The sequence below is a fragment of the Juglans microcarpa x Juglans regia genome, chromosome 2D (genome assembly GCF_004785595.1).
Source record: "Juglans microcarpa x Juglans regia isolate MS1-56 chromosome 2D, Jm3101_v1.0, whole genome shotgun sequence".
NCBI classification, from domain to species: domain Eukaryota; kingdom Viridiplantae; phylum Streptophyta; class Magnoliopsida; order Fagales; family Juglandaceae; genus Juglans; species Juglans microcarpa x Juglans regia.
Window position 1 is genome coordinate 5192292 of NC_054596.1, and position 66303 is coordinate 5258594.

At 34.4% G+C, this 66303-nt stretch overlaps 7 protein-coding genes and 1 pseudogene across 17 annotated transcripts; 5 read left to right on the top strand and 3 right to left on the bottom strand.

Moving 5' to 3' along the window:
• The first annotated feature begins 2987 nt into the window (after window positions 1–2987).
• On the top strand, window positions 2988–5525 carry LOC121248792 (receptor protein kinase-like protein ZAR1). 2 transcript variants are annotated; one of them, XM_041147362.1, is made up of 3 exons: window positions 2988–4455; window positions 4678–5296; window positions 5392–5525. In XM_041147362.1, exons 1-3 carry the CDS (start codon window positions 2988–2990, stop codon window positions 5417–5419), a joined length of 2115 nt encoding a protein of 704 aa, XP_041003296.1. In that variant the 3' UTR covers window positions 5420–5525. The 2 variants fall into 2 exon arrangements, with proteins under 2 accessions (XP_041003296.1, XP_041003295.1); XM_041147361.1 differs by having other exon boundaries at window positions 4678–5525.
• Window positions 5526–7293: 1768 nt separating this feature from the next.
• LOC121248793 (uncharacterized serine-rich protein C215.13) lies at window positions 7294–9649 on the bottom strand. Its single transcript, XM_041147363.1, has 2 exons — window positions 8806–9649; window positions 7294–8420 (listed from the first exon to the last, which is right to left on the bottom strand). Exons 1-2 carry the CDS (start codon window positions 9507–9509, stop codon window positions 7700–7702), a joined length of 1425 nt encoding a protein of 474 aa, XP_041003297.1. The 5' UTR covers window positions 9510–9649; the 3' UTR covers window positions 7294–7699.
• A 386-nt stretch (window positions 9650–10035) lies between these two features.
• On the top strand, window positions 10036–16692 carry LOC121248794 (putative lipid phosphate phosphatase 3, chloroplastic). Of its 9 annotated transcripts, none has more exons than XM_041147369.1 (10): window positions 10036–10157; window positions 11240–11303; window positions 12542–12634; window positions 13721–13939; window positions 14058–14145; window positions 14293–14402; window positions 14516–14606; window positions 14720–14908; window positions 15009–15068; window positions 16223–16692. In XM_041147369.1, exons 4-10 carry the CDS (start codon window positions 13724–13726, stop codon window positions 16429–16431), a joined length of 963 nt encoding a protein of 320 aa, XP_041003303.1. In that variant the 5' UTR covers window positions 10036–10157; window positions 11240–11303; window positions 12542–12634; window positions 13721–13723; the 3' UTR covers window positions 16432–16692. The 9 variants fall into 9 exon arrangements, with proteins under 9 accessions (XP_041003303.1, XP_041003304.1, XP_041003299.1 ...); XM_041147365.1 differs by lacking the exons at window positions 10036–10157; window positions 11240–11303 and adding exons at window positions 11330–11425; window positions 11550–11718; XM_041147370.1 differs by lacking the exon at window positions 11240–11303 and having other exon boundaries at window positions 10058–10157.
• A 1306-nt stretch (window positions 16693–17998) lies between these two features.
• On the top strand, window positions 17999–19515 carry LOC121248795 (agamous-like MADS-box protein AGL82). The gene has a single exon (XM_041147374.1). The coding sequence runs from the start codon at window positions 18432–18434 to the stop codon at window positions 19446–19448; it is 1017 nt and encodes a 338-aa protein (XP_041003308.1). The 5' UTR covers window positions 17999–18431; the 3' UTR covers window positions 19449–19515.
• Window positions 19516–20383: 868 nt separating this feature from the next.
• On the bottom strand, window positions 20384–21031 carry LOC121248796 (fibroin heavy chain). The gene has a single exon (XM_041147375.1). The coding sequence runs from the start codon at window positions 20874–20876 to the stop codon at window positions 20463–20465; it is 414 nt and encodes a 137-aa protein (XP_041003309.1). The 5' UTR covers window positions 20877–21031; the 3' UTR covers window positions 20384–20462.
• Window positions 21032–22738: 1707 nt separating this feature from the next.
• On the top strand, window positions 22739–23155 carry LOC121248076. The gene has a single exon (XM_041146433.1). It carries the CDS (start codon window positions 22739–22741, stop codon window positions 23153–23155), a length of 417 nt encoding a protein of 138 aa, XP_041002367.1.
• A 2626-nt stretch (window positions 23156–25781) lies between these two features.
• LOC121248798 (zinc finger CCCH domain-containing protein 14) lies at window positions 25782–28289 on the top strand. Of its 2 annotated transcripts, none has more exons than XM_041147377.1 (3): window positions 25782–25915; window positions 26597–27355; window positions 27515–28289. In XM_041147377.1, the coding sequence occupies exons 2-3, from the start codon at window positions 26612–26614 to the stop codon at window positions 27818–27820; spliced, it is 1050 nt and encodes a 349-aa protein (XP_041003311.1). In that variant the 5' UTR covers window positions 25782–25915; window positions 26597–26611; the 3' UTR covers window positions 27821–28289. The 2 variants fall into 2 exon arrangements, with proteins under 2 accessions (XP_041003311.1, XP_041003312.1); XM_041147378.1 differs by having other exon boundaries at window positions 25790–25915; window positions 26606–27355.
• A 20172-nt stretch (window positions 28290–48461) lies between these two features.
• LOC121248799 lies at window positions 48462–48849 on the bottom strand (annotated as a pseudogene).
• Between the last annotated feature and the right edge of the window lie 17454 nt (window positions 48850–66303).

Sequence of the window (66303 nt, forward strand, 5' to 3'; positions counted from 1 at the left end):
GAAGAACAACCTCAGAACAGCTGATTCATGGCAACTCTTAAGCCACACACAATCTTAGTATGAACAAATGCTTGAGATATATTACAAGTCGTTATCAAGTATTAAAGTCCAAGTTGAACAACGATCAGAACCTCAAGAAAACGAAAAGCCATTTGCTTTTGTATTCATTTACTCATTTACCTTGGATCCGTAAACTGCTCATTGTAAGTTATCGCAAATCCCAACTCCTATCCAAACGACACTGGTTCCAAAGGTGTATAAGTGGGTTTACAATACGTGACACGCCCGTAAATCTAAAACGAATACCATGTGAAATTAGTAAATTTGTATTTAATGTTAACAGATTCGGATAAAAATGGATAAGTCTGCTAAGGTATGATTTATAAACAGGTCATTAATGGATCAATCCGTTTAACATGAAACCAGTCCGTTATGACTTGTTTAGATTTTTATTCACAATCATAATTTTATTATTGTTAGATTATAATATTAGTATTTTTCCTTATGTTTTATTGTTAAAATTGTAATTCAGAATCTATACTTATATTTATTGATATCGAGATTGTAATATTGTTTTATTATAAGTTAAAATTTGAAAAATATCGTTATTTTTTATTAATGGGTAGTCTAATTTTTTTTTATAGATATTGTGACTATTAATAAATATATATTTTAACTTTTATATAAAATTATGTTAATCAGGTCAAATGGATTATACAGATTAGTTCAATCCATTTATATGAAATGAGTTGAAATAAGTCATATTATGTTGATCAATTTTTAATTAATTATTAAATAGATCAAAACGGATGACACGATATAACTAATTATTTACATGGATTATATTAGAGTTTAAAGATCTGACATGTTTAACTTGTCGGGTTTTGATTGAGCCGTCTAATCGAATGCCCGTAACTTTACACTACACGAACTTGAATTCCCACACCTATTAATATAAGCAGCTGAGATGCATCTCCTGCCATTCTAATTTACATGCTTTCCTCTATTTTGCTTTCGTGAATACAGAATTCCAGGAGCAATCTACGTTCCTTGCAGTTAAATAAGCCGAATCCCCCAAATAAAATAAAAGCCCAAAACCACGGAATGGCACGTAGTCGTAGCATCGCTTCTGCAAGGACGGACCCATTGTATCGAGAATCAGGACAGCAGTAAGTAATTGATCCCATGGAATGGGCCATCGAGATTAGTTACCGACAATTAATGTGATGATAATTTTGTAAATAGTTATGAAATAATTTATAATTTGAGTTAAGATTTATATTGTGTTTTGAAAAAATTTAAAAAAATTGAATAAAAATATTATAAAGTTGAAATATTGTTATAATATAATTTTCTGATATAATTTTTGTGTTAAAATTTAAAAAAATTATATATTTTTTTTTGTGTTTTTGAAATTTTGAAAAACATTGTAATGAGATTCACTTTCGAAACAAGCCCTTAATCTAGAGTTGGAGCCTATAATAAAAGAGATAGATATATAAAATGAGTCTCATAGCATAAATATTCAATAAATATTACGAGACCTACTTTTAAATGTCTATTTCTCTTCACTTTTAAGTCCTAAAATTCAATCAGTAGAGACCCAAATCCTAGACTAACTACGTAAAACTCAAGATCTCTTAAGTGAAGTTTTTAAATTTAAATTGAGAGAAAGATAGACATTAAAGTAATAATATTTATTGAACAAATGTTCTGTATCTCTTTTCTAATTTAGACCATCCCTGTAATTGTACAAGGGATCCCACTCTCATGAATGACGAGCACTTTAGAAAAAGAGTACTAGTTGATACTTCATCATGACGTACTTTGGGCCAAATAACATGCCGCGTTATTGGCGCCACCACTGACGGGGGATCGACAAAGTGAAGTCGTAAGTCTTTGAGGAAGTCCATTTCGTTTCGATCATTGTCATGGAAAGAGTGTATGAGGCAGAAGCAGCAGTCAAAGCAATCCTACCAAAGTTTTTATGAACATTATTCAGCTGCTGCATTTGTGCCGGTGTGAGCACCAAGCATCGCCTCCAATCACGCCAAAACAGACTGCAACTTTAAGAAAAACATGACCCTCAATATGCCAGCCCACCCCCATGACAACTCTGTCTGCAAGAGAAAGCGAAAAGGGACTCTTCATGAGTCTCGTTTGCTGGCTTGATCGAATACATTGACAGCCCATGAACTCGGGGAATAAGTACATAAAAAAGCAAATTTGTAAGTCATTAAAAGCTGGAAAATTATTACAAATTATGAAACATGATACTTGAATTTTGATATAATTATAAAGCATTTGCTACGTCAACTAATTAAAATGAATAGCTATGTCACGCTCGATTTTGCCTTTGTTGGAAGGGTGTGTGACGCCATTAATTAATCTTTATATACTTCTATGTCTTTTGGCATTTAATTTGGACTTGGAGTACTCCTAGCAAAACTAATGAGTGCTAATAGATACTAATCCTCGGACCAAAAAGAAAAAACAAACAACTTCCAAGAAAGCTATAAAATTATAATTATAGAAAATCATGATAAAATTTAGGTGTTTGAAACTCGGGAAAGAAAAATAATAAACACACATCATTTTTCATAAAATTTTACATAACAATGTTTTAAAAGGAATGTTATTTTTATAAACTAACTTATAAAAGTAACATCATTTTATCAAAATATTATTATTTTATAATATATATTATGAAATGTGTTGTGCGAGTATCATTGCTCCTCGGATCTGAGTTCTGGCCTTCTCCACGTTTTGTTCTCATGAATATGTCTCTCTCTTCGTTACTTATTTTTCTAGTCACTGCCGTCGCAAACAAACGGCTACTTGTTTGTATTACTCTGCACATTCTCTGTCAGTCTGTGCATTAAATCTGAGTCCTTTTAAGTCACATGTATCGATTCCTAGTACATTAGTTTTCCCAACAAACCCATATTTCTTCTCTGCATTCCCTCCGAGAGTCGCTTTTCCAGAAGATGGATTTACAAGCGATTTGCTTGTCTTTCCTCATGTGCAACTTTTTTGCTATTGTAGGTTCACTAAATGATGAAGGTTCTGCTCTTTTATCATTCAAACAATCGTTAGAAAACAACTCAAATAGCCATCTATATAACTGGAACTCTTACGACGAAAGTCCTTGTTCATGGAATGGAGTTACATGCAGAGAAGAAAAGGTTATCTCTCTCGCCATTCCAAATAGGAAACTCGTGGGGTTTATTCCCGCCTCCCTTGGAAAGCTAACTTCACTTCGCCGTGTTAATCTTCGGAACAACAAGATCTATGGAAGTTTGCCAGCCGAGTTATTTGATGCCGCAGAGCTAAAAAGCTTGGTCCTTTCAGGAAATTCATTATCCGGGCCTATTCCTCGAGAGATAGGGAAGCTTAGGAACCTAAAAACATTAGACCTTTCGCAGAACTCCTTCAATGGTTCCATACCTTCATCTCTAGTTCAGTGCGGGAGATTAAAGAAGCTTGTCCTGGGTCAAAACAGTTTAACTGGCTCTGTTCCAGATGAATTTGGAAATAGTTTGATAACTCTTCAGAGAGTCGATCTTTCCTTCAACAAACTCAGCGGGCCCATTCCTAGCACCATGGGCAATTTGTCAAGTTTAGAAGGAACACTCGATCTGTCACACAATTTTCTTAATGGTCCTATCCCAGCAAGCCTGGGGAGCCTACCTCCGAGAGTATATATTGATCTTAGTTACAACAATCTTAGTGGACCAATCCCACAAATCGGTGCTCTGTCGAATGTAGGACCAACAGCTTTCATTGGCAACTCTTTGCTCTGTGGAACACCATTAAAGATTCCATGTTCTTCAAGAATTCCAGATTTTCGATCTATATTACCCTACCCTTCTCAAAATCCAGGTGGTAGGTCTGGCAAGAATGACGAAGGCAAAGACAAATATTCAAATCGTGCTATTTTGATCTCAATTATTGCCAGTGTAGCGGGAATCTGCCTTGTTTGGTTGCTGGTCTCCTATCGGTGCAGAAGAACTTCTGCCGGTCAAGGTGGCGTACGTGTTGGTGGCTGCAGTTTTGAGAAAGCATTGATGGTTAGAAAAGAGTTTTTCTGCTTTGCAAAACAAGACCCAGAGACCTTATCAGAAAACATTGAGCAGTACAAGTTTGTGCATCTGGAACAGCAGCCTAGTTTTAATTTAGACCAACTTCTGAAAGCGTCCGCTTTCCTATTGGGTAGGAGTGGAACTGGGATTGTGTATAAAGTTGTTCTTGAAAATGGGCTTGCCTTAGCAGTGAGAAGATTGGGAGAAGATGGAGGCTCTCAGAGGTTTAGGGAGTTCCAATCTGAAGTGGAAGCAATTGGAAAAGTCAGACATCCCAATATCGTGGCTCTTCGAGCTTATTGCTGGTCTGTCGACGAGAAGCTGCTCATCTATGATTATATACCCAATGGTGATCTCGCCACTGTAATTCATGGTAAAACTTTAATTACATCAACCTTTCTTCTTTAAATGTTCTCTGTTTTCCTTTCCCCCTCTTTCAATGCTTCCAAACACATGCACGAACTAATTAATACAAAGCTGCATAAGTGTCATTTTTTCTTTTTTCACCTTTTGGTTTTCTCCGGTTTGAAATTCCTGTAAAGTATTCCGTATGTGTTTTGTTTTTCACATATTTGTTCTAATCTTCTGGCACCAGGGAAAGCTGGAATAGTGCCCTTCAAACCACTCTCATGGCCTTTTCGATTAAGAATCATGAAAGGAATAGCAAGAGGTTTGGCTTATCTTCATGAATTCAGTCCCAAAAGGTATGTTCATGGAAACTTGAGGCCTAGCAACATACTACTTGGGCAGATGATGGAACCCCATATCTCAGACTTCGGACTTCGCCTACTCACTAATATAGACGGAGAATCCCAAACATATGAATTGGAACAAATGAGTAATGGAACAGGAACACCACAAAGCAGTTCTCCGTACGAATTTCTGCCAACAAGTCCGACAGTAACAGCAAGGTCTAGCTATCAAGCTCCTGAAGCGTCTAGACTCACCAAGCCATCACAAAAGTGGGATATCTACTCATATGGAGTGATTTTACTAGAGATGATTTCTGGAAAGTTTCCAATGATGAAGATTGGTTGCCTGGATATGGATCTGGTTCAATGGATTCAGCTCAGCATTGAGGATAGGAAGCCACTCTCCCATGTCTTGGACCCCTTCATGGGTCATGATTTAGACAATGAGGAGGAGATAGTAGCCATAGTTAAAATTGCTCTAGCATGCGTTCAAAAGAGCCCTGAAAAGAGACCTTCTATGAGGTACGTTTGCGATAATTTGGAAAGATTGGCCTCATCCACTTTATTGAGAGACAATACCGGATAGCATGTTTGTTCATTGTCCTTATGAATTGCAGGCAGAAAACTTTGTGTCTCCACGAGTAGATCTTTTTCTGGACATGTATTCTGCAACTACTGCCTTCTTTATCGGACTTCTAACATCCGTTTGCCTTACTTCAGTAGAAGTAATTGACAGTTCTTTTCCTACTTACCTAGTTATCGTTGCCATTTAGATTACTCTCGTTGGATTAGTCAAAGTCAAAAGGTATTTTTTATAAATGTAAGTAAAATTTAACTTTTGACTATTCCATTCACATAAATAGCTATTTTTTCATTATATAACAATTAAATAATATAAGATAAATTTGATTTTAATTATTCACATCAAATCTTCACGTTAGATTATACATTTATTTATTATATAGTAATAAATAATTAATAATTTTAAAAATATTTAATTTCTTTAATTATTAATTTATTTTATTTTATCATATTTTACTATTATACCTATTATATATTAATTAATAATCATATTCTTATTAAATTAATATATCGCTAATTCAAATTAAGATACCAATTGTGATAAAATATGTGATAGAAAGAAAGAGAGAGAAATAATTAATAAAATATGTATTTGATGTATGTACAGTAATCTTCATATTTAAAAAAACTTTTGAAAGTCACTGTAACTAAATTCTAAATTTAGCTAATTTAGTGTGAGCATATTTTGCTCTCTAATAGCTAAATACTCAATGAATTTAACTTTTAGCTAATCCAATAAGAGTGCTTAAAAGCACTCTCATTAGATTAGTCAAAGTTAAATGATATTTTTGATGAATGTAAAATAAATTTGACTTTTGACTATTCCATTCACATAAATCTCTACATTGGAATAACTATTTTTTCATTATATAACAATAAAATAATATAAGATAAATTTGGTTTTGGTTATTTACATCAAATTTTCACATTAAATTATACATTTATTCATTATATAGTAATTAATAACTAATAATTTTAAAAATATTTAATTTTTTTAATTATTAACTTATTTTATTTTATCATATTTTACTATTATACTTATTATATATTAATTAATAATCATATTCTTATTAAATTAATATATTACTAACTCAAATTAATATACTAATTGTGATAAATATGTGATAGAAAGAAAATGAGAGAAATAATTAATAAAATATATATTTGATGTATGTACAGTAACCTTTAAATTTAGAAAAAATTTTAAAGTCACTGTAGCTAAATATTTTAACTAATCTATTGTGAACATATTTTACTTTCTAATAGCTAAATACTAAATGAATTTAATTTTTAACTAATCTAAAGAGATTGCTATAAGAAGGCTGACAAAACAGGTGGACAAAAATAGAAAGAGCAAACAATATCTGCAGCTAGACAAAACAGCTTCCAAATAAAAGTTAACCACCAATATAAAAATAGGCCTTTCTTTAAGAGAAGATTTACAAGGTTATATAAACGACACAAGCAATCACATCAAGTAGAACATCATAATACTCCAAGTCTCTAAATAAGTAAGATTTTAAAAAATGGGATTGTACATGGAGCACCTGGAAATCTCCCTTAACCGTTAAATGCATTCACTCTTTTACAAACAACTAATTTCACCGATAAAGTTGGACAACGGGAAAAAAAAAATCAAATCATAAGCCAAGGACACCTGATTGCCCAAATGAAAGCAATTCAATCAGTTTTCTTTTTAATTTTCCCGTGTGTACCTTTCTCCTTTTTCTTCTTAATCGAAAAGGGATGGTTTCAAGCACGACATAGCCGAGATGGCTCATTTCACAGGGCCTTAAAACATGGTAAGTAATTTGATTTCAAACAACTTTGCATATTGCATCATGTTAAGATCACATAGCCTAATTTCTTCCTAGTAGGCGGATGCCAGCAATGCCCGCCACACACGAGCAATTAAACTACAAGCAGTTCAAAAGGTGCAAATGAAAGCCCTTAAATGAATAGAATTATAACTTCACCTTCAAGGATAAAACCATTCTTTGTAGTTCTACAACCTGATATGAAAGATTTTATATCATATACAATACGAGCAACATAACATTGGTGTGGAAAGCAAAGAAAAAAGGGTAAACAAACAAAAACAAAAACAAAATTTTAATTCTCATCCCAGACAGTGAACACAAACCCATATCAAAATGAGAATTTTAGTAGGCAAGCTTTTCAAAATTTAAAGTGACCAAAGGATTGCTACCAAAAATTTTTCTTCCCAGCGAATAGAATCATAGCGGCTGCGTGGGTCTGATCTCTTGCTTGAGGTTGTCTTTACGCAAATAAGCAAAAGCCTCGGATCCTGTTGTGGCTTTAATCATGGTTTGTAATAAGAACTCAGGGTGGTGGAGGCTGAGATTTGTATATTTGGATGCGTGCAGGATCATCATCCAGTTCATTCCTGAAATTAGGAGGTTCCCTGGAAGGAATAGGAGTAGACTGATGTTGGTGATGCATCTCAGGAATGCCCATGAGCTGTTGCTGATCATAATGACTCTGCACAAGTGGCATGGCTACATTGGCATGGCCATTTCTGTAGACCTGTGAGGCTAAATCAGGCTTGGCAGGAGTTACTGCAGCGTCCTTGTAAGCAACTTGGGGACTGATTAATGAAACATTTGGATGAATAGGATGCTGATTGGAAGCAGTCGCAGTGTTAACCAAACCACATTGCATAGGCAAATCACCGGGCGTCATCTGTCCAACAGGCACGAAGTAAACAGGGAAAAGCTGATTGGGCTGATAATGGAACTGCTGCTGCGGCTGGGCTGGATAAATCTGGTAACAAGGCGAAATTGGCACTGCGCCAGTAGGGTTTTGGTGTATGTAGTTGGCACCCACTTGTACAAACTGCACTTTTTGCTGAAGTTGATTTGATAGTAAAGATAATGGACACCCAGCAACCGAATCGATACGGGAGAAAGAATCAGGTGGGACTCTAGCCTCTGGTTCAGGGGGCTTACAAGGTACACCCTTCTCCAAGAAAGAAACTTGAACAACTGGATCTAAGCAAGTTGCAGCCTGTGGGCGAGAAATGGCACTTGTAACACTATTATCACTGCGAAAAATTAGACAACCAATCACTCAAGTCAGAGCTCCACTTCGTATTTCTTCCAGCAAGAAAGCATTTTGCCTCTAAAAAATTCTTTTTTGTGGAAAATGAAAGTATAGGAAAACGAAGGAACCAACAATGTCGAATTTTTTACATGAATGTCAAAACCTCTTACAAGCGAGATCTTCCTAGTACTGACTAGTGAGATTTTCCTAAAATGAGAATTTCAAGAATATTATCTAAACACGCAACGGATTAGTCTGAAATTAAAGTCATTGCCTTTCCTCTTCCTCATATTTTCTAAGCAAACGAAAACTGGATGTGAGCGAGAAGAATCGGACGAGTCTAGTAAACAGAGCAAAACCCAATATGACAGAAACTGTCGCTGTACCTTGCAAACGAGTCCGAAGAAAGCAATGTAACCTTAATATCTTGCAGATTAGCCCCGCCATGAGCATCCTCAGCCTGAGCCTTAAGCGAAGACAAATTGCTCGAAGAAGCCGAAGACGAAGCGGACCCGAAAGACGAAGAAGACTCCAAGACCATCGACTCCGCATTCGAAGCAGCACCATTACTCAACTCCCCACCACTGAAACTCTCACTCTGTCCATCACCATCACCCTCCCTACCCATTACCACGACTTTCTGCATAATCTTGGCGCTCTTAAGCGCATCAGAGAACCAAACCTCGGTCTTGGGATGATGAATGACCGGGGGCGGGAAGAGAAACAATCTGATGCGGGAGGACGTAGTAGAAGATGAGGAGGAGGAGGGGGAGGAAGAGGAGAGGCGGATGAGGTGGTGTAAAAAGAAGAGAAGGTCGGGGTCGGAGGCGAGGGGGATGAGGGAGGAGAGGTCGTGGTGGGGAGGGAGGAGGTACTTGAGAGTGAAAGGGAAAGGGACAGAGAGTGTAGAGGCGAGAAGGGTGGTGAGGGAGGAGAGCGTGGAGATGATGAGGGGGTTGACGGAGATGATCTTGGTGTCGCCGCCTGCGTAGCAGAGTGAGTTGGTGCTTAGCCGTGGGACTATGTGACCGCCATAGCTGCACATTAGCCGGAGCTTTGTGTCAGTGGTAGTGATGGGTGGTGGGTCCATGGTGCAGATCGAGATCGAGGGTTTTCGAAGTAGTTGGAAGTTTGGCTCGAAACTTTGAAGGGGGAACTAACGAAGCGGCTGAGCCGAGAGAGAGAGGAGAGAGAAAGGAGAGTAGAAGGGTGTTGAGATTTGACAAAGATATTTAGATTGTGTTTGGATGCTGGATTGTATTGAATTTAAATAATTAAATATTATTAAAATATTATTTAATTTTATTATTATTTTAAAATTTAAAAAAATTAAATTATTTATTATATTTTATATTAAAATTTAAAAAATTTATAATAATAAATTAAAATAAGTTGAGAACAAACTTATTACGTAATTGGATAAAGTCGAAGTAGAACTTTGTCTCGTGTTTTGTGCTGAGTTAGGGTAACAGGTGGCTCGGACAGGGATGTGGGAAGAAGCCACATCAGCTTCCTTAGAATTTTAGGAATACTACATGTAAACTGGTGGAGCCATCGAGTGGGGTCACGTGGAAAATACTATCACCGCACAAGTGTTTTTTTTTTTTTTTTCCGGTTAAAACTGCAAGGATCCCCCCTCCTCCTGGGGCAGAAGGTTTGAATTATTTCCATGTTTGATAGATGAGAAACACGATCGAGAAGGGTGTTGGATAAACGCAGCTGATTATGTTATAAGCATGTAAGTAAAATTTTGGTAGCAAGTTCTTAATGACAATTTGGGCTATGTTAGTTAGCTGTTTCCTTCATTAATTACATATCAATTTATTTGAATTTATCCTTGAAATAAGATATCTTGAAATGAATAATGAAGTCTATATGCATTTCATTTCATTCCCTTTTATCTTATCTTTATTGCTTCTCAGTAGCGAAAAACATTTGGTAAACACACTTGATTGGTTTTGGACTCTTTTCATTTTGTCTCTAGGGATATCATGGGTGTTTGAAATATTTTAATTTAAAATATGCAAAACAGGATACCATTTCAAGGTTTTAAAGATATATATATATATAAATATATATATATATATATATATATATATATATATATACACACACATACATATAATTTTCAAATAAATAATATGCAAGAAAATCGCATTGTTTGGGCCAAGAGAACTAGAGAAGAGACCAATGTTAATTTTATGCAATTTTACTCATATCATGCTAGAAGGCACCATTAAGGGTGGGTTCGGATTCAAAGATGAGATGAGATAATTTTAAATAAAAATTAAAAATTAAAAAAATATTGTTAGAATATTATTTTTTAATATTATTTTTATTTTAAGATTTAAAAAATTTGAATTGAGATTTGAAAGAGTTGAAATTTTTATTATATTTTTTTATAAAAATTTTAAAAAAATTATAATAATAAGATGAGATAAAAATTTTTTTGAATCCAAACCGAGAGTAAGGATACACGGTAATAAAAAATACAAACTTGGCAGCCCACTACCCAGATCTCAAAAATTTTCTTCATTTAGTTCATTATCTTGTGAGGTGGAATCCAATAATTTAATAAATAAATTGACAAGATCCTTATACCTAAATTTATTTAAATTCATTTTAATTCATTTTTATAATTTTTTTAAATTTTAATATAAAATATAATATATAATTTAATTTTTTTAAATTTTAAAATAATAATAATATTAAAATATAATATTCTAATAATATTTTATCATCTTATCTCAACTTAACGCAGTTTAACATCTAAACATAACTTTATTTTTAAAATGATATAAATCTAAAATTTTTTTGCAGAACCGGAACGTGCCGATCATCAAGCTATTACACGTAGCCCCGCACACGTGCACACAGAATCACGGTATGATCAAGCTTTCACCGTCGGTATCTATCTCTCACACGCGCGTACTGTGCAAGCACTGACCTGACCATGGTAACAGTATAATCTATTTTCAATTTCGCTGCCAAAATCGAAGCTTTCAGGTAATGAATGAAGCCCTTTGCTTTTCGTATTCTCTCGTTCAGACGTCACACTTCTTGTTTATCCTAATTCTACTCTATGCGGAGGGGACTCTTTGTATGTATTCGTCTTGTCCTTTCCTACCAGTCCAGCACGAAGCTTCCTGTGGCTATTTCTACTTCCCCTCAAGTATAATCTGACATGGTGACACCCAATAAGCTCCGTTGCCAACGGCATTATTTTTGTATGGTTTTGGTTTGTTCGAACAATGCCTTGGTGGGATTTGGGATCTCTTTCTTGGTTTAGGATCTTTCGGGTAAGATTTTTTATGTTTTTTAGAAATTTCTACCGACATTGGGTGTTTTGGCTCGTGTTCCCGGATTATTTAAGCCGATGCCTTTGGGCTTGTTTTGTGCCTTGGTTTGATATCCTAGATTTTTTAGTTGTAGTTTATAGATTATATGGATTATTGAGTTCACGACTATTTTGGGCGCTATGTATCGGGAGCTGAATTTACTATGCAGGTGATAGTTAATTTGGGGATGAAATATTTCGAGGGTTAGTCCCGTATGATTTTTCACAGCACATTCATGTTTATTTATACGCATAGCCCTACTCCCAGTAACTTCGGGTTCGTCACTGACGCTCTTTCCGCCATTCAGTGTTATTCAAAGCCTCATAGAGCTTCCTTTGCGTTCTGGTGCATTCGGTTTATGTCTTCATAGTTTTTAATCTGGAAATATGATAAAGAATCTTGTTAGGCTTTGGGATTTTAGTTTGCTAGATTAATTTGGATCATCGTGGAGGATGATTACCTGTGCCTTCTTAACTGCAATGGTATTTTGTAGATCAAGAATCAACGGTTTGCAGTTTAAATAGCCAGATACAAGGTAAATAAGCTTTGAGGTAACTTAAGATGCACTCACTCCTTCTTGGACCCATAAACTCACCCACGGGTTTAATTTCGTTTTCTGGTTGAGCCAGTTATTATTTAAAGTTATGGAGTTAGGATACATATTCAACTTTCTTAGCTGCAATGTGGAGTCCTGAATTTAAATTTTTGTTTGCACGATTAAACTAGGTGAATATTCCGTGTACAAGGCATTTCTTTTAAATATTGACTTCTTGGGATTATCTAGGAAGTTTCAAGCAGGAGGTCTGAGATTTCTGTGGTTACTAGTGGTTGGTTTTCTTCCGATGACTGTCCATTGATAGAACAGAAGAATAAAGAGGTACTTAAATTATCTTTCCTAACTATTCATTTGAATTAGCTTGAGTGATTATTTGGCTAACAGAATTTGAATCTGCACCTTTTATGTGGAGTTTTGTTCAGTTCAGTAACTAGTGGAACTTTTTGTTCCCTGATTATAGTTAATTGATGTAGGGTTCTTCTTCGTTGGTTTACTTTCTTGAATATTGATGCTTCATGACATCCAGGTGGCTATGGAGTTTCTTGTGACTGATTAGTGTTATTAATATTATTATTTTCAAAATATAACTTTTTCAAGGTATAATACTGATTACACGCCTTGTTTATAGTTGTCTTGATAATTCTAGCCATCCCAAAGGAATCATCTCCGAATTATATGACAAGCATGTAATGGCCTTTTCTTGTTATGTCTTCATTGTAATAGAGTATCAAGTGTTCTAAAGTTCTTGAATTAAGATAACATCTTTCATAGTAGGTGTCAATTCGCTATATGAAATTGAAGCATCTTCTCATTCACTGAATTTTGTATCAAAGCTCGTTGTTTTTCTTCATTTGTAGTTTTCTTCTGCATTTAATGTTTATGTAATGATGACATACTTATAAGTGATTTTTTATGTACCGCTCGTTTGCATTCTGTCTTTATATTATTGCCAATAGTCACTGTCACTGCAGTTTTAGGTAGCAGCTGTATCTTATGATGTTTCATCATTGGTGCCATGGGGATCTGACCAAAGCACTTCTTGAGCTACTTACACTGTTTAACTAGGGATATGTATGTTGTAATAATTCCTATAATTTTTCATGTCTGCCTTTTACAGAGTCAAATCATATTGTTTTGGGCTGCATTACTCTATTGTCTTTCTTCTGAGATACTGAAGATATCAGAATCTGATAGGTTTCCCTATAATTGTTGAAGTATATGTGAGAGACAAGATAAAAATATGTGAAAGAGCATTTGATTTGGAGTTTGCCTCTTGTTTGGGGCTCTCTGTGTCGCCACTATTCTCACCATAGACTTTACGTATTATTACCATGTTCCATCAGGAATTTCTAACACTCTGAAATCAATTAATTCCAATTCTCATTGTGGTTACATGTATAACAGGAAAGAATGAGGGAAGTTCAGCTTGGTTCACATACTGTAAAGTCCCATGGATTCACAGTTGCAAGGACACATTTGCATGACTGGCTGATACTCGTGCTTCTTATGCTGATTGAGATCATCCTATATGCAATCCATCCATTTTATCGCTTTGTTGGGAAGGATATGATGAATGACCTCAAGTATCCCCTTAAAAGCAATACAGTACCAGTTTGGGCTGTTCCTGTAAGTGTTCCTACATGATTATGGTATGGATGTAACCCTAGTATTGTAACTTGTAAGTACATTTTTAGAGTGATGAAACTGATGAGAAGGTTCTGTGTTCTGTTTTTTGGATGATTAGGTCTATTCAGTTCTGTTGCCAATTGTGATTTTTCTTGTCATCTATTTCCGGAGAAGAGATGTCTATGATCTTCATCATGCCATACTAGGTGATAAATCTTATGCCTCCCTATTGGCTTATCTAGTAAAAACTCTTGGTGTGCAATTAACTGAAGAAAATCTAGTGGACAGTTTTTTTTTTTTTTGTAAGTATATTGACACAGTTTGATGATTTGAAAATTATTTGTTATGTGCAGGTCTCTTGTTCTCTGTTCTAGTCACAGCAGTTATTACAGATGCTATAAAAAATGCTGTTGGCAGACCTCGGCCAGACTTCTTTTGGCGTTGTTTTCCGGATGGAAAGGATGTATGTCTAGAATTACAGTTCCTTTGCACTTCCTTCTAAGGGAGCATAGCGTCTATTATGTTTGTTTATATCATGACATCGATAATGGCAATTGATAACCAGTTTCTTCTCAGGTTTATGATACGTTGGGAAACGTTATATGTCATGGTGAGAAAAATGTCATAAAGGAAGGACATAAGAGTTTTCCCAGTGGTCATACATCATGTAAGCTGCACTGTACTTCATTTGTTCTTCTATATTGCCACTTAATGAATATATTTGTTTTGCTAAATCTTTTGAAAGAATTATTAGGTTTGAGGAAATCTTAATTCTGGCAGGGTCCTTTGCTGGTCTAGGTTTTCTGTCACTCTACTTATCTGGAAAAATAAAAGTATTTGATCGCAGAGGCCATATTGCAAAACTATGTATCATCTTTTTTCCTTTACTTTTTGCAACACTTGTTGGCATTTCACGGGTGGATGACTACTGGCACCACTGGCAGGATGTATTTGCTGGAGGTCTCTTAGGTTAGTGCTACTTTAATCCGTCCTTTAGGCAATTGCAACGGCTTAGCAATCTTATTTTATGTTTATCTTTATTAATTACTAGGATAACACTTTTTTGTAGGGCTCACAGTGGCTACGTTTTGCTATTTGCAGTTCTTTGCACCCCCATATCATCCTGAAGGTATGCTCCCAGGCTAATCCCTTGTGCTGTTTTATATATTTGGAGACAATATTTCTGAAAATGGAATTGGAAGGCTCCATTGCTATTTTAGATGATGATTATACTGATCCATACCATTTCCTAAAATGATTTACGGCGATGTTTCTTGTATGATATAATGGTCAGCATTATATTCACAAGGTGATTGCATTTCTCCAACAGCATTTTCTTCATTTTTTTTCCAATATTAAAAGAAAAAATGGGCTGTTATGCAATCGTTCTTATTTCTGCTACTAAATGAGCGAGGAAAACTATACTTTGTGGTGCTCTTTTTGTGGTATCTTCTCTCTCTTCTCAAGAGCCAAGAAAAGCATTGCTTGTCTATGTGCATGGATTAGGAAGCTTGAAATGGATTTGGTACGACACCAGAAATAAGTGATGGACTGGACAAGAAGAATTTTATTATATCCCTTCTTGTCCTCGTCTATTAGAGGCCCTTGTTCCCTTTGGTTGTACAAATTAATGTTTAAATCATTGTCTACAGTGTAAATGTACGCTGTTCATAAAATTTTGTTACCAAGGAACATGCACACACTGGTGTTATCTTCAGAATGGACATTGATTGCATTACTTATAAATCGAATTCATGAACCTGGTATAACTTTTGGAGAGTCTTTCGAGGTTAGCCTGACAACCTTGGGTTTTTTGTGCTAGATTGGTTTGACCTCGGCTCTTAGGTGGGTGGGATGAGACCGAACAATTGATTCAGTACCTTAGTGAAAAAGATGCATTCATCAAGAGTCAAGATAACCTTTTGGACAGAAGTACATATAGCATCTTGACTGTGTACTAGGAGAAACTAGGAAAAAGTTATAAAAAGCTTCAGATGAACTAGAAATGTATTCTTTACCTCCATTATTGGACATTACCTACAAAAAAAACTTCCATTATTGGACATGATTGTCTACTAGGTGACTAAAGTTGGCTTGTCTGGTGCATATTTGATTGCCATGCCAACATGACTACTACGACTATCAGCATATATGACTGGTGGTGGTTGAAATTCATAGCCAGTTGAAAGATGGCCTTAACCATGGATATATCAATTTTTCATTTTCTTTTCTTCTAAATTGGACGCTTTATAATAACTGAGGTTCTGCACTTACTGTTTGTAGGTTGGGGGCCTTATGCGTACTTTCGGGTGTTGGAGGAGTCGCATGGAAGAACACAAGCAGCCAATGCCGTCAATGCAGGCAATGTGCAGGCCATGGAGGTTCAGGTTGACAACGAACAAGATGAAAGAAGCATCCAAGGGTGTATCGGTATATCCCTGGCACACAATTCTAGTTCAAAATTGGAAGAAATCGAATCTGGCAGGACATAGTTATGTATATTTTTTGCGAGACCGTCCAATCTCCAGACCATCTACTTCATCTACATTTATGCGTATGCATACGTGCGCTAGACGATAGGTTGCCTCTACTTGTCCAAGTAAATTTTGAAACTTTCGAATGCAGTTTTCCATCTTTTTTATCTACAATATAAAGCCGAAGTGCAGCTTGGAAATGATGCAAACTTTTATACTCTTCAAAGCTTGATTTTATGGTTTGTAAAACACTCTTATAAAGCTTACGGTTTGAGTGAATTCTGTTGTCACCCTCTGAATTAAAAGAGGACTATATGTATACATACTTCTAACCAATGCAGGTTTCTCTCGTATTCACAAAAAAGGAGCTGATCAGAAGGGTGGGGAAAGGGCGCCAAACAAATATACAATACACAAAAAAAAAAAAAAAAAAAAAAAAAAAACCAGAAAAATATACTGTGCAGTTGTTATGGGAATCCTTCAAAGATGAATTATTTTCGTAAGCTTCCTCATATCACATACGCATATGGAACAACAGGCATGAGGAGCATCATCACCGAAATTCGAGATGACCATTAAAATCCGCAATCCATTGGAAGAGAACAAAGCGCCCCAATCAATGCATAATCTCCTATTATCACGGCAAATAGCTCGTCTGAGCTAGGGCTGTAAACTTGAGAGTGGACTTAAAAATAGAGTAGGTTAAGCCGAATGGCATTGAAACTTATTTGACCTTTGCACTATACTTTATAAATAAACCCTGATTTAGCGGTGTGGATTTATAATTTCTACATGATTTTGCAGAGGGTTCCGATTATGATCTGTGTCAATCAAGATTTGAAATTTAAGATTTGATGTCGAACAACGTAATCATTATGAAGGATTTTAGAGAATTATTGCAATTATTACAATAGATCTCAAGAATAAATTAGATTGACAATGTGAAATTACCCAGTTAGAAACACACCTCACTGTCCTTTTTAAATATGAAAGCTCTTGGAGAATTCCATTATTATCTCTGTATCCGTTGGATGCAAGAAAGAGTTGGCCGCAAAACCATTAAGCTTACGGTACTTTCTTATTTTATTATGCTCCTCTTAATTTATATCAAAATCTATATTTTCACTGTATTTGCCATTAAAGCTTCGCTTTGTGTTTGCTTTACTCGTTACACTCGAGTCTCTACAAGTAAATTAAGTACTGGAGGAGTAGGGAGACGGAGTAATAGAGAGGTATATGCAGAGACAGCGATGGGATTTGTATTTGTGTTGAGTGGTGATTAATCGTTTTAATGCTTATTATTATTATTGTCTACAAGCTTGTCCAAATTTACATTGTGTCAGTCTTTCTCTTCTTCTTTAATTGGCAGAAAAAGAGATTGCTTTTTAGAGCATCTTTAATAGATGATGTAAAATACAATTACTTGTAAAATATGAAGAAATTTGGTGGAAAGTCACGTCAAATAGATGTTGTATTTGATCTTTATTTAACAATCTATTACAGTAAACCAGCTAGAGGTGGAGTAAACTCCTCGGATTTATCCTTTCCCATGCCGACCTTTACCCTTATTTCATTTCAGTCCCTCTCTTTTAGAGCACGCTTTTCCACTCTGGTAGTTGAAATAGATTGTTGACTTTGGGAAGTTGGCTATTCTTTTATCAAGTACAAGTTGAAGCAAGCCGTGGGTTTCCAATAAGATGTTGTCTACAGTTCAATATGGGTCCGTCCAACATGATGCTCATAGAACTATGAATTTTACTGCCAAGTAGATAAATTGGTCGGGCGATGGCGTTGAGGTTTCAGGGTTCATAGATCCTGAAAAAGAATTCAAATATTGGAGATGATTTTGTTATATTTCTTACTAGATATATATTCCTGTATCTGTATTGACTACATAGGGCTTAGAGTTCACGAGTTTGTTAGTAAAAACACAAAATTGCACTTAATGATCATTTTTTTTTTTTAACTTTAATCCAGATTCTTCACCTAAACACATCTTCAATTTGTTTGTTCAGAAAATGGGTCGTGGAAAACTCCCAATGGAAATCATAAGGAAGGAGAAATCTCGTATCACAACTTTCCAGAAGAGAAAGAGGGGTCTAATGAAGAAGGCTTATGAATTCTCCACCCTCTGCGGCAGTGATACTTGTATGATCATCTATGGTCCTAAATCCGGTGACCGGGAACTCGAACTTGGCACCTGGCCCCAAGACCGTGCCGAAGTTGATCGCATTATCAACAAGTATAAGACCGATAGCACGCTCAAACGTGCAAGGGGAGCCTTTGATTTGTCGGACTTCTTCGTAGACAGGAACAAGAGGGTTGAAGTTGAGATTAAAAAATTGCGCAAGAATATTCTCATGGCAAAGTACCCAACATGGGATGATCGCATCGAGCTTTTGACAGAGGATCAATTAAGGTTGCTTCTTGACGTCATGGACGCAAAGATTGAAGGTGCAGGACTGAGGATTAACATGATGAAAGGGAATCAGAACATGATGGAGAAAGCAACAACATCAAGGTTGGTTGCAGGTGGCCACAATGGCCCTCAGCCTGAAGTAATCAGAAGCCATTTTAATAGCATGCAAGCCTTGTATCAAGACCAGATGTCTAAATCTCCTTTGAATCCACTTGAAACTCAGTGGACCCCACAATTCCAAATTGATCATCAGGGATCTCAGATGCTAATTCCATTTGATCCAAGTCTTGGGGATAATCCTTTCATGAAGCTGCTACATGGTACTCAAGATCATTGGACTCAACACGGCGCCGGGTCTGCTAGCCAAACTCATGCGCCCCTGAATGGTCTTTCTAACTACAACATGATGTCGGGGGTTTTGGACAACATGATTTGGAACAATCCAGGTGCCCCGATGAACTACAATGATCTAATGATCACCAGACAATTGACGCCACACCACATATTGCAATGCCCGACAATGCCAAATCTTAATTACTCGCATGTGCATAACTTTCAAGTGAACGAGTTATATGATATTCATGAGTTCGATATGAAGAACAAGCATTTGATATGAAGAATAAACGTTTGATTTGACCTAGGGATTTTCAAGTTTATTACTGCTCGATCTATCTTAATTTGGCCCGAATGCACTAATTTGACCTTTGTAATTCTTACCTTATCGTTGTTAAGGATTTAAAATGGGTCTCGGCTTTTCTTCTATATTCTTCATGTGTAGACAAATAAATATACCTATTTTTGATTTTCCGTAGTGATTATGTTGAAATTTGAATGGTCTTTTCTTAGTTTTTACTAATTTTCAGCTCTCATATTGTATTCGTGATCTTATATAATCCTGTGCTTTCATGTCATCGTTATGGTTTCACCAAAATTTAGGATTCCAATATATTTCTAGTTCCAAATGTCATGGGCTATTCGAACACAACTAGAGAAGCATTTAATTAGTAAATATTTTGACTTGTAAAATGCCAACATAGATATTAGTAAAAGAAATCTGTCAGTCTAATTTGCATGTTTCAAGCTTCTAGAAAGTGACATATATGGACAATATTTGTGCCAAAGTCAATGAGAAAACTATTCAGCTTGGGACAGCAAGGTGCGAAGGTCGGATGGTTGGTGCAGTACGAAAAGCGGTCGTGATGCTAAAATAGTGTTCAACAACATGCATATGCAGGGTCTGTCGTGTAGAATGTTGAATATTGTTATAAGGTCAGGAAGAATGTTATTTTTCAATAGTTTCATTGTTGACCATGATCTCCTTTCTCATGATTATATTTAAATGCCCGATTATTCTTTCATCGATGCATCATGTCAATTTCTGTACTGTTTTACCAATGACCAGATTTTGAAATTCTGAAACTGGAAATAATAATTAAGCCTCGGTTCATGCATAGATAGGAGTATTCATATTTCAATGCCTTTCACAAGTATTCATGATGTCAGAAAAGCTACCAAGAATTCAAATTTGGTGATGGCTGCTAATCCAAAAAGAAACAAAATTATCCACCAGTAGTACTAGTTATTCAACGAACACAAAATCAACACAAAGAAAAAAGCTCTTGATATGATTTCAATACAAAATTGATCTCTTGTTTGAATCCGAGGAGCTCTGCTTGGATATATACGACTCTAAGGAGTCCAAACTAAGACCCAATCCAAACCCCTGACCGTATCCAAAACCCACACCAACACCACAACCGATTCCAACCCCAAAAACCAGCTGCAGATGGTTCCACGGCCAGCCCCCATAGCCAATCCCTCCAATCAACCCAAACCCCATTCCAGCACCACACCCTATCCCTACACCACCTCCAGGCCCCAGCACTTGTACTACTCCCTCTGCCTTCTTGTCGTTGTTGTTGCGAAGAAATTTAGCCACCGGGAATTGCTTCCTCTCATTCTTCTTCTTGCTGCTGCCGTTGCCCTTCCAGTTCCAGAAGGAGTCGGAATCAGGAGCTTGGCTGCGTTTGGAGTTAGATAGCATGGATGCGAGAAGTCAAAAGGTGGGAAAAGATGATAGCTGAATTAGCCGGATTGGGTTGGTCCAATAATCCAATAGTACTTCGGGGTTGGATCCTCATTCCTTATCTCAGTTAGGGTGGATATGTGAGACTCTGGCCTCCCACGTCTTCACGTCCCATCTTCCTTTGTTTGTTTCTGAAGGAATTATCTTACCAAACTCTTTCATTGTCGTCGTTTTGGTCCCGTTTACGATAATTAATTCATGTCTCCAGGCCTTATAGAGCGTGTAAGTAGGTACTATATATAATTCACATGTAAGTAGGTTGGATCGGAGTTAGGCCTAGTTTAGGTATCAATTCAGTTATCTATTCTTTTTCATCGAAATAGACATACACAGTATTAAATATAAGTCTCTTAAGAACTTTATAGAAACAATATTAATTATTTACTGTAAGATTTATATAATAATGTTACAGTAACATTTTTCAAGTAAATTTTTTTTATTATTAAAAAGAATAGTTCCTTAAAATTAATTTAAAACAGAAAAAATTTCTCTCGGACCGAGGCAAGTGGAAACAAAGAACTCAAATGGTCATTGATCGTATCAGATAGCTTTGACAAAAGGTTTTTAGGCTGCCCCCACAAAATTTATGTGGTAGCCGCAAAATAGACGGTGGTGCCCTTCAATTATATATGCTGGGGGTTGAAATCTTTTCCTTCCACATGATATGCATGCATGGCACCCACCTTGAGGAGCGTAAACGACTTGGGTCTAGCCGTTTAATTAATCCGTGCATGCCACAACTACTATCAAACTTTAATTTTCTACTCTAGCTAGGCTGCCGCACACAACCATGAACCAACCACAGCCATTCAACAACCACAATCAATGTGACAATTTATTTTCCTAAGTCATCGTATACTAACACAAGTCCTTGGAAATAGGGGGTGTCTAATTAAGGAGGGAGATTTTTTACCATTTTTTGCACAAATATTTTTATAAGGAAATTAAAGAGAAATAAAAATAACGTACTGTAGATCTCTAAATTTTTTAAAGGAATTGGTTCAAAAGGCATCCGAACATTCATTGGCCGGCAAATTAAGCAATGCATCATGTCAAAATCAAGCCCGTAAAAAAGCCAATGACAAAGACTTCATGTTAAACCTCGCGACTTTTATGTTGCTTGATCTGTGTTTAAACATCTAGATGACTGTTCTTTTCTGCGCTTATGCGTCATTCCCGGAAACATTCAACTGAGCTTGTAGATTTTAGAGGGTTTTTTAGCTGCGATGCTTCGAGAAACAGCAATCTTTTATTAAACTATTTATGTGATAATGTGAAGAGTAGTGCTACATCCCCCGAAGATCTCCCGAGAAGGCAAAAAAATGTTTTTCTATTTTTTCTAATTTATTTTCATTCTCTTTTTTTTTTTTTTTTGGTATATTTAAATATTTTTAAAAAAGGAAAAAAATTCACAATATTATTAAAAAATATTTTTTTAATCACTAAATAAAAAATAAAATAAAAGAAACACTGTCAGTAGATCAAATGCTCGGGACGATTTTCGGGATCCCAAGCATTTCTCTAATGTGAAATGTGAATATATATATATATATACAGATGCAGGTCGTTTTCCTTTTGTCATGTATGGAAATGTACATTTATAGGATGGGCCAATTCTCCACCCAGAAAACCGATTACTTGTCAAACTGGCTTTATTGACGTGCGACTCTCAACCTTCGTTTCCACATCATGCATTAATGATTAAAAAAAATTTGTTGCCTACTGAGTTTGAATGGCCCTCCACCCTCCATTAATATATAATATGAGACTGATCACCATTGCTTTGCCATATTCAAGCTCTCTGTCTCTGTCTCTCTCAAATGGAGTTAATTCCTAAACCGATTCAGGGTAGCTTAAAGAGGTGCTGGAGAAGACAACGATACCAAAGACTCCATGATTCAAAAACGAGCCGAAAGAACTTAAAGATCACGAGGCTTGGAGATAGAGGCGCCCGACGTAGAGGTTGGAGAATCAGAGCAATTCCGAAGCTGCGGTGGAAGATAGGCTCGCCTCTCAAACTTTGGAGCATGCTAAAGAATACTTACATCAACATGATGGTTAACTTGGCCGGCAACGTAGGGTATTTGAATACTGCCAACGTCTTCGGAGCAAAACGGATTCCAAAGGGTCGCCGCCAAGGTCCCTCAGTTTACACCGTTGAAGAAGTTGAGAACAGGCTGATTTTCGAGATTTATAAGGTCTTGCAAGCTTCTCGAGAAGTAAGCACTGCCACATAGACTGCAGAGACCGGATCTATAATCATTGTCTGTTTTCTTTTCTTCGTTCTTAATTTGTTCTCTCCCCGAGCTCCCCCCCTCTTCCTTTTTTAAGGATATGTTGAAAAGTGAAAATATAGTCGGAACATGATGTAATGTTGTTTTCTTCATAAATATATCCTTTTCTTCTGTAAAGGTTTTTTTTTTTTTTTTTTTTTTTTTCACTTTGATTTCAAGTTTTGTTGAAAGAAGTGTTACTCAGTGACATATGATCTTATATGCATAAGCTCCCATATTGTTGAAGTTTGGAGGCTCAGAAAAAATATGAGATTCGAGTTTCTCTAATTAAACATAGACAGAAAATTCATGGCCTCCTCCAGTATGTAATAAAATGGGGAGATCCAGGAGGACTTTTGTTCGTCGTTACACCATATATAATTCATGAGTTCTAAAATCAGAATCTTTTTCTTTTGCTAATTGAAACTTTGTCGTGGCAATACAACGTGAAACATGGGAAATCCATGTAAAAAAGGGACCCCTTTTAAGTGTTTAAAATTAATTGATGGCTCCATCCTGAATAAAACACCTAAAGATAACTACTTCTACACAAGAAAACACAAAAGTACTATTGTGTTCGAAATACTGAATAACTACTAATTATTAGAAATCATAACAGTAGTCATTGCCCTAAAAAATAAAATCTTCCTTTGGGTCGCAATATATAATAAGAGTTTTGTGGTTTGTCAATAAATTAGTACACTTAACTTCTTGTGAAATTTATTATAATAAAAAAAAACTAAAACATTAATATTTTTTCATCATTATGGGACCATCTTCGATCAGAATTTTGGTTGCGTTTGGATAGTGAGTTAAGTGATATTAGATATTCTGTTAATAGTAATGAAAAATTAGTGATAAAATATTAAATAATAGTGAAAAGTAAGTAAAAAATAATAATAAAATAATAAATAGTCATCACTTTTCCATTGAATAACGAAATATACATACACCAGACTACAACCAGGTCAGAGTAGAAACTGTCCTGATTTATAAAATAAATTTTAAAAAAAAAAAGATTTTTTTTTAATAATAGTAGAGCTGAAAGAGAGCTCACCCAGCCTCAGGGAATTTGGAGCCGAACTCTACCAACTAAATAAGGCCCAAATTAGCAGAGGAGCATCACAGAACTAGTTTTATAAGGCTGCGTACTTATTTGTAACTTACTGGGCCAAGGTCCAAGCTTATTCATCGGTGTGGGACACCCAATTTTGGAGAAATGCAGAGATGTCAAAGAGCACTAAAATTATACTATGGAGAATGATAATATTATTATCCTTCTTCTACTATTCATTTACTACTCTTTTTAATTTTTTATTTTACTTAATAGTTAAGGAAGTGACTATTAGTAAAATTATATATATTTTTTAATTTTTTCTTAATGATTAAGGATGTTAAAAAAATACTTTAAAAAATGATAAAAAAAATTTCAAATATAGTATAAGTAATAAAGGAGTAATAAACCGGTTGCAAGGGTATCATTATCCTTATACTATTTTTTTTTTTGTAAGTTGTTATGGATTATGTCAAGGACCATGCTACAGTCACCGCTCCCAACTGCCGCTGGGAGCTACCATTAGTTATAGGATTTTTTTTTTTACTTTTTCAAACATGTATTTTTCAACACTTTAAATATTTTTTAAAAAAATAAAAAAAATCATAATATTATTAAAAAAATACTTCTTTAATCAGTAAGTAAAAAAAAAAAATTTAAAAATCAAAGCGGTAGAATGGAGCAGTAGAATAGAGTGGTAAGAGTAGTATTATCCTTATGTCAATCCACGATCCGATCTATATATAGAAGTTAGAAAGCAATTTGCAGCAATAGAAAAATAGAAAAGGAAAGAGTAATATTACATGTAATCGTGGAGTGCATAAGTACTGTATAATCATTTTGAAAAAAAGTAAAATCTACTATTAAAAAATTATCATTTTTTATGTGAATTCTGTATTTATTTATTTTTTTTAAATTATTGTACGATATTTATACACTCATAATTATAATTATCATTTCTCAAAAAGAAAAATGACAGTCTAGGAGGAGGACACCTCAAGCCAGACTTTGCATGCAGTCTTGGGATAGAGCCAAATTTGATTTGCGTTCAGTGTCAGCAATCGAAGCAAAACCCAAAAACAAAAAAAAAACAAAAAAAGAAACGCTGGTTGTTGGTTATGTAACAAAAGGAAGATAGAGACAGAGAAACACCAAATATATAACAAATTGAGGTAAGAGGGCCATAGAGTTAGTTAAAGTTGTAATAAAGAAGCAAGAAAGCAAGCCCAGGCCGGCCACTGTGCCCATCTATGCCCATCTATTCATAGCTTATTATAATGATTCTTCACAACCAACCTTAATTACTTGTCACTTACGTGTACACACACACGCATATATTTATATTTATTTTTAAAAGAAATTAAAGAGAAAAGAAAGCACGTCTTAGTAATCCAGCTCATGAAAAAGGCCACCTCAAAAGACTTGAATGCAACGCCAACATGCCCTTTGGACCGAACACTCTTTCTTCAACTCTAACCCAATGCATCACACTCCATTATATATATATACACACACACACATTCCTGATTCATTCTTAAGGCTTTCTTGACCTTCACATATTCTCTCTCTCTCTCTCTAGAACCGCTATTGTCTCGTAACGGTTTTCGGCCTAGTTTGGTCGGTTTGTTTGGAGGAAACCGAATTAAGTAGTTTCAGATAATTAATATCAGGTACTTTTCACGCTAACTTTGCATTTTTGGACCACACCTATCGTCTCCGTCCAATTTTTTAAAAATCCTATGAGCTAACAAACACCTACGCCCCATCTCTCCCGCCCAATCCCTTAATAATTAGCACTTCTTAATTATTAGTTTTGATTCTCTCTCTCTCTCTCTCTCTCTTTCTCTCCATCGTTTGTTCGGTTACATTCTGCCGTGGTTCAGGTTGTATTCTACTCTTTAATCTCATACGATTTCTTCTTCTTCTTCTTCTTCGTTTACTATGTGATTGTGATTGTCGATGCCAGTACTGTTTGCTTTAGTTTTGTACTGGTTTTATATATGCTTTTTATACAGTACTATTGTTTTTTAAGTCACTCAGTTGCCATAATCGGAATGTGCTCTTTTGCAAGAATATTTTGAGGCTTATTATTTCTGTTTCTAAATCACGTCTAGGTTAACTATCATATCTTATTATTTGGATTTTCGCACTGCTGATCATAATTAACCCTCTCTTGATGTGTTTATCAACAAGTGTTATGATCATTCATATCATTTTCTTATTGAACATATGCAGGCTTTGGTTGTGGCTTGGTCTTCTTCTACAAGAAATAGTCTCTTGTTAGTTACAATTCATTTTACAACTTGTTCCTCTTTATGTTTTCTGAGATTTTTTTTTTTTTTTTTCTCAAGAAAATTCAGGCTCAAATGGACAAGGACGTGTCTCCTCCATCAAACACCGGCACCATCACGGAATTTATAACCTCTCCACCGATCGCATCTCATGACAGTATTCCACCACCTCCTCCATCATCATCCCCCGACAACACTGCTCGCTTCGATTATCTCCTCAAGAACCAAAACTTCGGCACCGACTTCGCGTCACTGTATCACTCCATTTTCCCGCCAAAATCGACCTCCATCTCATTCAGCCCCTCCACGTGCTGCTCCTCCTCCATTAACGATGACCTTAACTCTGACACCATTGCCACGCAGCAACGCCTCAACCAGGCCCGCCTCATCCTCCAGTACCAAGAACTCAATAGCCACTACGACCTCTGCTGCTCCCGACTACTCGACCTCATTGCCGAGGCCGACTTGCTCCGCCAAGAGAACGCCCACCTCCGCATTGTCAACACCGAGTTGCTGAAGCTCCTCTCCTCACAGGCCTCCTTCCACAACCTCCTGCTGTCCTCCTCTACCGATCCGAACCATTCTTTCCTCCACGAATTCCGCCGCCTCTCCACCGAAGATGAAGACAGTACTTCCACCACCGCCAGTACCAATCGGTTTGATAGGCTGAGCTCCGACCGCTTCTCGCTCCCCAAGAGCATCTCCGTTCGGTCCACTGGCTTCACCAAGCCAAGCAACCTCCCTGCTGTGACTCACAATAGCACCCCGACTCGCTCCTTCACTCGGCCACGTGTCCCGAATCAACTCGCCTCCGGATCGGTGGGTTCGAATAAACCTTAATTTTTCTTTCCTTTTTAACAAATTTTGAATTATTGAAAATTAGACGCGTCAACTAGTTTGCTTGTTAATGCATCCATGCATTCTATAGCTTTCATGCTGTGAGGTAAATGTTTTGATGACGGTGTGCCGCGGTTGCAGCAAAAGGTGTATTTATCAGGGAAGAGGGTGGAGGAGCAGGAGGCGATGGAGTTGGAGGTGTACAATCAAGGGATGTTCAAGACGGAGCTTTGCAACAAGTGGCAAGAGAGCGGCACGTGTCCATACGGGGACCACTGCCAGTTCGCCCACGGGATAAAGGAGCTCCGTCCGGTGATCAGGCACCCGCGATACAAGACGGAGGTTTGCAGGATGGTAGTGGCTGGCGGCACGTGTCCCTACGGCCACAGGTGCCACTTCCGCCACTCTCTCTCCGAGCAAGAGAAGTTGTTGCCGGCCCCGCTTTGATATATGATAGCATTACTTGCCACTGGCACGCTAGAGGCGATCCCGATGATCATCTGATATGGATTAACGGCCGTGGGTTTTGGGAGGCGTTCGTACGGAGCACTAAATGCTGTCTTGGGGTTGTACAGAATCATAGATGTCATATAATACTCACGTTAACACTGAAAAGAATAATTAAAGATGATAATTAATTGATGATAAGATCCACGACCGTACGTGATAAAAGAAAATAAAAAGACCGAAGTTGATAAATGAAATAAAAGGTTTTAATATAATCTTGGTGTGATCAGGATGAAGCAAAGTTGTGTGGTGGCGTAAAGAAAATAATTTGTAATTGGATTTAGTTTTGTTTTATAAGTGTACTTGTATGTTTATGTACACTTTACGCCATGTATTCTGGTGGAGTGCATGTAACTAACCTAACAACCAAGCTTGATTTTGTAATGTCATGATGATATCTGTTACCTGATGATGATGGTGCGCAATTTTCCATTGAATTTAATTGTAGTACTGCATGATCGATCTCTTCCTATTTGTTTTTCCTGGCCTCTCTGCCTCTCTCTATGTTTCTCTGTCAGCAACGTACCACATGTTTGGGCATGGGTGGTTTGTGGATAATCCTACCCGGTAAGTTTGTGGAACCTCATCTCGTTGGTGTCGGTCTGATTTGATGACTCGATACGACAATAATTCGTTATGGTTTTTTAGTAAATTTTTAATAAGACTTGTGTCATCGAGTGCAATTAAACTCGGGGAAGCGCTAGACAGAAAGTTCGCTCGACATTTAGCTCGAGCGAAGTCTAGGCAGAGAATTCGCTCAACAGTTGCTTGACTTGAGACTCGAGCGAAGACCAGACTGAGAGTTCGCTCAATGCGCATTCGACACTCCACTCGAGCAAATATCGCATAAAAGTTATGAAATTAAGATTTTTACCGTGTAATCCTATAAATATGTTTATTATCAACGGTATGACTATTCTAAATAGTGAAATTTTATCTCAAAGTATATTTTGTGATTCTTTAGCATAATAAAATCTTCTACAATTCTATAGATGTAGACACATTGCTGAACTACGTTAATATTATATCGTATGATTGTTTGCTTGTGTTTATTTTTATTTTATTTGCTATCATTGGTTTCATTTTTCACAACACTACCTTGTTGTTATATTATGTGATGAGTTCTTCTAGATAAGGCGGTTTGGCGCACCAACCTCGTACCAATGGCTTACTTCTTAAATTTTGTAGTACTTAGAGCATTGGGAGGGTGTATGCAAATCTAAATGTAAAATTACATGTTTTGGAGATTGTATTTGCTATTTAAGAAAAATTTTCATATTAGATTATTCATATTTGAGCCAAAATAATAATAAATATTATTTTTTAATAATTACTGTTTTTCTTAAAATTAATTATATATATATATATTATAATTAAAACCCACTAAGTTACCCTTCCATATTATTTTTGCAGTGACAAATCAATGGAAAGCAAAAGTGCAGCACCTGATGAAAGATCAGATGGCCACTTGAAGAAGGGAGATCAGTAGTACTGGCAGAAAATATGGCTGTTAAAAATCACCATCTCATAATAGAATATAGAATGGATATTTGTCAGTGTGTTATTATGGACAATAAAGATGTGAACTTTGCGATCCCTGTCATCAAAGACTCACCAAATATGTTTTCTTTTGCAGTTCTTCTACAGGTACACGGGATGGGCACACAAGGGGAATCGGCCACCACGTCAGCCAATAAAAAAAAAATTGAAAAAATGAAAAACACAAAATGCGTGAAATGAAAACCAGAGAGGGGGTGTTCTTCCATCCCTAAAGCTTCACGGCCTCTTATTAATGTTTGGTCTTTTAAGGTGAGGAGAGAGAATCATTTCTCTCGACCTTTCACTCTCCTATAGAATGTTCAACCACAAATCGTGATTATGGAAATATATTTCCATGTTTGCCAAGCTAAACAAAATCCCTCTTTGCACCTTTGTGGCGGGAAGCACAGGCTAATGCTTACGCATAGAGAGAAGAAAAACTCTAATCCCCAGTTCTCAAAGACAATACCCAAACAAAAGGCGATATTCTGGTTAAGATTTCTCCGGGAGAAGAAATGAACTGAACAAAAGTAAAAAAACAAAAAAAGAAAGGTCCACTGGTCGAGACAAACCCATGACCTTTTATTTCGTGGTGAAGAAGATTGAAACCCAGAGAGGTCTTGCCGTGGTGAAGCTCTTCGTGGGTGGGAAGCAGAGAGGTCGCCTGCTTGTGACGAAGGGGTGTTCGCACGAAGGGGAGGGTGAGATTTCAAAAGTTGAAACGGGGAGTGTTCGCACGAAGTGGATTATCCAAAAACGCAACTTTTCTTCTGACGTCCACGTGGAGGGCCCGGGTATGCGGCGTGTACCCCTCTCAAGTGCAAATAGCTTTTTTGTTTCTTTTGATACTCGTGTTTTATTCCCTTTTCTCGGTGGCATTGTCACATGTTTTTCTTTATTTTATTTTTTTTCTTGTTGGTCTTTGGATCAGTTCGAAATAAAGGTTGGCCCTTAAATTCAAGCCTTGAAAGATATATGAGGTTTTGAAGTTTGAAATTAAGATTAAATTACGCCTTGCCGACAAATACTTTTCCTATGACTTTCATGCAGTTAATACTACTGCATGTTGTTGTGAAATGTTGTATAAAATACACATATTAACGATGCCAAATAAATTAAAAGAAACACAATCAAATTTACGATACATAATATACGTGGTTTGACAAATTGCTTACGTCCACAGAGTTGCAGAAATCTTATTAACAAGAAGAGATTACAATCACTCAATTTCAACTCTCACTCTCTAGGACTTTTTACTCTCTCACACAATATGCACTCACTAGATAATTGTTATCTATCAAAATATGCTTAAGACCGTGCAAGACATGTCAAATATGATATATTTATAGCAAACGGTGCTGAAAACCCTAATTTGACAAAATCTACATACTTCGCTCGAGCACGCCTCGAGCGAACGACCAAAACAACATTGGCTCGAATGGGTCTCGAGCGAACTCTCGAACTTGAGTTTCGCTCGAGCCTAGTATCGAGCGAACTTCGCTGGAGCGCATTGACGAACGCACTTTCAGCAAACACATTTTTCAACTCCAAAACTAATCCCCACATACGGTACCTCAATACCTGTAAGTATTAACAAATTGAAGTAGGTTGATTTTTACATATTTGATGCGTCGATGAATGAATTAGTAAATAAAAATTTTCAACAATAAATTACTAATTGTATTTAAGTACTTTTAGCTTCATTTGTTTTTACAATTCTCTCATTTCATCTAATCTGATTATTACAATTTTTTCAAATTCTTATACAAAATATAATAAACAATTTATTTTTTTTAAATTCTTAAATAAAATAATATTAAAAAAATATATTCTAATAATATTTTATTTAATTTTTAATTTTAATTTCAATTTATATCACCTCGATGTGAAACAAATTAAGCATAATTTCGAATCTCACGTGGTGTGACAGAGTTAAAGATGTGAACTTTATGTTCCTAATACTAATTGAAGGAATATTTCATGTGGACCCCATTTTGCATGGAAGGAAAAAGAACCCAACCACACAACATTTAATACGAATTTGGTTCCCTTTTACATTTCGCGTGGTTGTACGTAAAAGATGTCTTCGAGCATTCACAAAATTTGGTCTAAAAAAAGGAGAAGCAATTTTTTATGGTAATGAAAGAATAAATTCACTACTCTAGTGCGTTCTTTGTCATTAATGGAAGAGTACGTACGGTGAGATGTAAGACCGTCTCAACTCAGATCAAGTTTTTGTTTGGTTCCAAAGAAATTTCTTGGAACTTTCTCTAAAGCCTTCGCACAAATGGTCCAGCTCTTTTTTCACGCGAGAATCTTTAGATTCTTTTTGTACTTTCGATAAACTTTAAGAGTAGTTTAAATTAAGAGATGAGTTGATATAAATTGAGATGATTTATGAATAATAGAATAAAAATTAAATTATTTATTATATTTTATATGAAAATTTGATAAAATTATTTTGAGATTTGAAAAAGTTGAATTGTTTATTATATTTTGTGTAGAAATTTAAAAAAATTATAAGATGAGATAAAATAATGTGAGATGGTTTGTAAATAATAGAATAAAAATTGAATTATTTATTATATTTTATGTGAAAATTTTATAAAATTATTTTGAGATTTAAAAAAATTAAATTATTTATTATATTTTATGTAAAAATTTAAAAAAATTATAACGATAAGATAAAATGAATTGAGATAAATTTTAAAAGAAAATGAGGCCTTAACCTTTATCCCCTTTTAGTTTTCATAATATGAAGACATGCCCTTTTAGCCTTTGATAAATTGTTAAAATCAGCAACCCCTGCTAATACGAAAAGCTCAATGAAAAACTATTTGGGTTTTAAAAAATTTTCCGTTATGCACTAAACTTTATAAATTGTGGAAGAATATGGATGATGATTTTTTTTGTTAACAAAAAAAAAATTATGTTATAGAAGTTAATTTGCAGTCCTGCTCTTTCAAAACAACTGCAAAATACAGAGACTGTATTAACAAATAATCCAAAATAAAAGGGTGGTTTTGCAATACAGCAGCTTTATTTGGGTAGATGAGGTGGTGGTGGTCCAGGTCCCCTATATAAGAAGGGCAAGCTCTCTTGTTTCTACCCACAGACGTGGGAGGAAACGAAGTAGGAACTGACGATGAAACGAGAATAGGGAAAGGGAGATTGGAGCTACTGGAAGTTGTAGGAATGGGCTGTTTGGGATGAATGAAAGTGGAGGTAAATCTTTGGATTTACAGTGTTCAATTCTTCCCAAAGCCGCCCATTCCGATGATTTCCGGCAGTTCCTCCCTTTCCCTTCTGTCTCTCTCTCTCTCTCTGGGTTTCTGCTAGTGCCTTGTTATGTAGCTGGTGGAAGGTAGAATTCTCTCTCTCTGTTTTTTTTTTTTAACCATGTTCAGATCTTGACCCAGCTTTCTTTTTCCTACTTGATACGCAGTTTCCCGATACCCCACGGCAGAAAACGGGAAATGAATGTATAGAATAGTCATTAAATCTGGATATAACATGCCATCTTATTTAGCGTATTGTATGGTATTTTTTAGATCTAGGGTTCTCCGTACGTTCTTGTACAGATACATGAGTAGATGATCTTGTTTTGATCTTTGAAATAATAAGGAAAGATAAACAGGGAAATGCTTATTTATACCGAATAAGCAGCACCCGGGACAGTTCCTTTTCCTCTGATTATGATTATCATATGTCTGATATGCAAGCAAGTTCAGAAGATATATATCAATCTCTTACGATTTAGGTTCCCAAATGTTGTCGATGGTTTAACGGGAAAGTGGCACTGCCACTGGCACCTCCTGAAGGGATCGATCTGGGTGACAGGACCGGACAAGAAAGATGTAAATGACAGAAATAAAAGAGCTATAATTAGTGTCATTGCAGGGTAAACGTTTAGTTGAACGAAGATGGAAAGATGAATATTAAATAAAATATTATTATAATATTATTTTTATTTTAAAATTTAATTATTTATTAATTTTTATTTAAAATTTTAAAAAAATTATAAGAATAAGATGAAATAAAATGGAAAGAAATAAATTAAAATAATTTTACTATCCACCTTAATTTTATATTCACAATAAAGGCAAAGAACATACTTCAAATCCAACTTAAAATTTTCTACCTTTTGGGTCAACCGTACTCCTAGTAATCTATTCGCGAGTTCTTTTTTCAAAGGATGGACATCTGACATTGGAGCTGGCATTAAGTATAGAATAATGCTGAGTCACAGCTGGGCTTCCTCTAGGCTCTGGTATATGTTTTTTTTAATGTATTTTTTAATTTTTTTATATAGATTTTTTAATGACGAAATAAAATAAAAAATTATAAAAATATATTTTTTATTTTATTTTGTAATTAAAGAAGTATTTTTTTTAATAATTTTTTTGTTTTTTACTTTTCAATTAAGAAAATATAGTTTAATGATGTTATAAATTTATTTTATTTTTTTAAAATATTTAAAAATGTTAAAAAATTTTATGTAAAAAATAACTTAAAAAAATATATAAAAAAACACAAACTAAAACAAGTGAGAGTTCCAAGCGGTGAGTCTAGCATTGCCTTAAGACTTTATATGCATACATAAATAACTTTTATCTGTTCCAACTTGAGGGTTTTTTATCCTAAATTTTCTTAAATAAGATTTAGAGATTCCCATGGCTGTTAATTTGGTTTCAGCTGATTAACCAGCTTTCAATATTTTTCCGTTCGTATTTTATATGCCATGTATGATCTTTTCTTTAAGGGGAAGATCGATTCCATGACAACCGAATTACAGTCATTTATAATTCTTAAAAATATAATGTTTTTTAAATATTTAACCTCATCAAATCAAAATAAAAGCCAAACCAAAATTTTAAAAAATATATTATATTTTTAATCTATAGTACATGTAATTAACAAATTGTTAACAAGTAGTTGGCTGGTGTTAATTAATTGATGATACGTCCTAGACAGCTAGCTAGAAGCGCGACAGCCTCGATATAGTGCGGTGCTACATAATGATATGTTGCTACATGTAGTGCTTTCGTTGTCATTGATTTGAGATGGATCGTTATGAATAATTTCCTGATCTTACTCAAATATCGAATCTACGCTATTAATATTGCTGCCCCCACAATAATAGCGAATTGATGCACCCAGCAGCTTCAAGATCTGCTCAGATAATTCCATAAAAAAAAAAAAAAAAAGATCTGCTCAGATAAATGTGTTCGCCACTCATAGATCATCATGTCTGCCTAAGCATGCAGCTGGAGGATCCTCTCATGTGCTCTCACTCATTTCTCTATATGCGAATTACATTCAGACAGGGAATTCATCAGGTATATATTTTATATATTTATATGTTGGGTTAAGTACTTACTTTTGCTGCTCAAGAAATTTCTGAAACAAATGACACAAAGGGGAGAAGGGATTGTAGCTAGCTAGCAACATTATGGGCTCTCCACATGAAGTTGCAAAATTTACAAGTAATCAACATTATATGTAGGAGTGTAAATTAGTTCGGACCGATGAAGGACCGAAATTTTCGATCCATCATTTTTTCTAGACCGGATCGGACCGAACATCTATAGGGACCGTACCGCACCGATAGTTATCGGTCCAGTCCGTTCTGTCTGACCTAATTATTTTATTATTTTTCATCTTAATTTTTTTAAATAAATTAATAAAACATTATTTAAATTACTAAATTAAAATTAAATAAATTAAGTGAATTATTAATATGGATTATGTAACTAACTCATTAAAAAAATATTTTACTATAATTATATTTATGATGTTGATAATTACTACTTGCTAACTTACATTTTACTCTTTAGTATGCATAATTATTAATTGTTGGGGTGGAGACTGATTTTGGAGCTAAAAATTTGAGAAACAATGAGTTCGCTTGACTGTCGCTCAACCTAGTGTTCGAGCGAAGATTTAACCGTGAGTACACTCGAAGTGCGCTCAACAGTGGGCTCGACGGTGGCTCAAGTTTTGCTCTAGCCTCGCGCGACAATGGGCTCTAGTGAGCCACAAATCCCAATGTTCGCTTGAGCCGTGCTCGACACCCTGCTCGAGTCAATGTTAATGAATATTTAATAATTTCATTGTATATAGATTATTCATGCTTACTTGCAAGTTAGGTATTTTAAAAATAATTATCTAATTATTTTAATTAAGTGTAAATAGTAGAGTATATATGAATGTATGATATATTAACTATTTAGATATAATGACAAATTATCACATAATTTATTATTTATTATTAATTGATAGCATATATTATTTTATATTTTATATGATTAATAATAATAAATTAGATAAAAATTACATCATTAACTTATATAATTACTAAATAAAAATAATATATTAAATTATTAAAAATATTTTTAAAAATATATATAAGGGTCAATCCAATTTGGTACGATTCAGTCCAAAATTTGTAAACCCTTGAACCGAATCGAATGTCATCGGTCTACATATTTTGGACCGAGATCGACTGGTCCTTAAGACCGAATTACTTACGGCCCTAATTATATGGTTTAGAGATGTAGGTAGTCGAAATTCTTGTAACCCCGGAAGCAATAGTAATATCGATACCTTAGAAAAACCATTCTCTCTCAGCTAGCCCTGCCAAATTCTTGTCCGATAATTTTCATGTACCGAGTACCCATAGATGAGGCTCTCCTTTGGCCCATCAGCTGCATGCTGGCCTGCTCCAGAGCCCATCATCTTCGGAACTTATTCAGACATGTTGTGTAAAATAGTCATGTAGTTCATGCATGCATGTCACAAGGCTAGCTAGTTGGGGCTTTGAAAACATAAAAAATAATGTATCATGAAATATTAGAAATTGAGTACACGAGTAAATGCGGCCCGCAGTGTTAAAAAGTTATAACTGAGAAAGGATTGGTTTCTCGAATTTGACGAGGCTCGTTAGCAAACCAGATTCTCATATATTGGTTCGTGACAGCATATTTGCATTTTTTTTTTTCTGTCAGTCAAAATTGCATCTGGACGTTTAGGCCGCCGGAGGATTAATGTTCAGATTGATGATCACAGGGATGTTAAAAAAACAAACTGTGGTTTTTTCATTTTAAATCAGAAAAATCAAATACTCTATGTTTGCTATATATCCTGACTTGATGGCGCAGAAAACCATCTTACTTTAAGGAAGGCTTACAGATTAAAGCTTGGTATGCTTTTAGTATGCCTGTGCAAGAAATAGCCTAACCCGATTCGCCCGCTTGACCCGACCCGATCCGACCCGCACTGAAAACACGGGTTGGAATGATGCACGGGTTCGACTCGTCCAACCTGCTAATGTCACTCAAAACTAACCCAGGTTTTCCAACTTCTACTTTTGCAAACAAAGAAGGTACGGAAAAAAATCCAAATCCACACAAACCACCGAAGATTGAAGTCGGGTGGAAGCTGGCTCCATTGGTCGAAACTATCGGTGCCGATATCGATCCATCCATGCTCGATATCTTGCCCACCAAAGAAGAGGTCGTGGCCGTGAATTTCGTGTTCGAGCTTCACCCCCTGTTGGCTAGACCCGAAGAGATCAACAAGGTGTTTTCCTCCATCAAGGCCATGAAGCCCAAGATTGTCGCAGTGGTGGAGCAAGAAGCCCAAGATTGTCGCGTTGGTCCATCCGACTCAAGACTTGATGATGTCCGATGCGTCCTAAGGAGATAGATATGCAATGCCGTGGCTTTTGAAGGAACTGACTGATCGGAGCGGCACAAGACGTTGAGTATTCAATGGAGTACTTGGATGTGATCGTCTGGATTCGAACCAATCCACCTAGGGTCCAATGCATTCAAGCAGGCCAGTATGCTGTTGGCCTGATTTGCGGGTGGTGATGGGTATACAGTGGATGAGAGGTGTAGACGATCTCTTCGCATATTCATCGCATATATAAAAATGGGTGACCCGATATTGGGTTGGGTTGGGTTGGGTTGAGGCATTTCTGCGAGGCATGCGGTTTGGGTCGGGTCCGCCCAATATGCTAGCCGGTTTGGTCGGGTTGCAGCCCTAGCTTTTAAGGTTAAAACTTAAAATTTTGAAAAATTTGAAAATCTCTCATCTCATCATTACAACTTTTTTAAATTTTCACACAAAATAAAATAAACAATTCAACTTTTTAAAATTCCAAAATAAAAATAATATTAAAAAATATATTCTAATAATATTTTATTGAACTTTTTAATTTTAATCTCAACTCATCTTTAAAAACAAACGAGGCCGACGTACAACTCCTTGAAACTTATCTACAGACTACGACCATATAAGAATAGAAATCATCAATCACTATTCACTACCACACACCTTATGAAAAATACCAACATACCCTATAAAAGACACATCCACGCCTTATGAAAAAAAAAATATAGATGTATAGTGTAAAAATAAATAGTAATCTATAGAATTTCTTATAAGAATAAACCTGTATCAATGTCAAACACAAGGAACTTTAGAATTAAAGCACAAATATATAGCACCCATTAAATATCGATCGGGGAAATTGAGAAATGGAAGAGAAAGATCATGCATTGTGATCAGGTGCACCATATGGTGCTTGCTTATTATAATAGTCTATTCATCAACTAAATGTTGGGCATCTTTTTTGTGTAGAGTTTGATTCTGTTTGTATATGATCATGTTGATGATTTGACCTGACAAAGATTTGTAGCGGTTTTTTATGAATTTTCAATGACTCTTGGGCCATAAAGTGGAGGTTTGAGACAATAGGCTCTTGATCTAACTCGATTTGTTGATTAAAAGCTGCTATAGTTATAACATTTTGTTATGACGATAAAAATCGATGTAAAAGGTACAAATAGTCACCGTAAAAAGTAAACAATAAATTCTCCTTCAGCATTTCTTAACTTTGTGTTGGAATTCAACGGCAACTGGAATATTGCCGCAAATAAGGACTTTTTGAGGCGATTTTTATTGCGGCTATCTTAAACTCGTTGGAAAATGCCTAATTTCTTATAATGAGTCGACCCAAGTAAACTTTATATCGTGATTGATTTCATTTTGCTTCACTTATCATTTCTAAGACTAAACCGTTACGTCCCTCATATATGCTGCTCGAATTATTAACGTCTAAAAATAGTGCAATAAGTCGGAAGAGGAGAAAGATTCATTCTCGGCCATCTAAGATTATATGGGCCTCGATCGGTGTAGAGTGGAGCTCCCATGGTGGTCTGGTGTGGTTGTACGTCGCTGATGAGTACATACATAACAATGAACAGTAAATGAATGTAGAGAAGATAAAGAGACAATGATATCCAAATTTATGTGGTTCGCCATAAAGCCTATGTCCCAGGGGGTTTTGGGGAGAGGAAAGTTTACTATAATATGCTTATTTACAGTTTATCATGGTCTCTCTTCCTCTCTGTACAATAGAGATCTCTTCGCTCGTCTCCTTGCTGAGAGGTTGAAGAAGCTAAAATAGTTGAAGTCGAAGTACGCCCCTGGAAGTGGTCTGGTCCCTTTGTTTTATCCTCTGCCTCCTACCTATTTACATCTCATCTTCTCTTCTTTATGTCACATTCTCATTTTTCCTCATAACACCCTTTTTCTTTCTCAACCTTTGTCCCGGCCTCTCTCTCTTCTTCTTACCTTCCTTTGTCTTCTAGTGGAGACCTTTTGATGGACTGACCTTTATTATTTGGGTCTGGGCCGAGAACACATGATGACCAGCTGCATGCATGCATGACATCATCCCACAGACAAAAAAAAATTGAGGAATCTATTTTTTTCAAGAAACAGCTAGCATTGTATTTCTTTGTAAGATCCCAAAACTAACCACTTGTGACGGTGAAAAAGTACTCGGAACTAGGAGAATAGAATGCTTTGTGCTTGGCAGCAGGCAAACAACTAGAATTCGTATTAGCCACTCGAATATAATTTGCATCATCTTTAATTAATCTTGTTCATAAATGTTTATCAATTACTTTTGGAATTCAGATTTAGTACAAAATGTCTATATTAATGTAACTACTAATTTCCATTAAAGGGCATCGATCATGCAGTTATTGAATTTCTTTTTGACTATAACGTAGGAAATTCTGGTGATGTACTGTCATATATGCATGGTGCTATGCACTTACTTGATCTGGGTTCAAAGTGCATGCTACATGCTGATGATGGCATCCATGCATGCAATGATGCCATCCATGCATGCAGGAAGAAAGAAGGTCTTGGTCGGGAAGGAATAGTTAAATATTTTAACATGAATATTAATAATTGGATCTTTGATTTTCTATGATCCATAATAATAAAACAATGATAATTAAACACGTATATTTCTCCATCTGTTTGATGAAGAATTTGATCTGACTATGAGAGAAGGATCATCCTAGCAACTTAACCTCACAAGTATCTTCCGATGGCTAGAGGCACTCTAATATTGTAGGTGTGAACCCTTTAACCCCTCAGTACTATGTATAGACTTCTGACCATCAAGAAATCTAAGACTTTGTATTTGACTATGATTAGAGATATAGAGTTAATCTTATCTCTTAGGAGTTTTCTTATCCCATTATAACTCATCTATTAACTGATAAGTTTTGAACTATTCCAAACTCTATCAAGATCGGTGTGCGGGATATTGAGTTTAAATAAAACTCTTACATTTTCCCACTTGGCCCATACGCCCATAAAATAATATTTTCCGTTCATGGGTTTATCATAGAAAATTAACCATACTGCGCAAATTGATTTCCTGAAGCTTCCATAGCTCAAAATACATTTCATGAGTTCCGTAATATCAATCTCAAACCAGCTACCAATGCAAGTCATGGCGGTCCTTTATTATATGATCAACAAATTCCCTTCCATGTACCACAACACCAGTGACTTAATTTAACACGATCTTTAATTGAAATAATTAAGGCTAATACTGTAATACCTTGGGTTCCAATTCATGTCTATCGTAGACATTAGCTTGTCATCATTTATCCATACCATTTAATGTACATATAAAGTGAAAAGACGAGAAAACAGAAATAACCATAATAGATATCTTTCAATTTCCAGTAACAAAATACTCACCATATCAATGATCTCTTTAACATGTTCATATAATGGGTATAAGCATATGACTCATCTTTTCAACATGCCTCTTAAAGTATAATCATTAATACAATATTATTATAGACATATTTGTTTCTGTACTTTCTGCATAACACTTAATTTATTTAAATTTTCATTAAATACTTATCATTCTTAGAAAAATATTCTGATGAATTCTTACAATACTTTCTTAGAGGCTTGGCTATAAGTTGACAATTCCAAATCTTAAGATGAATTTCCTCAGTCAGATACCATACATTGTGGCTTCAAAGCATACCACAAACTCAATCTCTCTTGCATATGAAGCAGTAAGATATTTGCCTCATACTTTTTCATAAAATAACTCTACTAGATAGAAAAATACATAATCATAACTGTATTTTTCATCATTAGAGTAATCCCACAAAAAAGGGTCTGAATATCCAGTTACCTTAAGAGTATCAGTTCTTCTTAAAGCAACAATATAGTCTTTAATTTCTTGCAAATAACATTGCACTTTTTTCACAACTTTTGAGTCAAACATCCTTGGGTTAGTTTGGCAACAGCCAAGAACTGAAAAACTGATATTCAACCTTATACATGTTTGTGCAATCATCAGATTTATTATAACAATCATATACAAAATTTCATTAACAATCTAATCATTTTGAGGACACTGTAAAATACTGAGCATGTCACATTTTATTTTTAAAGCATCTATTAAACAACAATTCTTTATGTAAAATCTTCCAAAACTCTATACAACTATACTGAGACAATCCTAACAGTCATCGTCTTGGTATTAAAATTCAATCCCAATTACGAAAAATGTCCCATTCATAATTTCATTTTTAAAGTTGCTTAGAGACATAACTTTAATGCTATACTATAAACCATAATTCATACTTGCCAAAAATCATATACATGCACGATCATAAAAATATACTCCCACTGACTTCTGGGTATATACATTAATAATATTTTTCTTAATTCCAAAACAATATTGGTATTATTAAGTTTCAGATACCAAATTTTCAAAAAATCTGTTACCTTTCTAAGTAATCATTGTATTTGTTTCTTGTAGATTTCAAACTTGCATACTATAATTGTTTTCAAATCTCTTTGATGTAACTTTATACCATAATGAGCTACTAATGCTATAGTGATTCTTAACGAGTTCTTTCAGGTTTATTAGAAATCTCTTTCAAATCAATGCTCATTTCTGAGTGAAATTCTTAATTATAAGTCTGTCTAACTTTATATCGTTCAATATTACCTTTAAAGTCAAGCTTTTCTCTTCAACACACCCATTTACATTCCACTTTTTATACATTTCAGGCAATCAGACGAAATTACAGACTTTACATTGATTCATGAATTTCAATCACTCTTTTATACATCGATTTTTTATAAAATCACTTATTTCTATAATTTGTGAAAACATATATGAACCTTCATTTATTTCTATGTCAAATTTAAATTTTGAAAATACATCACGTAACCTAACCAAAAAACAAGAAGATCATATGAGGTTACATGTTCTAATGTCTCCATGGCCAATTTTTCAGTGGTGTTTCTCTAATGAGGTAGATGATCATTTGCTTGGTGTTCCATGTTATCATTCAGGTAATCATAAAATGAATTGTAAGCATTTTCGAAGTACAATAATGCGTTTCACAACAATCACATATATAATTTTTATATTCGCACTGATTTTGCCAACCATAAGGAATCTGACATTTCAATTTTCTCAAAATTCAAACTATGAATAGAGACAATACAACCTAAATAATTTGGATCTCCCTGAGTAATCAATAATATACTTAGTAAGTATTATACGATCGAACTTTCTTTCATTTGGATTGTAAAGCCTTACTTTAGATTGACTATTCATACCAGTATAAGCCTTAAATCAAGTTTCACAACTCAAAAGTCTTTAAGAATATTTACTATGAACACAATTTAAGATATATACCATTGTATTTAATAATTTTATTACACATCTTCTCAAGAAGTTAACAAAATAAGTTAGGGTTATGACCTGACTCATAATGCTTTCTTGGCACTCACTACTTCAATCAAATTTGATGATTTTCACCTTTCTACTTAGCTGTCTTTCCTCCCCATGAGAAGTGTCTCAAGAATTACTAATGGCTTGAGACTTCTCATGTAGCAGATAGATACATCTATATCATGAAAATCATCTATGAAAATAATGAAATACTTATATCTATCAAACATTATAGAGAAAAAATTTTCATGGTCCTATATGCATTATCTCAAGAAACTCTCTATTCCTTATACCATATGTTCTTGATATGTTTGATTTGTTTTCTTTTTATACAAATCAATACACATCCTGAGATTAGAAAATCTAAATGCGAAAAATATTTTATTTACTAATCTCTACAATTTTTCTTAGAAATATTTTTTAAACTTTTATGTCACAAATTATGTTTCAAAATTTATTCCACAAATTGTAAAAAATTTCATAAATCATTTTTCATTTGGTTCCAATACATGCCTCACGTGTAAAAATGAAAAACTTTTACCAAAAACACTAATACGAAGGCATGATAAATATAAATTTTATTCGAACAAAAATTGGAACAAACATAAATGACATTTTGAAGCAATTTAAAAATTTGAACATTTGTGCCCAAGTTCAACCACTAAAATAAGTATCAACATTTATAGAATTTGATTTGAAACTTATACAGACAAAATACATATGAACATTTACACTTAAATTTAATGTAAAAAAAAAAATGTATAAATATGTATAAGATCTGATTCGAAACTTATACAGAAAAATAGTTTACTCTTCCATTCGAATCATGTCTCATGCATACGGTACCTAAACCTTCATGTGTCATTGTTTCGTTCAAACTCCAGTTGACACAATTCTTATATTTTCATCGCCATCATTTCCCTCCTTTTCCAAAAGAAACAAATGATTTTATATACAAATTAGTAAACTAAATTTGTATCTAGCTAATAATCATGCTACCAATTTTTTAATATCTTATTACTTTAATGAAGTAATAATGCCTCTGAAGTAAACCATTATGTACAAAATTAAGAAATTCCTATAGTTTGATATCTAGTAATTAATCCAATATTTTTAAAATGTTGTACTTTTCTGACCCTTATCACTATTCTCAATAATAATTGATGTAAAGACTTAAAATGGATAAACAAGGGTCTACAGCTCTTAGTGTAAATTTGATATGCTCATGTTTCTCTATACTAGAGTCAATTCTGTACAGAAAATCTTGTAAAGATATTCATATACTTACTGCAAGAAAAACATTTTAATCACATTAATGCTTTGAGTTCGATTCTCAAAAACAATAATCAGAATTTAATCAATTATGGATTAACTAGTAGTATCATCAAGACCCTCCTTTGGGAGTAGATATTGATACAGAAAGTGTTCTCACCAGTATTAAATTATGTGGATGAACTAGTTGTATTATCAGAATTCTTATTTGGGAGTAAACTCTGACATACAAAGTGTTCCCTCCAACTTTAAATTATATGGATGAACTAGTTATATCACCAGAATTCTCCTTTGGGAGTAAAGTCTGGCATACAAAGTGTTCCCTCCAACCTTAAATTATTTGAATGAACTAGTTGTATCACCAGAATTCTCATTTAGGAGTAAACTCTAGCATACAAATTGTTCACCCCAACTTTTACTTTAATGAATGAACTTGTAGTGTCATCAAGACCCTCTTTTGAGAGTAGATTTTGACACACAAATTGTTCACTCCAACTTTATCCACCTTACTATAGAGTTTAAAGAATTTTCACCAAAATTAAGAAAATCTTGTACCTTTGGGCAACCAATCTTTTCTTTAATTTTGATGTAAATCATTTACCCCATATTAGATAAACAATATACATGGCATGATAATGAGAGCCAAAATAAACAATTCATATATGTATTTAATAATAACATGTACACAAGATTTAATATATGTATTTAACAATAATAACTAGCATATAACATTTAATAAAATTTAATACATGTACTTAATAACAGACATAAAATCAATTTTTTTTCTTAATAATATAAAATAATATAATTATTTTAATCTGACCGGTCTTGTTATAATTATTTTAATTTGGACCGGTCATGGTTTGAACTGGACCGGTCTAGTAAACTGGATGTAACTCAGTTCCTTACAATGGGTCGACTTCCCTCTTTCTTTCTTTTTTTATTTTATTGTTCTGTTATTGGGCTGGGCCACAACAGTGGCCCATTCTGCCCGTTTGATTTCTGTCCTTCATGGACTAGACCAAAGCCCACGGCCCAGGCCTAACGGCCCATCTTAATAGAAACCCTAATTGGTTTCTTCAACCTCTAACCAGTACAGCGGCTGCCCACTTTTCCGAAACTTAAGCTGCTACGGCTGCGAGCGTCACAGGTAAGGGGGATGACTACGAGTCTCCGTCCCCTTTCCGCCGTCGACCTCCAAGTCATGTTTCACTTTTTTTTTTTTTTTTTTTTTTTTTTTCTGTTATTACCAGAGAACTGCTGCGGCAATGGGCTTTAGAGCCCTTTGCCGCTGTTACAAGGCCTTTGCGGAGGACTTCCTCTCCTCCTCCCAGCGTCGACCTCACCGTACGTTCGATGAGAACCTCAAACAAGCAGGGGTGGCACCCATTCGGGACTTCACAGCTGCTTTGCGCTGCCCCTCAAAGCCACCTCTTTTATAGCCGCGTGTTGAGCCATCAGGCACCACACACGGCGCTTTACCCCACACCCAGCGATTATACAATACATGGGCTACACAACCACACTGCGGCGGCTCACATGGTTCTTCTCTACAAGCATACCTCAACTGCTTTTCTTTATTACAATACGCAATACAAAAACACACCAATCGGTTTTGTGCAATTCCTCAACACGCATCAACGTATATAATAGATGGAATGCACCCAATAAAGGCATATGCAAATTATGGTAATAGGAGAAATAGGTACACCAAAACTGAAATACATTAATGGTTCTCAGTCTCTCATTGCATATCCTTTCATAAAAGCAGAGTTTGATGTTTTATCATAAAATATTTGGTCAGGTCAAAAAGTAATATTTTCAATCTTTTGCAACATGATAAAATCAAATATACGAAATGACATATAAAACCAAATATTTGTTCACTGTATACTTTATTGAGATCATAAAAAATCTACAACCTAAAGTTCTGATACCATATGTTAAATATTTTAACATGAACATTAATAATTGGATTTTTTATTTTCTATGATCCACAATAATAAAACAATGATAATAAAACACATATATTTCTCTATCTGTTTGATGAAGAATTTGATCTAACTATGAGAAAAGGATTACTCTAGCAACTTAGCCTCACAAGTATCTTTCAATGGCTAGAGGCACTCTAATGTTATAGGTGTGAACCCTTTAATCCCTCAGTGCTATTTATAGACTTCTGACTATCAAGAAATTTAAGATTTTGTATTTGACTGTGATTAGAGATATAGAGTTAATCTTATCTCTTAGGAGTTTTCTTATCTCATTATAAATTATCTATTAATTGATAAGTTTTGAACTATTTCAAATTCTATGAAGATGAGTGTGTGAGATATTAAATTTAAATAAAACTCTTCCAGCAATAATATATATATACATATATATAGTCAAGAGAATTGCACGTGAAGCTGAATATATGAAAGAAAAGTTGGTTCAACTGGAAAGAAACTTAAAAATATACCATTAATTTAAGAAAAAGAATAGCATTTATCCGAACATAGCTCATCAATTATTGGGACCACTATAATTATTCTAGTCATCCCGCCCTTGGAAAATTCTCCATAACTTATCTTATCCCAATCAGGCAAGCAATTGGGACCATGCAGTACGTACCACGCGCTATATATATATATATATATATTATGACTTGCAGATCAGATTGCAAATAGCTGGTTCTACTCAAAAACAGCTAGACATGCAGCTACAGTGGCGGGCGGAACCAACAATTTTTTTTTGAGATGGGCCACTTTTCTATCTTGTGACACATTTATATAAAATAAAAGAGATTAAAAATCATAATTATATAATTATATATCAAATTAAATCTCAATAATTTGCTACATATAAGTAGAAACAAATTTATGAAAACACAACTTAATATATTTTTCACATTTTTAATAATAATGTTTTATGGAATAATATTTATCTAATATTATTTTTTTAATGAAATATTTAGAATTTACTTTCTTTATAAAAGCTATCAAGTGATCTTTTAAAATATCATATTTTATTCTAGTATGTAATATACTTTATCAAATTTTGTATAAAATTTAAATATTTTTATGTTACATCAAGTATATAATGTTATGAGACCTTAAATAAATTTTTTCTTGTTCAATATTGAAGTTTAGAGGATAAAATTTTATCCTCTCAACTAGTTTTCATATAGATCATCAACCAGTTTAAATAATCTTTTTTTGTATTTTCACTTTGAATTCTATATTAACAAGCTCACTACTATATAACAAAAAACGTTGAGATCCATATTATTCTATTTATTATTTTTCCAAAACTTAGTTTTAAATTAATTTTGGTGAGATTACATCTATGAAAATAAATAATATATAGAAATTATACAAAACTTTGGGACCGTAAAAGAAAATTGGAGAGAGGCATTTCAATGTATATTGAAATTTTAAGAAATTTTGGAGAACATGTCATGGGGATGGGGATTATAAATTGTTTGGGAGGGTCATTTTCTATATTTACAAAATTATGAATAAAATCTAGTATATATTTTAAATTTTCAAAAATATTTGGGGTCCGCCACTGGCTAGCTAGAGAGTAATTAGAAATTACTGAAAAAAAGGAACTGGCATACGCTACTTTTATCTTGCATTTTTTTGTTAAAAAACTTATTTATATATATATATATATATATATATTACATTTCCATTTTAAGTGGTTTATATTTTTAAAATTATTAAAAATTGATTAATGGTAAATGAGAAATGATAGTTATAGTTATGAATGTATAAATGTTGTGTAATTATTTTTTAAAAAAATAATAAATATGAAATTCATATAAAAAAATTAATTTTTTAATAATATATTTTATTTTTTTTAAAACGATTGTATAATATTTATATATTTTATAATTATACGTAATATTAATCAAGATAAATATATAGATGTATTAATGAGCGAGGTTTTTGTGGGGAGGAAGTCCTTCACACGCGCTCACACAAAGAGGAGTAAGTTGTGAAGCCTGGCCAAGTACTACTGCATGGGGTTCTCTAATCCCTACCTAAATGGGGAAAGCTTAAATATGCTTTATCGCTTTGTGGAAAGAAGGAACGCAGTGAGCCGAATAGGGATAAGTAATAGTAGTTCAGACTGCAGACAGATTATGGGACCTTACCAATTATAGCAGCCAGCTGCAATGATTCTCCTGGCGAAGAAGCTGGCATTTTTTGTCTTTCTATATATAAAGCATATATATTATAAGTCCCTGATCTTCCAAATCACACTCGACCAGTAGTAATCTTAATTATATCATGATTAATTATATATATACTTTGGATGATTAGCCATAACTAGTACTAGTACTGCAACCCGACCAATCCGTTTTATATATGGGCCCGACCCGCCTCAAGAACAAAGGAATCCGATATAGGCCAACCCGACCCGAGATTGGAAGCATGTAATAGGAATCCAAATCGTGTACAAATAGATCCAAAAAAACACCTTACAAATTCCATTATTCCTATACAATCCGATCAAAACCCAGCATCATCCAATACAAAAAGAGCCAATTTTCTCGAAAATCTATGGATAAATTCTAAATTAGGCAAAAATTACAAATCCCACTATCCTATACAATCCGATCAAAACCTTATTCCGTATGATCTAGAACATAACAATCATAATGTGAATTTAAAGGAAGAGTAGCAGTGAACCAGGTCAATTGGTTTTGGGATCTGGCATGGGGAAGAGGCTGGAGCTAGCACTGCGTGGTGGTGAAAACCCTAAGACCGAAGAAGACGAAGAGGACAAGGGCGACAACGGCGCCGGACTTGAACTCGAAAAGGGAGAGGTCGCTGCTCGACTCCTTGAGACTCTCGGTTTTCATCGTCTCCAGCTTCTTGGCAGCCTTGTCAATTGAAGGCCTCGACTTGTAGGAGTTGATGTGATAGATGAGGAGCCAAGAGATCGCCTCGCATATTATGGCAGTGCAGAACGAAATGGCCACAACGATGAAGCTGTCAAAGTACTTGAAAGAAGAGAAGATCTGAGGTAAGGCCATGGGAATAGGTGATTGTTTGGCAGATAGGAAAGAGCGAGAAAGTGTTTCTGGAGAGTTCTGCAAGATTCAAATGGTTAAATGACTTAAGTTTATTCTGAGATTTTTGATAATATCGGTTTCAGCGGGTTCGACCCACAACTTACTTCAACCAACTTTTTTGGTCGGGTCAGATCGAGTCAGGCCGCACGAACGGGCCGGATTCTAACGTTTTTTGCATAGCCCTAACTAGTACCACTGCATGCATGCATTCTATGATCATCAATGGAGTACTTTGGTAAGATTATTAGCCTCGTTTGTTTTGATATGAAATGATAATGGGTTAGTATTAAAATTAAAAATTAAATAAAATATTGTTAGAATATATTTTTTAATATTATTATTATTTTAAATTTAAAAAAAATTAAATTTATTATTTTATTTTATTTTATATAAATTTTTTTAAAAATTATAATAATTAAAGTAAAAAATAATAATTAAGATGAGACACGAAAACAAACGGTATTTATTGATCGTAGTATATAATTTAGAGTTTTAGGCGATCGAGGTGATGATCTGAATTCAAAACCCAATCTGAAACGAATCAAAATCTGATCGGCAACACAATAAAAGCGGAGTAATGGGGTGCTGACGGATGGAAGGATCAGTACCCACCGACCGACTCTGTGGTGTTGCTGACAAGATATCCGAATTGATGATGATATATATGATCAGTAGCGATAAGGCATTCGTGGTAGGGGATTCGCCAGCTTTTTTGCTTTAGCCTTTCTCCTCCCTGCATCTTTGCAACTTGCATTAGTCGGCCTACTGCCCAGCCGGTCCCTAGCGCCACACACGCACCCGATCTCTTTCTCGCTGCCAAATCATTTATTTGCTGTCTCTCATTTTTCGTGAGAATTAAGTTAGACCAACTCATGATGAACAGGGCATATGATCCTAGCATTTGGGGGATTCGAATCCTCTCTGCTATAAGTACCGTTGCCATGCATATTTCCGTATATATATATATAAACGGAAATACTTTCGATCCTGAATTTAGGATCGAATAAGTATTCCGAATGAGATTTTTTTTTTTTATTTAATGATTAAAATAATATTTTTTAATGATATTGTAAATTTTTTTTAAAGGTTTATGATGGTTAGAAAAATGCATGAAAAAAAATATATATATATATATGTATACTATTTGGTAAAATGATTCGGATTACTTTTTCGATATCCGTAACAGAACTCATATATACATGTACGCAGAATCCACTATTATAGGCAACATATATAAAAGAAGTTAACAATAAGCTGCATGACCTGGAAGAAACAATTAAAAAAAAGAAAGAAAAACTTTGACTACAAAAATAATAGCAAATAATTAATGTATTATCGTTTTGCTGCATCGATATCAACGTCAGACAATAATAGATCGAATATACATATCATCACGTCTATGATGATCAATGCAGTAGCATTAATATGAATTCCCCCATGCTTCTCTATATGATCTTCTAGATCTCCAAGGCAGACGTTTATAAGCGCCCTAAATGCCAGCATAATACAGGCACTCGTCGATTTTGTGATGCATACATGCATATATATATGTATATATATATATATATATGTATATATATATATATATATGTATATATATATATATATATGTATATATATATATATATATATATATATACATATATATATATATATATATATAGTATGTAAAACAGATGTACATGACGATTTTCCTCCTAGTGGCGGGGAAATTTTTTATCCTAATTCACCTCGATGATCTGTTCAGTAGTCAGGAAGGCGGCCACAAATTATTATGAAACCCACCTTACAATAATATATATGTTTTTTATTTTAAAGAAAAATTAAACTCAAATAACCAATAATTTTCTCAAAATTATATGTTGCTACGTGTAACATAAATTAGAAGATCGACCTTGAACCATCTGATCTTCTCCTCCCTGCCGGTCGAGCTAGCTAGCTATCGCTTCCAAGAGTTTTAATATATATATTTATATATAGCATGCACGGTCTTTGCACAAAGCTCTTGAATTCCTTTTTGTAAGAAATTTGTACATCAAAGCCATCAATTAATCAATAAAAAATCATCGAGATCAGGTAATTCCAGCTTGTTTGTCGAGCTTGATCTTTTTCTGTATAATTAGGAATATCAAAATTAGAAACTTATCTTCATCTAAGCATGCTTCATCATGTCAGCAGGGAAAGCAAACAAACTATATATTAATTCCCTCTTCGCTTAATATCCCATAAATAGATTTAATTTTTACTGTCGTCTACACTTCAACTTTGTCGTCAGCCTTTTTCATAATGCACGTCATTATATATCGCCGCAGTTTCTCCAAATTAAGTGCACTAACCTTAGTCAACTTAGTCACTAATTCCTTCCGATAAAATAAGAGATCTAATAGTACCAAATGTATTAAGTATTAACAAGCGGCCTACCCATCGATAAGGTATTTAATTTAAAGGAGATAAAATAGTACACAATATTTATTTGATATGGAAAGAAGTCATGGAGTGCGCAAGCGCCGTGTAGTCATTTTGAAAAAGAGTAAGATCTACTATTAAAAAATTAATTTTTTATGTGGGTCTAGCTCGTATTTATTCATTTTTTTTTCAAAGTGGTTATCATTTTTCTTACAATAAATAGTCAATTCATGATCAATAGTACATACACACACATATATATGAGTAATGCTACTTATTATCTCAACTTTCATCATCCTCCCATTATCTTATGATGTGTCATTAGATGATTGGAGATTATTTATTATATTTCACTTATAAACCTATAATCTAATGCCACATCATTGGTTGATGGGAAGATGATGAAAGTTAAGATGATAAATAAATTTTTTCTATATAGGGCAGCATAAATGGTTTGATTGTTTCGGATATTGTGAATATATAATTTTATTTTATTTCTCAGCGGCAAGTGCATCATGTACGTGAACATAGAATATAATGAATTTTGTGGTGACATAGTTTATTCCTTCATACATCTCGCGAGAGAAGAGCTAAGAGGATTGGGAGTTTCAACACGACTATTTCTCTATAAATCGGGGATTTGGAGACTCCCTAGCTATGGTCATTCGAAGCACTCAAGGAGCACTCGTACTGCTTGTTCTAACACCCAACCCCCCCGGCGCCTCCCTTCTCCCCCCTTCCACCCATACCCTAATCGATCCCGCCCCTCCCCAACCCAAGTCAGTCTCTCACCAACCCTTTAATTTCTCCCCTTGGCTTTCCTCATAGGGCTGGGAAGTCCTAATTTAGGCCATCCCAAAGGTTGTAAAAGTACTTTAATTAAACATGAATTAGTACATGTAGATCTAGGAGGCACTGCTACCGGTGATCGATGTTGTTGACAGAAGATAGAGAGCACAGATGATGAAATGCATAATATTAATGGATCGATCTGCAGCATCTCACTCCTTTGTGCTCTCTATTCTTCTGTCATCACTCTCAGACCCTCATTTCACGTTCATACTAACAAAATTATCTCTACTACTATCATAATTGCCATGCATATAGAAAGCCTGCATGTTCTTTCAATCTCCATTATAGACTACAGCATGTTAGTTGATGATCTTTATGCTAACCAGCTGCTGTTCTTCTGTACCCTTACTTTCTCTGCTTAATTACGACAATTTGTTCTTCCTGACATTAGATTCTAATTTTGTGGGGATTTATTTTCGTATTTCTTCCTTAAACTGAACTATATCTTGTCCTCGTTTGAGATCCAGTACTATAGGATGTTTTTTTTTTTTTTAATCTGCAGGTTAGTTATATTGGACGCGCTAGCTTGGAATTAAACAGACTATTATTATTTTTTAGGCCTGCACAGATCGGTACCAACTGTACGACGTTTCAGTTTGATGATCCATCGGATAACTCAAAGATCAATACCTTTAACAAGCTCAAGGCACTGAGGTATGTAAAGATATCATGTTAATCTATAGGAGGAGGAGTACTACTCTTTGTTCCCACCGGAGCATGCTGGCCTCTTATTAATTACTTTCCTACCTCTAACCCCTAATTGCTTTCGGCCCCCTTTTTTTTTTATCTTATTTTCCTCAATATGTGGTTAGCAAATCATCTTCTTAAATTCGAAGTTGGAAATTATATATATTACACACACACACACACACACACACACATATATGGACATAATTTACAGCTCGATCAATCCCTCTTCGCATGCATGATGTAAATTATGGTGCGTATGAAATTATTTAAGAAGAAACAGTACTGTCAGGGAACGGGTTTCTTGAAATTGGTTAATATCCTTTCTCTATAGATTTCCTGCTCGATCAGCCCCGCCCTACTTAATCAGCACATATACATGATTCAAGTATATATGGAGTCAGATCCGCTTGTATTTGCATGCTGCAACGAAGTATTTGGAAAGGAGCATTGATCATGGTCATCCACGGATCGAATTATTAATTAGTTTTGGCGTTAATATATTCTCACACCTTAATCTGCATTTCGTTTTCCCAAAACCATGATCGAACCTTAACCTGGCCTGGTTTTAGTCCTTGAACGTTTGATCATCATGAGAACTATCATGATGAGTTAGCACATTAAATCTTTTCCCTGGGCCGGCCAGCCTTAATTTGTGTTGGCATTAATTATTAATAAACAGACCAGATCATATCCGGGAAACATTTATTTATTGTGTGGGGTCCTTCGTTAAAACTATTGCCTGCATTAATTTGGGGCGCCATTCATCACCATGTATATATATATATATATATATATAATATTTATATATATGTTACATATGATAATTTTCTCATTTCATCTTGGTCGTTTTTGAATTTACGATAGTTAGTTGTATAACCCTCAAGGTGTTCGATCTTATAATTAACCACGATATTATTCTTCAGCTCTTTTTAACAACATATGGTTTCATGTATTGGATAAAGATACCTTTAATGAGACATGATAGGCTTGATCAGTCTCTGTCGATAAGGTCTTGTGACATAACACTTGTATGGAAAACATGAGAGCATACTCTTTAAGTTGTTGTTAAAGTTGCGATATCTCCTAGATGTTTTGTTGTTAAAGTTAAGATATCTCTTTCGAGAAATGATGTTGTAGTTATCCTAGATCATTTTGTCGTCTCAATTATAAAGATCGTGATCTAGCTAGGTAAGAGAATTGGGAATGAAAGATAGCATTATTCATCTCATCTTCAAGCAATATGCATGTCCATCCCAAGTAATTAGTGCTTTGATGAAAAGGATTAAAGGAAATATGAAAATCTTGAAGTCCACTGAGTTTTCTACATGCTGAAGTATCCAATCAAATCCTACCTAGTTAGATTTGTATAGAATTACTGGAGAGTTTTAAGGGCCATAACCATTGACCAGTCAAAGTAAGGAACATCAATACTTACTACTGTTGCGCTCGCGCACACACATAGATATACATACATATATATATATATATATATGAATAATGCTAGAGAGAAGATATTGTAGCAGTGCACACTTTGCACTCACTGCATGGCTGCTTCTAGTTGATTATTCCCAACACTCACTTGGGGAGATGTGTGGTCTAAATGATGCCATATTATGTGTGCAAAATGGATGCTCCCAATAGTGACTTCTATCTATATTTATTCTATATATATATATATATATATATATATGTTAAGCATTCTGCCAATGGACCAACCCAGATTTTTAAGTTCATAATTTTCAGCCGGTTGCTCTTGGCAATTCATCTGGAAATTAAACTCATAATATATATATATGCATGCCCACGGTCCTCCAATCGAGAGGCGAGTTCTTGGAAAAGAAGATAATTAACAAATGAGAAAAGCTTAATACCGGATGGGTGACTTTGTTTGTTTTACACCCGACCCACCAATGATAACATTACACATATAGACTATAACAAAATAGAGATGTGCTCCCAGCCGGTCGGGTGTCAAGATTGTTTTCACACCCGCCAATCATGAAGAGCCACGTAGGCATCCCAACAAATTTATTCTTGTACCTGCATAGAGGTGATCCTCAATTTCTTTCTCTCCCTCTCCTTCTTCTGCTCCCTCTCCTTCCCTCATCTGCATTGAACTGAATCAACAGACGATGCTTGAAAACAAAAGTCCTTGCACTCCTGAGTTCCAATCGACGAACTTCCATGCACCCCTAAGGTTAAGTAGGATTTCGCCCAAGGTCTCTGTGAAAACACTACACGATTGTTGCCCAAGGTCACGAATTGAATGCAGAACGTTGAAAAGAAATTGCCATTTTAACTCTGAAAATTCTGCTCCAAGAATTTTTGAAGAAGACATGCCTACTACAAGATTCCACCATTAGGGAAATTTCTGCAAAACCATGATATTCCATTTTAGACTATATTGATGGCTGACAGATATCAAATCTTTGATTTAGAATTTATGAAGAGTTCTCCTTTCTTTCTAAGGCCATGCACAACCAATCAATCTGCCTTAATATTCCTTACTACCATTCCAACATCCTATTACACCAAAATCCAGATCATCTTGAGCTCTTATAAGACAGTGAAAATTCTTGATTATCTTGCTTAAGATTTGGTTTAAGTCGGTTTCTATATTGGGGAAAAGGATGCTACTGTTGTAAATTTAAGAAGCTCAAAAGGGTGAATGGGCTGTAAAAATAGAGATGAACAAAACATTCCTTACAGAGAATGGAAGCTTAACAAAAGACATTAGTGGAGATGTTTTAGAGGGTGGATTTATCACGGAGTCAAGGCCATTTTCACCGAACATCATACAAAAACAACAGATCCTGGTGAAGATCCAGCGAACGCCCATACTTTCACTTCGATTCCAATGTCCAAGGGGAGAAGATGATGGCTTTAAAAGGTTTTCTTGAATGGGAAAAAGATGGGTTCGAATTAGAGAGAAGAGGAAGAAATTCGGAGTAGAGGAGAAGAAGAAATTCGGGGGAGAAGAAGTATTAAGGGAGGGGGAGAAGAGGAAAGAGAGAAGTGGAAAGAGGGAGAAGAGAGGGGTTTACCTGGATGCGTGCTTGTTGTAATCCCTATAAGTTGCATATGTGTTTATTTTTCACTGGTGGGTGTGAAAACAAAATCTACACCCGACCGGCCTCAAGGTTTTTCCAACAAAATATTGAATAAGATTACATGCAAAGAATTCAATTAATTTCATCATTCCTCCCCAACATGAACACACGAACCCGTCTCTTTACACTACTCCCTGTTATCTATATTTCTTTTAACTCCGTCTTCCCATTGTTTCCCTCCCTCCCTCCCTCTCTCTCTCTCTCTCTCTCTCTCTCTCTCTCATCTCTACCTATTTTAGAGGAAAAGTATATCTGGATTTGTGGGTTTCTAAAGTTTGGTCGGGTGAGGATGGGAAGGCAACCATGCTATGACAAAAGTGGGTTAAAGAAGGGTCCTTGGACACCTAAGGATCAAGACAAGAAGCTCACTGACTTTATTCTCACCAATGGCCAATGTTGTTGGAGAGCTGTTCCTGAGCTTCCAGTTCTCCTTCTATCTGCATTACCCAAGCTATGTTCTCATATAGAGAGGAACATAGATCTTTAGCAAAATTTTTACTATTAGTGTTTTATTTTGAATTTGGAGGGAAGGGTCATCGTCTCCTCTCGTTTTGCGAATTTTGAAGGCTTTAAAATTTTTAGCCTTGGGTTTTTCTAATCAATATGTGTGTAAGGATGCTTGTCATCTTAAAAATGGACTCTGATTTTGCCTTACAAAATGAAAGGAAAGAATGCTTTGATGAATTTGATTTTTTTTTTCATTCCTTTCTCTTTTAGTTATTGATCATTCTAAACTTCGTGTTCAAATACTTTTCTGCACTTTTTTATGGTGTATTTTCCTACAGAATGTAAGGAAAGTAAGTTGGTTTTAATTAAATGGTCGTTGTGAACAGGAGATGAGGGGCAAGAAAAGAGAAGAAAGAGGGAGAACGGAGAGATCAGAGAGAAAAAGAGAAAGTATTGAACGAAATAAACTCCACTATAGAATAAGTAAATCCCTTACGTGTCTGTTCCTATCAGAGGGTATAAAATGAAAAACGACACCCATCCAGTTTGAAACTTTTCTCTTAACAAATAGTGTTGACCAAAGCATATATTCCATAAGTATATGGGTGATCGATGCTACTGTACCGTCCACCTTTTACGTGCAATTGAGTGTGTCCATAGTGTAATCACCATTTTTCTTTCTTTTTTTCAAACATTTTTTAATGTTTTCAACCAATTAAAAAAAATACATGAATCACTAGCTATAGTTTTTTTAAACATTTAAAAAAAATTTAAAAAATACACTAGTGGTCAAATTTTAGAGGACAAACTATCATTTTCCTATATATATCCCATCTTTTTTTTTTTCAAAAACATATTTTCCCTTCAAACAAACCTAATAATTAATATAGCACTGGAGCATTATGAATAAAATGGGAGTACCGTCCCTTTTTTGTTAAAAAAAAAAAAGGAAAGATGGCGCTTTATATATATTTTCTCTCGCTCTTCTTCAAGAAATTATAATATTAATGTAATCTCTTCAAAATATCTAGTTTTCAAAAGAAGTTGGCGAGTGACACTCAATTCACATTATTCAACATAGAAATAATTTGTACAAGTCTTATAATTTGTGAAGGTGTAAAAAAGTCATTCTTTTTTAATTAGTGAGACTTTTTTCTTTTTATAAAAGACATGCACACAATTTGTCAATTTAAAACTTGCACCTAACATTACTCTATTGATCAATATTACCTTTACGTACGATACTCCAAATTTATATACTGGTTATTATTGGAGCCCTAGTATTATTATCAATAAAAAAAAGGGTACAAAAGAGCATTAGTTGCTATTTGAATAGTAAAAGTATTTCATCTCATATTATCTCATCTAATTTCATCATTATAATTTTTTTAAATTTTTACACAAAATATGATAAACAATTCAATTTTTTTAAATTCTAAAATAATAATAATTTTAAAAAATAATATTCTAATAATAATTTATTCAATTTTCATCTTTCATCTCAACTTTTTTCATCTCAAAACACTATCCCACCTATATAAATTATAAAAAATGATTTATACAAAATTTTTCACAATACTTTACACAATTATGTTTTAAATGAAAAATATTTTTATAAAATATTTTATAAAAATAATATTATTTTATAAAAATACATTCATTTTATAACATTGTTATATAATTTGTTATGTATATCATTACTCTAAATTAGTTACGTCTTGTCATTCTTGATTTTCAAAGCTGGCAATTAATTAGAACATATTCTACCTGATCCTGATCTGTACGTGCGTGCTAGCTAGCGAGCTCTCAGTCTCAAGTAGTACTACTAGTACTACTGATCTCCTAATTAATACGTTTAATTATAACAAAAAGCTTGCATATTAGTGACGATCATCAACTCGAATCAAATGATCATGAATGCAAGGATGCTATTGGCCGGCATACGCACACGATAAATATTCAAGTACTTCCATGGCCAAGATCATCTGATCAACTTTTGTCGTAATTATTATATTATGCAATTGCAACTAGCTAGCTACCAATATTACTCCTTCGATCTTACACTTCCAATGGTAGCATCATCATCATGTACTACTACTTCTATTTAAACTGGCCGTTCCTTAATTTTGATGCTAGGATCTACGCAATTAGTAGCTGTGACTCTTTTCTTTCCCTTTAAGTACCAATGCTCGACAGTGTACAGTACGTACGCTAAAACACTTATAACTGCGCGGCGTGAACATTACATATTGGTTATCTGTCTCAAGGTCGGACATTCAATAATCGTACTCAGGTACGACGTTGTTGATCATAGTTTATACTTGGTTTAGATCACACGGGACCTTTTTTATTTGGCATTTCCGACGTCGGTTTTTGTGATTTGACGACCGATGATAATTGGTTACATAATATTAGTTAACTTTCTTGCTCATTTCTCGATTATCTTATTTGACATTGTAGAACAAAAAATCTGAAACCCTATAATATCACTGTAATTAATATGTTTTTTTAGGACTAGTAGCACTCCTAGTGGGCAAGGTTAATTTAGTTCTTTTTTAAATTTGATTGGTTGAACGAAGGAGTGCTCATACATATGTATCTCATCATAAAACACAGAAATGATAGAAAATATAATATAATATAATATAAAAGAATATGAAGAAGAGAAAAAGAGAGAAATAGGTTTTGAGAATTACATCTTTTCTTTCTCGATTATTATTAAATACAAGGCATACATTTTTATTTATAGAAAAATTACATTGAGATAGATAAAATAAATATCTTAAACGTTATGAAAATCAAATCAAAATAATATATATCAAATCAAAGTGATTTGATGATTATGAAAATCAAATCAAATTATTGATTTGATATTATCTTCAACATCCTCCCTCAAATTCAAGGTGAAGATCAAACTTTGGAATCTTAACTTTAAAATCTTGAGTTTAAAATTTAAACGTAGCTTTCATATTCATTAATTGATTGCTGATAAGATGATGTTGTTGGTGATGATCGACTGGAACATTGACAAATATGGAGTTGTGGCCAACAATGAGTTATATATAGCATTGCTCAACTATTGGACCAAAATCAAAAGTCTAAAATTGGATCTGGGACTTCAAACAATGATAACTACATATCAAAACCCAATAAAAAAGATCTCACAACTAATAGAGATAATCCAAATGTATTGATTTGAGACGATACATATATAATTGAACGACTATGAAAAGTTTGTGAGAGATAAAGCTAGTGGAAGAATAAATATTCTACAGAATCGAGTCTAGCATTAGTCAAAGACTCTGATACTATGAAACAAAGGGCTCTGATGATTATGAAAATCAAATTAAAATAATATCAAATCAAATTATTGATTTGTTATTATCGTCAATGGGAAATACATGATGTTCTTCATCTAATGACTCCAAGTTTTTTGGTTTTATTACTTAAGGCTTGGGCAAAGTTTCTAAAATCAATCTTACATAACATTATTGAAAGCAGAAGTGTTACATACTCAAATGAATTATTATATAAAAATAAACTCACAAATTAATATGATAGTTTCATATGATCTGTTAAATCTACTTTACGATAAAAGTAATTTTACAATTTGGCATACCATGTACATTAATCCACATTATTTTATGGTTTATTTTTATTTAATTCTTTTGTGACTAAAGTATTTATCTATTAAAATATTCATCTTTCAATAAAAAACATTAACAAGAACGTCGAATAATATTAATGATGATTACTGAAAGTACTTTTACTGATGATAAGATAATTACTGAACATATTATATATATATATATATATATATATGGTGAATTGGGGTTCTTACAAGGACCCTAGCTGTACGGTTTTATATATATAATTGGATTAACCGAATTTCATTCACGAGCAAAATGGTATGCTTTATCATGTGGTTTTTAATTTAATTTGTACCATAATATATGAAGAGCCCGGTCCGTTTCAATTTTGTAGGCTGTGGTGCGAATGGCCTGGCTCATGGTTTTTGGATCGTTTATGTACCCAATTCTTTATACTGAACCCAAAACAGGATTGCAATACGTTTTCTGTGAATTAAGAGAACTGTTATAGATATAAAGAGATTATATAAAAATAAACTTACAAACTTATGTAGCTTTACATGATCTATTTGATCTATTTTACAATAAAAATAACTTTATAATCTGATGTACTACATTAAGACAAGTCAGTTTATAAATTTACTTTTATGTAATTTTTTTGTAGTTAAAATATTTATCGTGAATTAATATTAATTTACCCGTACTTTGGTATCATGCACGTTTAAGGGGAGGAACGCGACTCATGGGTCAAATTTAGTCAGTTATACTCCTGACCAAAAGAAAAATGTATAATAGAAGAATTATCTCTCTGCATAAACAATATTTATGTGACGACAAAGAGAATTAAAAACCTTCTTGTTCTAATTATAAATTATTCTGTTTAATACTTAATTAATTTATCCAAATGAACTTAATTTAGTTATATATCCTAATTGTAATTAAGAATTAATTTCAGAATTACAAGACTTCTAAATGATGTTAAAGATCTATGATCTGATTGATATACACCCAATCTCTAAACCAGAGTTATGGATTAAAATAGAGTTATGGAATTCGAACTCCTTTCCAAAATATAAAATTAAAAAAAAGAAATTTAAAAATTAAAAAAAAAAAAGAAAAAAAAATTCCAAATGCTGAATCACATCACATATAACACGTGGTAGCTATAGCTAGCTGAGCAACAGTTACTTGCCATCGAAGTATTTACATGTAATTGTGTGGTGCTGGTGGTAACACGACGCAGTACGTTTTGAAACACGGTACTATATAATTAAAGCAAGCAGGCCAACTACGGTCTCTGAGCCACCAGTCTGATGAGTTGCAACTACCAGTCAGAGAACCAAGAAAATGCAACAAGTCTGGATAAAATTTCTACAACCTTCCACCCGTCACTTTATAAACCAGTCCAGAGCTAGCCAGACCTTGACCAAAAACCATCAAACCCTTAATTTTTATGTTTACCACCGCAATATTTGCTTCAGGAGTTAGAAGAGAATGAGTCACCACAGACACCCTCCACCACCAGGTCCGCCGCCGCCGCCCGATCCCTTCGCGCCACCACCACCACGGCCAGCAGGTCCACCACCTCCACCATTCGCTCATCATCCACCACCACCAGGTCCGCCGCCGCCTCGCGATCCCTTCGCGCCACCACCACCAGGGCCAGCAGGTCCGCCACCTCCAGCATTCGCTCATCATCCACCACCACCACCAGGTCCACACGGCCCACCACCTCCAGGTCCAGGTGGCCCACCACCTCCTCCATTTTGATGATCATATTCCATTACCACCTTAATAGAATATGTGCCTCTTTATTATGAAATAAAAGCCAATTCCCACTTGTCGTTGATCGATGTTTATTCGCCGGTGTGGCTACAAGCATATGATCCTTTTTTTTTTATTGGTCCGGTTGAATTATAAACATATATATGACCTTTAATGTCGAAGGTAATCGCTATCTTTGATTACAGTTTTAATCTTTTTGCTGTGCATGTTCATTTTTCATGTTGGTAATGATGTGCTTTATTCTATACCAAATGCATTAGCTTTCATTTGTACAGTTGTACGCCGGCGTTAATTAGGAGTTTCAAATACATGTTACTTTTTTAATCTGAAAATACGTGATGTGGGCACACGATTTCATTCTAGCTAGGCCTTTCTGAAGAATGAAAGGTGATCATTACTATTTAGGAAAAACTATTTTGCCTCTCAAGTTGAACCACTCAAATGTATTATTTGATAATTTTTTTTAATTAGTTATTAAATAAGTGATTTTAAATATATTAATGTATTTTTTTATTTTTTAAAAATATTTAAATATATTAAAAAATGTGAATAAAAAATAAAAATAATTACAAAAATAATTAGCAATAATAATGAGCGGTGCCACTATTTAGGACCCACCGCAATATGGTAAGTACGATTGTAAGTTCGGAGCAATATTATATATACGTTTTTTTTTTTTTTTTTTTCTTTTTTTTTATAAAATATTATATATGCGTTGTTTTCATGAATTAAGCTCAAATTTTGACTCCACTCCATGGCCGACGTCTGAGAATACATTCCTATGCAAAGAATAAAGCTGCCATATCTCCATTTTTAACAAAGATAAAATACCAAGTACTAGTGTATATACGTGCATGGTCTGATGACACGATAGTGTATATAAGCTGCCATATCTGCATTAGTAATCGTGATGTTATTGATGGTCATATATTTATGGACGACAAAACCTTCATAAATTTTATTAAGCGGCCTCATTTATGGTGAAGAAAAGCTCTTTAACAAATAAAACCTCCGTTTACAAGCTAAACTTGGAAGTTGATGACAAGTTGATGACCGACACCTGACATATGTTGTACCCACTCTGTCTAACCAGCACAAACCTCTTACATCACGTGATAACTTAGCAGCATCTAAAAACAAAGAATCCTTTCCTAATGCACTAACTCTAGCAAATTTATCAGTCATTTTATTCCCTCTTCTAAAAAGATGATTGATAGAGAAATCAAAACCCTTCAACAAGTTCATCAATTAGTCCCAAAAATCTTATAAATATCACATTGTACAAACTCTAGTCACCAACCAAGAAATCACAATTAAAGAATGACATTATATCTCAATAAAAGAATAACCTAACTGTCGGCAACATTTTATTCCTTTTACAATTGCCTGAAACTCAGTTTCATTATTAGTGCAAGAACCAAAGAATTTTTGAGAAAGTAAATACAAAAACCTTCCTTCAGGATTTTAAAGGATTCCCCCTCCCTCAGTAGATCCTGGATTTCGAAATGAACTGCCATCTAAATTCAGTTTCAACTTTCCAAAAGAATGCCTCAATTAGCGGACTACAATTACCTTGGAAGGCCTCGGTTCCACAATTGGGATGTCTAAGTAAAGCAGTAAATGTAAATCCTGATCAGACAACTTTGTTACCTTTGAGATTTCGACTGCAAGGACCTTAACTCAGTATTTAATCAAACACCAAACCTGTTGTATAGTTTCAAGTTTTCCCTCCATGCGTGCAGCACATCTCCTTTTCCACACTTTCCATATAACCACTATAGGAATCAAGCCCATAAAAACACCAATATGAGATTGTCTAGTAGCTTTACAATCTGAGATTGTATAGTAGCTCTAGCGAACCACAATTGAATTCTATCAATCCAAGATTGTTGTACCAAGAAAGGAATGCTCACCCCTCCCGAGACTTTTTTCTAGATTTCCAATGCAAAGTCTCATTTGCCAAGAACATGTTACAAATCCTCCTCATGACCTTCCACACAATAGTTACACCGAGAAAGTATAGGAATTCTTAGTCGATGCACCTGCTCATACACAATTAAACAACCAAACATAACTTTCCACATACAAATAGACATTTTTTCGATAAAAGTTTATGCCATATCCATCTTGCCCAAACAAACCTTGGCATCTTAATTCTTAGGACTTCTTATGCCGACTTTGATGTAAACACCTCATTTTTTTCAAGTAGCCATAATAACACGTTTTTCTCATTTCTTAAAGAGTCCACTTATAACATCACATCACTTGCTCTTTGTGTCCCCAACATCTCAAGACGAGCCACATCTCATCGATCATTTACAAACAATTCTTTAATTTTAATACTCGGTTCTACCACCACATCAGCTTCTACACACAACAGTCCTTGTTTCATAAACTTATCAAATCATAGAGATATTATTCCCTCACGCACCTTCCATTTTGAATTTTGCAAGAGTAGTAGCAACCCCTTCACTACCCTTCTCCAAAACACCGACCCCTTGACATCATCAAGGCACAAGGAGACATGCCCCATTTTAACATATTTAACTTTATAGAATTTCAACCAAAGCGACTCTTGTGTTAATAAATTCAATCCAGGTTTTAAGAACAAAGATCTTTAGTGTGTGTGTGTATGTGTAAACGATAGCCTTTTGTATTTGAAACCCCTACTACTACTACTTCTATTACTGATTTAGGTTGTGTTTAAGTAGTGAGATATTCTGTGAATAATAGTGAAAAAGTAATGATAGAATATTGAATAGTAATAATAAATAAATAATAGTAAGATATTCTTAGAAGACGATATCCTCAATACCCAAACTAGAGTATTGGTATCACTAATCATTGTAATCAACATATCAGAGACGCTTAAAATGAGAGCTCGAGCATAAAATGAGAGCTCGCGCACTCCTACTTGGTGTGTGCATCTGTCCCATCACTAAATTAAGAAGATTGAAAATAATCATGCTAGAATATTAAGATTATCGTAACAAAGAGATCGAGAATGAAAAACCTCTAAATTTAGGCTTCTTTTTTATCCTTAAATGAGTTCAACTCATTTCAGGTAGATTTTATTTTAGACCTATCCTAATATTCAAATGCACAATGTCTAAATTATTAAATATCACTCAATTCAAAATCTCTTTACATGTGAAATCTATAATTTTTTTAACTCAATATATCTTTAACGTGAGATCCACAATTTTTTTTAATTTTTCATAAATACATCTAAACGCATCTTAATATCTGAATACATCTTATAAATTCATTTTAGGTGAGTCTCATAAAACTCACTATACTATCTCAACTCACTATTATTTATAAAAAAAATTTAACTTATTTCAATTCAACTCAACATTTAAATATAAATTTATCTAGATTTAGATACACAAACCTCCTTATCTCATATCATCGTATCATTACAATTCTATCAAATTCTCATATAAAAATATAATAAATAATTTAATTTTTTTAAATTTTAAAATAAAAATAATTATAAAAAATTATATCTAATAATATTTTATTTAACTACTATTAAAAACATTCCATCCCATATAAACAATCTATCCAAACCTAACTTTCTAGTCGTTCATATTATCATTATCCTCGCAAGAAATTAGAAACATTGTTTTCAACTATTTCAGAACAGGACACCCAAATGTCAAACTCATCACATTATACGTGGCAGCTCAACAATGGTTTGTTGAAAAGAAGGAGAAACGCATACACGTTACATGACGCACGCGTTTCAAAACACGGTTTGGAATCAAAGGTAGCCATGTGTCTCTCGGCCACCGGTATGAGACGTTTCATCTAGTAGTTTGGATCACTAGGAAATTTTACGACTTTCCACCGCCACGCACTTTGTAATGGTAAAAATGATGCACGGAAGGTTGAGGAAGTACTGGTCCTATTTCCCGATCTTTTGTACGTAAATATAATAAGGGTAATGATATACACGTAATAAATTATACGATACATTTTATAATAATATTATAAAAGAAGAATATTTTTATAAAATATTTTATAAAAATATTCTTCATTTAACATATTGTTGTATAATATATTATATAAAATATTATGTATAGATTATTTTCCATATAATAATATACATGAGGTGTTCCTCTGAGTCTGTTGGGGATAAGTGTTTCTTTATTTTGACCGATCGAGTTGTTAACAAGCATTACAATGTTGATTAATGTTAAATACTATAATTAAGGAGTTTTAGTACTTGCTTAATGGATCATTATTATTTAGTTGCTTAATGAAATATGTACGTAGTCAGTTGTGAGCACGATATACATAACTTGATTGATTTTGTGTTGACACGTTTGCAAAATCACATTACGTGGCGTTGCTCGAGTGAGTACTCCTTGTTTATTCAAACAGTCTTGCTACATACAACCGTCTTTGCAGAACCATGTGTAACTAAATGATATGGCTTTACAGATTTTTTTTTTTATTTTTTAAGACAAAGAAAATTGAGAAAACTATCAGACTAGAACATACTAGAAGAAGAAAGAAAGAAAAATGATTGAAATCTTGAAAGAAGATGATTGCATGGTTCATCATCTTGAAAT

Coding starts and splice junctions, on each gene's coding strand:
- LOC121248794 (XM_041147365.1), top strand. CDS start 11,671: ATGCCTTGGTGGGATTTGGGATCTCTTTCTTGGTTTAGGATCTTTCGG. Junction 11,719..12,541: donor CTTGGTTTAGGATCTTTCGG/GTAAGATTTTTT, acceptor GGGATTATCTAG/GAAGTTTCAAGCAGGAGGTC. Junction 15,069..16,222: donor ACCCCCATATCATCCTGAAG/GTATGCTCCCAG, acceptor TACTGTTTGTAG/GTTGGGGGCCTTATGCGTAC.
- LOC121248792 (XM_041147361.1), top strand. CDS start 2,988: ATGGATTTACAAGCGATTTGCTTGTCTTTCCTCATGTGCAACTTTTTT. Junction 4,456..4,677: donor TCTCGCCACTGTAATTCATG/GTAAAACTTTAA, acceptor TTCTGGCACCAG/GGAAAGCTGGAATAGTGCCC.
- LOC121248796 (XM_041147375.1), bottom strand. CDS start 20,876: ATGCTATCTAACTCCAAACGCAGCCAAGCTCCTGATTCCGACTCCTTC.
- LOC121248076 (XM_041146433.1), top strand. CDS start 22,739: ATGGAGTTAATTCCTAAACCGATTCAGGGTAGCTTAAAGAGGTGCTGG.
- LOC121248798 (XM_041147377.1), top strand. CDS start 26,612: ATGGACAAGGACGTGTCTCCTCCATCAAACACCGGCACCATCACGGAA. Junction 27,356..27,514: donor ATCAACTCGCCTCCGGATCG/GTGGGTTCGAAT, acceptor CCGCGGTTGCAG/CAAAAGGTGTATTTATCAGG.
- LOC121248795 (XM_041147374.1), top strand. CDS start 18,432: ATGGGTCGTGGAAAACTCCCAATGGAAATCATAAGGAAGGAGAAATCT.
- LOC121248793 (XM_041147363.1), bottom strand. CDS start 9,509: ATGGACCCACCACCCATCACTACCACTGACACAAAGCTCCGGCTAATG. Junction 8,421..8,805: donor TCTTCGGACTCGTTTGCAAG/GTACAGCGACAG, acceptor AATTTTTCGCAG/TGATAATAGTGTTACAAGTG.